We start from the raw sequence: 53251 nt of genomic DNA, 5'->3' as shown, positions 1-53251 counted from the left end.
TATATTCCCACCTGGTTGTGGGGCTGCTGGGTTCCTAAGTTGGATTTGTCTGTCAAGCCCACTTGGGGCCACCCAGGACTGCTAATGTCCATTTCTACCCCTTGAATGGGACTTCCTTCAGCAAGATGTTCAAGCTGTGGGGACACCTGCAGGGTCTCCAGCAGGGGGCAAGGGCATGGGGTTGGCATTGAGCCACAGTGTGGCAAGACTGACAGACAACACTGCTGCTCCTGGCTGGCTCACAGGTGAGCCTCTGACCCACATTCTATACATTTTCCCAAACTACAGAACATCTGATTTTCCACGTTAGATCGCAGACCATCTCTATCAGTAAACAACCTTGATGTAAAGGGGCTTACAGCCTCCTTCCCCCGGCTCCACGGCTCCACGGTTTTTAAATAGCTTTATTGAGATACAATTCACACAACCACATTCACCTTTTTCGGGCATACAATTTAGTGGGTTTAGTGCATTCACAGGTATGTGTGACCCTCAGCACAACACAATTTTAGAACATTTTAACCACTCCAAGGGAGACCCTGAACCTCTCGGGGCTGTCATCCTCAGTCCTCGTCCCATCTCCAGAAATCATTCACCGACTCCGTCTCTCCCAACCCACCTGTTTTGGCTTTTCACATCAAACATGTATGTGTTCTTTCACATCTGACTTCTTCCACTTAGTGCGATGTTTTCAAGGTTCCGCCATGATGTAGCATGGATCAGTACTCCATGCATTCCTTGATGGTGGAATGATATTATACGGTGTGAAGAGACCACAGTTTGTTCATCCTTTTATCAGTTGACAGACGCTTGGGTTGTCTCCACTTTGGACTATTGTGAAGAAGGCTGTGGCTGCATTTACCAGTGACATGTAAAAGAAAAAGGGCATTTTTCTTAGAAATCTTTCCATTTTCTAGTGTATTTTATTTTTTAAAGCAATTTTAGGCTTAAAGAAAACTCTTGTTCTTTTTTTGATTTTTTTTTTTTTAGTTGTCAAGGATTTTATTTGGTTGATTTACATGTGGTGCTGAGAATTGAACCCAGTGCCTCACACAGGCCAGGCAAGTGCTCTACCATTGAGCCACAACCTCAGCCCCAAACTCTTGTTCTTATACCCCTTTACAGCTACCCCACCACCCTGTCATGTTCCCCTGTTGTTAACATCTTGCATGAGGATGCTGTGTGTGTTCCAATGGATTCGCCAATATTGATTCATCATTATGAACTAAAGAAGTCCACAGTGTACATTTGGGTTCACTCTGTGCTATTCATTCTATGAGTTTTGATGAATATCTGGTGGCATGGATTCACATTACAGTGTTCTACAGAGGAGTAAAAGTCCTGTGTGCTCCACCTATCCACCCATCCCACCTTCCCCCACCCCCTGGCAACTCATGATCTTTTTTTTTTTTAATATTTTTAGTTGTAGTTGAACACGATACCTTTATTTTATTTAGGGAGGTCTTGGACCTGGTAAAGCATAACTGAGTGAGAAAAGGTTGACTGAGACCCCAGCCTCAGACTGTACCTGGCCATCATTTGTTCTGAGAGCCAATTACATGACCCTTCTTCCCAATGGGCCCAGCCTTCCTTGTGCCCACAATGACTGAGTCCTGGTGCTTTGTAAATTCCTTCTGGCACAGGAGGCTGCTGGGGATGGAACTGCTCATCCCTACCCCAGCGAGCAAACTTCCCCTGGCTGCTTGGAAGCCTCCTTACCCCATGTATCTCCCCTACCCTGTCCCAATCTCTGCCTCCTGCCATTCCCAGAATTTTGTAGCTTTAGGTCTGTTACAGTTTGAATCTGGAGTGTCCCCCAAAGGCTCATGTGTTGAAGGCTTGGTCCCCAGTTGGTGGTTCTCTTAGGAGGCTATAGGAACTTAGGGTGTAGTCAGGAGAGCAAGGTCCCTGGGGAAGTGCCCAGGATATATTTTGTCCCTGGACTCTTCTGATCTCTGCTTCCTAGCTGCTATGAGGTGAGCAATTTCATACCACCAGTTGCTGCATGCCATGATGTTCTGACTGACCACAGACCAAAAGCAACAAGGCCAAGTGACCATGGACTGAAACCTCTAAACCATGAGCCAAAATAAATCTTTCCTCCTTAAAATTGATTTTCTCAGTTATTTTGACACAGCGACCAAAATCTATCTAACATGGCATTTTCCTTCCCTGTGAGGGTACGGGGAAGGCCCAAGTCTCCTGAGAAAAGAACACCAAGTTCAGGGGAACTGCTCTGCCCTGTCTCAGTGATCAAGTAAGAGGAATGGGTTCTATAGAAAAGGAGAAGAGAGATGGAGGATGGAAGAGGAGGGGAGAGACAGAAGGGAGACTGGTGGTGGATTACAGAAGCTGCAGACTCTCAGCCATAGAGATATGGAGGTTGTTCCTCCTTCATTAAATGTTGGTCCACAGAAGGGGCAGAAGGGGCAGTCTGGGTGTTGACGTGCATGCAGCTTCCACTTGTATCGTGGAATGTCTTGTCTTCTGGTGCAGCTCCTTGCTGAGAAGCCCTGTGAAGGAGGAAGTAGTGCTCTGTGTGACAGCTAAGAACAGGCACCCCCACCACCTGTGAGTGAGCCCTGAGATCAAACTAGTCCGGTTGAGCCCCAGGTGACAACAGTCACAGCCAGGACCAGGTGGACAAAGACCAGCCAGCTCACCTCAGGCAACCTAGAGTCATGATGTGAATGTTTGAAGACACCAGGTTCTGGTGACATGTATTATGCAGTAATAGAAAACCAGAACAGAACGTGCTGGCCCGTTCTGCACAGCAACCCATCCCTTGGAAGGGCCACACTGCACCACTCCAGGTGGTTCCTGACTCTTCTCCTTCTGACCCTTTCTGTCTCCTTTCCCATCATAGGTTGGTCCTTTTCTCAATCTTCCTAGAGTTTGTCTCTGGGACTGAAGGTGTTTGGAGCTGTCAGCTCGGGGGGGGGGGGGGGGTCTCCCTTGGATAATCTTGAGAGTTTGAAATGCCACGATTCTTTTCTCAAGGATGGCTGCTCAGTTCTCTTCGATACCCCCTGCTAACAATTCTTCCCCTCCTCCATCTTTTGCCAATTATCACAAGTTAGTTTCTATCATTTTCATCAAAGAGCCATTATTGACACAGAAATTGGTGTTAGGGAGGAAATCATAGGCCATGTACCCCAAGGGAAATAGTGGGGAAGGGTGGGAACACATTATCATCTGGAAGGGGAGAGGTTGTAGATGTCATGGGGACTGGCTTTCATAATCTAGGGGAACATTAGCCCCTGTTTGAAAGAGATGAGCTGCTGATCAGTCCCCAGTGTGTGGTATCTGAGACATGGTTGTTGGACAGAGAAGAGGCAGAGGCTGAAATCTCAAAGTTCTTACCTGGTTACAGGATGAGGCTCAGGTCTGTCTTTAAAAACCTCATTTTGGCTTCCACGGGATGAATTCCAGAAAAGCAAACCCAGAGGGTGGATGAGCCTACTGATTGCTGTGCAACCCAAGCTAAATTTGCTAGCACCATAATAAATACAGGGCCTTTGTTGGGAAAGAGAGGCATCACACCACTGGAAGGTCATACCCTGGGAGATCTGGAGGACTAGAGAGCCCTGAAACCCACACCTCGAGGAAGCAGTTCCCACTGTGCCACCTTCGATGGCAGTGGGGAGGGGCGGGCAGCAGCTCCTGCACTGCAGCAGTAAGTTGATAACTCACCTGGTTGAACCAGCCAATCTGGGTTTTGAAATTTTGGATGTGTGGGAGAGAAGAATTTGGTGACGAAGAAATAAATGTTTAAATAAAGAGTGCAGAAACTTCTATCACAACAATTCTGGGTAATATGGTGGGAACGGATTTTGAAGATGCTAAGACAAAGATATGCCCTCAGAGAAGATGAACTGACCTTCTGAAAGATCTGTGGGTCAGCACTCTGAAAAGCTTTGACCCCAAAGAATACCAAGCAGATGGTGGGTCATTTGCATGAAACACCATCCATCTTGGTAAGAACGGGGGAGTGAGTGGATTCATGTTTACTTTTTACTGTCCTGCCTGAGCCCCCATAACTGGGGCCTCTGATACCTCCCCATCGTCACACACCCCTCTCTGCACAGCATGGCTTCTGAGTGCAAGATACACAGTCCTGTGACAGGAGCTAAGCAATGGAAGGCCAAGAGAGTGACCGCTTACCCATGTGCTCTGTCACCTGGAAGCAGCTGGCTTCACATAACAGACCCTGGGGCTCAGAGCCACCAGGGGATGAGGGAAGATTTGGGCCAAACTTTGAGAAGAAGCCAACTGACCAGCGGAGAGCCAGCCAAAGACAAGAGGAACACAGAAAAGTCATCGAAGGAGTGAAGTAATAAATGCTAGCAATTACCCTGTAGCTAGGGTGTCAGGGGTTCCAACTGTATTTCCTCTCCTTTTGTGTCCTATGACAATAATCACAATGGCAATAAAATGTCTTCCCTCTTTGTGACATGGGGATATGTTCACAGATTTCCCTGACCTCCAATGAAAAACAATTGGGACCGCAACCTTGACTCACTCCTCTCCTCACCCCCATGTTCAGCTGCCTGCATGCGGTGAGGGTGCATGTCAGAGGCCCCGGAGGACGTTGGTGGGATGTGGATGCAATGACCTTCAGGTGCTGCTCTGCAATACACTAGGCCACAAGAGGGCGCACTCCCTGGGGCTTCTGGCTTGCCAGCGGACCTGGAGACTGGGCTGGATCCTAGCTGCAATTTACCAGCAGAAAGACATTTCAAGCGTGTGCCTTGGCCATACTCGGGATGAATAATGCCTTCTTCCGTGGGTGCTTTTGAAAAACAGTGGAAACCATAGTGAAAAGAGGTTGGCCAAGGCATGCCCCAGAGTTAGGGCTCAGGAAATAGCTGCAACTATATTCTACAAGCAGGCTGCAAAGGGAGGGTGCCATAGGCCCCCTGTGGAGGCATCTACTGATGCCGATATGTGCTGGCTCTGGCTCACATCATTGGACTGTTTCACAGAGCTGTGCTCACCAAGGCACTGGGATGTCTGAGCATCCAGGGGACAGCTCTTTTGCACAGCTATTCCTATAAGAAGCCCACGGTGGTCATCCTACAGAGAGGCATGCTCTTGCTGCCATTCTGATGCTTTTCTTGCTGTGCACTCTTTCTTTGAAAAAAAAAAAGTGTGCATGTGTGTGTGTGTGTGTGTGTGTGTGTGTGTGTGTGTATTAGACATCAGTGGACTTTTATTTTATTCATTATTTATATACAGTGCTGAGAGTCAAACCCAGTGCCTCACACTTGCTAGGCAAGTGCTCTACCACTGAACCACAACCCACAGCCCCTGTGTACTCTTTCTTGATTCCTAGGACATCCTGATGCTCTTCAGGCAGGCCATGTCCAGATTCTGTGTGGATCCTACTGGGAATCCCTGGCTTGCCCCAGACCCAAAAGGTCCTGGGAAACCCAGGTTCTGGATGGGAGCCCAAAGAAAGCCCACGCACCAGAACCCGTGCCTTTCTTGGCAACAGATCAGGCAGGACCTCTGCAGGGTTCCAGGGTTCATACTCAGAGGGATCCTCCTGCACAGTATGCCACTCCAGCTCCGACCACCAGGGGGCAGAGAGACAGCCAATTTCAATTTAGAAGGAAAGTGGAGAAATAGCTTAGGATCTGCATTTGATATGCGTTTGTGTCCAGATGCTAGAGTTTCATAAGTGATTTTGAAAAAAATAAATTGTGCCCTGCCCCATTATTCCAAAAGAGGAGAAAACACACTAAACCAAATTTTGAAGAATTACAGAACTTATTATTAAATTTAGAAATGCCTTGTTCATTTTATACTATGTATACTTCATTTGGTTGTTTTGTGATTGTGTGTGTTTATTTTTATTTTTTTATAAACCACATGTTACTCTGAGTTTAAGTTCCCTAGTCATGAGGCTGAGTGTCTGGGTTCTCAGGTTCTGCCTCCTGGCACCTGCACCTGGTAGCAGCAATCCTGATGCTGAGGTTTCACTGGCCCAGCAGATCTCTTTGCCTCTCCTCAAACCTGGGTGCCCAGGACATCATGGGCAGTGGTCCATCCCCCAGTCCCAGAGGGCACAGTCTGGTCAGTGCTAGAGCTTCTCTTTCTCTTGCAGGTCAATAGTACCAGGTGCTGATTTTCATCTTTGCATTCCCTCTAGGTGACTTGCTTTGCTGAGCATGAAGGAGTGCAGAGTTACATACACTCTCTTAAATTCTGGCTCTTTGTTTTTCCTCCCTTTCTGCTGGGGAAGAGTACTAACCCACAGAGAATTCCTGCTGGGCCCTGAGCAATGGCTGACTCAAAGGGGAAGAGGAATTCTGACCCTAAATGGACAAATTGAATTTTTAAGAAGTGGCATGGGACTGGGGTGTAGATCAGAAGTAGAATATATGCTTTGCACGTGAGAGACCCTGGGTTCATTGCCAGTACCAAAAAAGAAGTGATGGTGGAGGGGAATAACATGTTGTTTCTGATTTGAAAAAAAAAATCATTGAAGAAAACATGGAAAACATAGGGCAGAAAAGTTATGAATTATCTATACTCCTATCACCCGGAGAGAAGTTAGGTTACTATGTATTTTCAGAATTCTATTAAAACAAACATGTATTGAAGTGAGGTCTATCAGTGTATACTGTATTATAATCTGCTTTTTCCCTTTAAAATAGGTCTTTGGAGCCTAGCATGGTGGTGCACATCTGTGATCCAAGCAACTCAGGAGGCTGAGACAGGAATATCACGAGTTGGAGGCCAGCCTCAGCAATTTAGTGAGGCCATAAGCAACTTAGTGAGACCCTGTCTCAAAATAAGAGGGCTGGGGATGTGGTAAAATGGTAAAGCCCCTCTGGGTTCAAATCCCAGTACCAAATAAATAAATAAATAAATAAATAAATAAATAAATAAATAAATAAATAAAATTGGTTATTAGTCTCTTGATATGATTAAATAGCCTTCCACAACATCAATTTTAAAGGTCACCTAGCATCTCATGGTTGTGCCACAAATTATTAACCAGTCACTAGTTATTAATTTATTTTTCCACATTTTTATTTGTGCATTATAGTTGTGCATACATGGGGATTATTGTTACATATTCATACATGTACACAATATAATTTGGCCAATATTAAGTCCCCCACTCTCTCCCCTACTCCCAGCCCTTTGGTCCCTTTCCTCTACTGATCTCCCTTTGACTTTCATGAAATCTACACCCACATTTCTTTTCCTTTTTCCTTTCTAGCTTCTGCATATGAGAAAACACATATGCCCCCTTGACCTTCTGAGTTTGACTTATTTTGCTTAACATGATGATCTCTAGATTTACCTATTTCCCTGCAAATGACAAATTTCATTTTTTGTGGCTAAATTAAATTTCATTGTGTATATATACCAGATTTTCTTTTTTTTCTCTTTTTTTATTGGTTGTTCACAACATTACAAAGCTCTCGACATATCATATTTCATACATTAGAATCAAGTGGGTTATGAACTCCCATTTTTACCCCAAATACAGATTGCAGAATCACCTCGGTTACACATCCACATTTTTACATAATGCCATATTGGTGACTGTTGTATTCTGCTACCTTTCCTATCCCCTACTATCCCCCCTCCCCTACCCTCCCATCTTCTGTCTCTACCCCATCTACTGTAATTCATTTCCCTCCTTGTTTATTATCCCATTCCCCTCACAACCTCTTATATGTAATTTTGTATAACAATGAGGGTCTCCCTCCATTACCATGCAATTTCCCTTTTTTTCTCCCTTTCCCTCCCACCTCATGTCTCTGTTTAATGTTAATCTTTTCTTCCTGCTCTTCCTCCCTGCTCTGTTCTTAGTTGCTCTCATTATATCAAAGAAGACATTTGGTATTTGTTTTTTAGGGATTGGCTAGCTTCACTAAGCATAATCTGCTCTAGTGCCATCCATTTCCCTGCAAATTCCATGATTTTGTCATTTTTTAGTGCTGCATAATACTCCATGGTGTATAAATGCCACGTTTTTTTAATACATTCATCTATTGAAGGAAATCTGGGTTGATTCCACAGTCTAGCAATTGTGAATTGTGCTGCTATGAACATCGATGTGGCAGTATCCCTGTAGTGCACTCTTTTAAGGTCTTCAGGGAATAGTCCGAGAAGGGCAATAGCTGGGTCAAATGGTGGTTCCATTCCCAGCTTTCCCAGGAATCTCCATACTGCTTTCCAAATTGGCCGCACCCGTTTGCAGTCCCACCAGCAATGTACAAGTGTACCCTTTTCTCCACATCCTCGCCAGCACTTGTTGTTGTTTGACTTCATAATGGCTGCCAATCTTACTGGAGTGAGATAGTATCTTAGGGTGGTTTTGATTTGCTTTTCTCTGACTGCTAGAGATGGTGAGCATTTTTTCATGTACTTGTTGATTGATTGTATGTCCTCCTCTGTGAAGTGTTTGTTCATGTCCTTGGCCCATTTGTTGATTGGGTTATTTGTTGTCTTATTGTCTAATTTTTTGAGTTCTTTGTATACTCTGGATATTAGGGCTCTATCTGAAGTGTGAGGAGTTAAAATTTGTTCCCATGATGTAGGCTCCCTATTTACCTCTCTTATTGTTTCTCTTGCTGAGAAAAAACTTTTCATTTTAAGAAAGTCCCATTTGTTGATTCTTGTTATTAACTCTTGTGCTATGGGTGTCCTATTAAGGAATTTGGAGCCCGACCCCACAATATGTAGATCGGAGCCAACTTTTTCTTCTATCAGACACAGAGTCTCTGATTTGATATCTAGCTCCTTGATCCACTTTGAGTTAACTTTTGTGCATGGCGAGAGGAGGGGATTCAGTTTCATTTTGTTGCATATCGATTTCCAGTTTTCCCAACACAATTTGTTGAAGATGCTATTCTTCCTCCATTGCATGCTTTTAGCTCCTTTATCAAATATAAGATAGTTGTAGCTTTGTGGATTAGTCTCTGTGTCCTCTATTCTGTACCATTGGTCCACCTGCCTGTTTTGGTACCAGTACCATGCTGTTTTTGTTACTATTGCTCTGTAGTATAGTTTGAAATCTGGTATCGCTATACCTCCAGATTCACACTTCCTGCTTAGAATGGCTTTTGCTATTCTGGGTCTTTTATTTTTCCATATGAATTTCATGATTGCTTTATCTATTTCTACAAAAAATGTCATTGGGATTTTGATTGGCATTGCATTTAACCTATAGAGAACTTTTAGTAATATTGCCATTTTGATGATGTTAGTTCTGCCTATCCATGAACAGGGTATATTTTTCCATCTTCTAGGATTTTCTTCTATTTCTCTCTTTAGGATTCTGTAGTTTTCATTGTATAAGTCTTTCACCTCTTTTGTTAGGTTGATTCCCAAGTATTTTATTTATTTTTTTTTTTGAGGATATTGTGAATGGAGTGTTTTTCCTCATTTCCGTTTCAGAAGTTTTGTCACTGATATACAGAAATGCCTTTGATTTATGTGTGTTGATTTTATATCCTGCCACTTTGCTGAATTCATTTATTAGTTCTAGTAGTTTTTTTGTAGACCCTTTTGGGTCTTCTAGGTATAGAATCATGTCATCAGCAAATAGTGACAATTTAAGTTCTTCTTTTCCTATTTTTATGCCTTTAATTTCTTTCGTCTATCTAATTGCTCTGGCCAGTGTTTCGAGAACTATATTGAATAGAAGTTGTGATAGGGTGCATCCCTGTCTTGTTCCAGATTTTAGAGGGAATGCCTTCAATTTTTCTCCATTCAGAATGATGCTAGCCTGAGGCTTAGCATAGATAGCTTTTACAATGTCAAGGTAAGTTCCTGTTATCCCTAGTTTTTCTAATGTTTTGAACATAAAGGGATGCTGTACTTTGTCGAATGCTTTTTCTGCGTCTATCGAGATGATCATATTGTTCTTATCTTTAAGTCTATTGATGTGGTGAATAACATTTATTGATTTCCATATATTGAAACATCCTTGCATCCCAGGGATGAATCCTATTTGATCATGGTGCACAATTTTTTTTGATGTGTCTTTGTATCCGATTCGCCATAATTTTATTGAGGATTTTTGCATCTAGGTTCATCAGAGATATTGGTCTGTAGTTTTCTGTCTTTGAGGTGTCTTTGTCTGGTTTCGGAATCAGGGTGATGTTGGCCTCATAGAATGAATTTGGAAGAGCTCCCTCTTTTTCTATTTCTTGAAATAACTTGAAAAGTATTGGTATTAATTCTTCTTTAAAGGTTTTGTAAAACTCCGCTGTGTACCCATCGGTCCTGGGCTTTTCTTGGTTGGTAGTCTTTTGATGGCTTCATCTATTTCATCCGTTGATATTGGTCTGTTTAAATTGTGTGTATCCTCCTGACTCAGTCTGGGCAAATCATATGACCTAAGAAATTTATCAATGTCTTCACTATCTTCTATTTTATTGGAATACAGGTTTTCAAAATAATTTCTAATTGTCTTCTGTATTTCTGTAGCATCTGTTGTGATATTGCCTTTTTCATCCCATATGTTAGTAATTTGAGTTCTCTCTCTTTTTCTCTTCATTAGCATGGCTAAGGGTCTGTCGATCTTATTTATTTTTTCAAAGAACCAACGTTTAGTTTTGTTAATTTTTTCAATAGTTCTTTTGTTTCAATTTTGTCAATTTCTGCTCTGATTTTAATTATTTCTTGCCTTCTGCTACATTTGCTGTTGTTTTCCTCTTCCTTTTCTAGGGCTTTGAGATGAAGTGTGAGCTCATTTATTTGTTGGTTTTTCCTTTTTTTGAGGAATGACCTCCAGGCGATGAATTTCCCTCTTAAAACTGCTTTCATTGTGTCCCATAGATTCCGATATGTTGTGTCTGTATTTTCATTTATCTCTAAGAATTTTTTGATTTCCTCCTTTATGTCCTCTGTAACCCATTGGTCATTCAGTAACATATTGTTCATTTTCCATGTGATGTAGGATTTTTCCTTCCTTCTTTTATCATTGAATTCCAGTTTCATTCCATTATGATCAGATAAAATGCATGGTATTATCTCCACCCCTTTATATTTACTGAGGGTTGCCCTATGGCATAATATATGGTCTATTTTTGAGAAGGATCCATGTCTGCTGAGAAAAAAGTATATCCACTTGATGATGGTTGATATATTCTATACATGTCGGTTAAGTCTAGGTTATTGATTGTGATATTGAGGTCAATAGTTTCTTTATTCAACTTTTGTTTGGAGGATCTGTCCAATGGTGAGATAGGTGTGTTGAAGTCACCCATAATTATTGTGTTGTGGTCTATTTGTTTCTTGAACTTGAGGAGTTTATTTTATGAACATCGCAGCACCATTATTTGGTACATAAATATTGATAATTGTTATGTCTTGTTGGTGAATGGTTCCTTTTAACAGTATATAATGTCCTTCCTTATCCCTTTTGATTAACTTAGTCTTGAAGTCGATTTTATTCGATATGAGGATGGCCACCCCGGCTTGCTTATGAGGACCGTGTGCGTAGTATATTTTTTCCCAACGTTTCACCTTGAGCCTGTGTATGTCTTTTCCAATCAGATGTGTCTCCTGGAGGCAGCATATTGTTGGATTTGTTTTTTTAATCCATGTTACCAGCCTATGTCGCTTTATTGGAGAGTTTAAGCCATTAACATTTAGAGTTACTCTTGATATATGGTTTGTACTTCCAGCCATGTTTGATTATTTATCCTTTTTTTTAAAATTTAGTTTGTTTCTCCATGATTAGCTTTCCCCCCATCCTCTGCCTTTACCGAGGCACTTCCCATTGATGGTTTTGGTTATTGTTTTTCATTTCTTCCTTGTGTAGTGTTTTGCTCAAGATGCTTTGCAATGCTGGTTTTCTGGCTACAAATTCTTTTAGCTTTTGTTTATCATGAAAAATTTTTATTTCGTTGTTGTACCTGAAGCTTAATTTTGCTGGATACAGAATTCTTGGTTGGCATCCATTGTCTTTCAGTGTTTGAAATACATTGTTCCAGGATCTTCTCGCTTTCAGCGTCTGTGATGAAAAATCCGTTGTTAACCTTATTGGTTTACCCCTAAATGTAATCTGCCTCCTTTCTCTTGTAGCTTTTAATGTTTTCTCTTTGTTCTGTATATTGGATATCTTCATAACAATGTGTCTTGGCGTTGGTCTACTGTGATTTTGTGTGCTCGGTGTCCTGTATGCATCTACAATTTGTATATCTGTTTCCTTTTTTATTTCTGGAAAGTTTTCTGTAATTATTTCATTCAGCAGGTTACTCATTCCCTTGGTATGAATCTCTGTACCTTCCTCTATCCCGATGACTCGTAAGTTTGGTTTTTTTATGTCATCCCAAATCTCTTGGATGTTTTTCTCGTGATTTTTTACCAGCCTATCTGAGTTGGCTAGACTCTTTTCAAGATGATATATTTTGTCTTCATTATCTGACGTTCTGGCTTCTACTTGCTCCACTCTGTAAGTGATACTCTCGATTGAGTTTTTAATTTGGTTTATCGTTTCCTTCATTTCTAGAATTATTGTTTGATTTTTTTATAATCTCTATCTCCTGATAAAGATGTTTAACTTCTTCTTTTATCTGTTTATGTAATTCATTTTCAATGTGATCTTTCACTGTTTGGATTTGCTGTCTCATATCCTCTTTAAGGTTCCTTTCCATATGTCTAAGGTATTCCTTGAGTTCTTTATATGGCCATTTTCTGATGAATCTAGGTCCTCCTGAATATTTAGGCTGTTCTTCATTGTTTGTACTCCTTTTCTTCCTTGCTTTCTTATGCTCATGTTACTTCTTGTTCTGTTTGACTGCTGAATTACTGTTTACTCTTATAAATTTATTTGATGCTTGGGAGGAGAGATATTAGAAGGGAAGGAAAGAAGTCACTAAAGAGAATGAGTGTAGGCAGGTAGAATTCAAGGAAGGGGGAATAAGATAATTGAAAAGAAATGAAAAGACAAAAGAAAAAAGTGAAAAGAAAGAAAGAAAAAACGAAAAAACAAAAATTTAAAACAAAAAAAAGAAAAAAAGAAAAAAATTATGATAACAAAAAAATGGAAATTAAAGTTTAAAAAATAATAGTAATAATAATAAAATAAAAAGAATTTTAAAAAATTGAAACCATTGATAGAAAGTTAAAGAACAAAAACAACATCAACAACAAAAAATGAAAATAAAATAAAATAAATAATAATAATAATAATAAATGCAGCCATAGAGTTTGATTAACTTCTCTTCCAGTAGGTGGAGCTGTGCCCACTGGGCCAAGCTTCTCTTCTCAATAGGTGGGATCCAATCACTGTGCAGCAGCTCTTCCTCCCAGACTGGGCGGGTCTCCAATCCTGAGTGTCTAGGGCCTTCTCTTGTGTTTCCTCAAGCCAGGCCCTGCTCACCTGTGACGCTCACCACAATACTGGCTACACACCAGGTCTGCTGCTCCTGGGAGCCCTGTTTTCATGCATGCCTGGGCACACTCTCCCTGTTTGCCTCCCTCAGACCCTAAGTTTGTAGAGCTTGGGGCTGAGAACCCCCAGCAAATTTGCTTGCCCTCCGGTATCCACTCCCCTGGTAGCTGGTGCAAGGGACCTCAGTTGTCAGCACTGGTGGGAGCGGTAGCCGGGAGTTCTGCGCCGCTAGTCCCAAGTCACTCCTGATTCCCTCGGTCTGGCTATCGTGCTCGGTTGGCTTTTACCTCTGTGAGTTCAGGCAGGCCAACTAGTTATTTCAGGGGGATCGTTAGTGCTGAGTCACGAGAAGCTGGCAAACTGGAACTAGAATGCAGCCGATCCGGGCTTGGTGTGTTCTGAGAAGGCCAGACTGTTCGCCCGGATCCACTTCAGCTCAACATTGCCTAGTGGTCCTGAGCAAACAGCATTTTGATAGTTTAGTTCTCCCTATGCCCTCGCAGCTGAAGGGGTTAGAGACTTGATCTCTCTGCATCCGCCACTATGTTGGATCACTTAGATTTTAAATTGTCACTCATCTTATCAGCTGTTCCATTTTACTCGGCGGGTCGGTGGCTCACTCGCATGGTGCTCCGCAGGAAGCCGCTGCGGTGGCCCAGCCGCGGCCATCGGACGCCCCTGGGGAGGGGGTGCAGGCTGGGGGAGGGGAGGCAGCGCCACGGGGTCGTGCGGGCCGGGTGACTGGGCACACGAGAGAGTGGGCAGGGTGGAGGAAAGAAATTGAGATCTAGATTTAGGGAGTGAGCATGGGAGGAGAGACGGTGGGGGAGAAGCAAAGCGGAAAGGTGGAGAGGAGAAGGAAAAGGGGCCGAGAGAGCCGGGCAGCTCGGGGGTTGCAGCCTTACTGCTCGCGCTGGAGTGGTGGCGGACTCACTCCACCTAGGCCCCTTTCTTGACATGTTGCTTAGTCTTTGTCGACAGATCTCCTTTAATGATCTTTACTGCAACACGCTGCGGGCACAGCGGAGAGGAGCATAGAGCAGCTCACTCCCTTCCTGCCGCCATCTTCTCCCCAGTCATCCATAATGCTCCGAGTCCCTCAGTCCCTCCCCACATTTTCTTCATCCATTCAACTACTGATGGACACGTAGGCTGATTATACAACTTGGCTTTTGTGAAATGTGCCACAATAAACATGAGTATGTGTATATCTCTACAGTGTGATGACTTAAATTCTTCAGGATAAATATGCAGGAGTGTTATAGCTGGGTCATATGGTGGTTCCATGTCTAACCTCCATACTGATTGGCATAGTGGTTTGACTAATTTACAATTCCAGTAACAGTGTAAAAGTGTTCTTTTTCCGCCACATCCTTTCTAGCATTTATTATTATCTGTATTCTTGACGACTGCCATTCTAACTATTGTAAAATAAAAACTCAATGTAGTTTTGATTTGCATATCCCTAATGGTTAATGACGTTGAACATCTTTTCATATATTTATTCTTTTGAGGAGTGTCTGTTTAATTCATGTGTCCATTAATTAATTGTGTTATTTGATATTTTGGGTGTAGATATTTTTAATTCATTATTCTAGATAGTAACCTTCTGTCAAAGGAGTAGCTAGCAAAGATTTCCTGCCATTCTGGGGGTCTCCCTTCACATTCCTAATTCTTTCCTTTGATGTGCAGAAGCTTTTTTTAACATTTATTTTTCAGGTTTTTAAAAAATATTTATTTATTTTTTAGGGCCTCACATGTGCTAGGCAAGCACTCTACCACTGAGCCACAACCCCAGCCCAAGCTTTTTAATTCAATACCACTTCATGTATTCACTCTTGACATCATTTCCTGAGCTTCAGGGGTCTTATTGAGAAAGTCATTGCCTGTGCCTGTAGGCTGGAGTATTGATCCTACATTTTCTTCTAGGTCTAATTCATGGTCTAATTCCTAGGTCTTTGATCAATTTCAAGTCGATTTCTGTGCATATCTCACCCTGTATGGATAACCAGTTTTCTCAGCACCATTTGTTTAAAAGGTGTCATTTCCCCAGAATATGTTGTTGACACATTTGTCAAGGATCAGACAGTCATGAGTAAATGTGTGGCTTTGTCTCTGGTCTTTAGTGTTATACTGTTTTTTAAAGTCAGCTCTTTCACTGGTATGACTAAAAGATCTGACCAGAACAATTTTGGAGGAGGAAAAGTTTATTTGGGGGCTGATGGTTTCAGAGGTCTCAATCCATACACACCTGGTTCCATTCCTTGAGACAGGAAGAAGAGTGTGGCAGAGGGAAGCTGTTCACATGATGATAAGAAATTAGAGAGAGACTAAGCTCAGCTCACCAAATATATACCCCAAAGGCATGCCCTCAATGACCCACCTCCTCCACCCACACTCTACCCAGTCAGTTAATCCCAACAGGGGATTAATTCACTGATTGGGATAAGACTTTCATGACCTAATAATTTCACTTCTAAGCCTTCTTGCATCATCTCACATATGAGCCATAACACATACCATTGGTCTATGTGCCTGTTTTTATGCCAGTGCCATCCAGTTTTTGCTCTGTAGTATAATTTGAAGTCAGGTATTGTGATGCCTTTCAGCATTGCTTTTTTAAGCTTGGAATTGCTTTGGATACACTGGGTCTTTTATTCTTCCAAAATAATTTTAAGACTTTTTTTCCTCTAGTCCTGTGAAGAATGCCATTGTTATTTTGATGAGGGATTGCATTGTATTTGTATATTGCTTTTGGTAGTATGGCCATTTTAACAATGTTAATTCTGCTTATCCATGAATATGGGAGATCTTGCCATCTTCTGAGGTCTTCCTCAATTTCTTTCTTCACTATTCCCTAGTTTTCATTGTAGAGACCTTTCACCTCCTTGGTTAGATTTATTTCTAGATTTTTTTTTTAGGCTATTGTGAATGGAATTATTTTTCTGATTTCTTTCTCAGCAGATTTATTGTTGGTATGTAGGAAAGCTATTGAGTTTTGTATATTGATTTTGAATCTCCTATTCACTCTGCTGAATTTGTTCATGAGCTCTAGCAGTTTTTTTTTTAAAGAGAGAGTGAGAGAGGAGAGTGAGAGAGAGAATTTTTTTAATATTTATTTTTTAGTTCTCGGCGGACACAACATCTTTGTTGGTATGTGGTGCTGAGGATCGAACCCGGGCCGCACGCATGCTAGGCGAGCGCACTACCGCTTGAGCCACATCCCCAGCCCTCTAGCAGTTTTTTGATGGAGGGTCTTTGGGTTTTTTTTTTTTTTTTTGGAGGGGGGATCTTCTAGGTATAGGATCATCATCTGCAAACAGTGACAATTTGAATTCTTTCTTCCCTTTTTTTAAACCATTTTATTTCCTTATTGTTTTTTATCAACTTTTCACTACTGCAACCAAAAGACCTGGTTAAAACAATTATAGAGGAGGAAAGGTTTATTTGGCTCTCAGGGTTTTAGAGGTCTTAGTCTGTGTATGTAGCTGGTTCCATTGCTCTGGGCCCTTGGTGAGGCAGAACATCATGACAAAAGAGTGTGGCAGAGGAAAGCGGCTCGGGACATGGCACCAGAAAGGAGAGAGAGAGGGGGAGAGGGGGAGAGAGAGAGAGAGAGAGAGAGAGAGAGAGAGAGAGAGAGAGAGAGAGACTTTTCTTACTACAGACAACACAGACATCAGAAAATCATGCCCCAATGACCCACCTCCTCCAGCCACACCCTACTTGCCTACAGTTATCATTCAACCAGTCCCTATCAGGGGATTAGTTCACTTCATTAGGTTAAGCTGCTCATAATCCATTCATTTTACCTCTAAACATTCTTGCATGGTCTCACACATGAGCTTTTGGGGGTCACCACATAACTAAACCATAACACTTCTTTTGCAGAAATGTCCTGGCTAGAATTTCTAGCACTATATTAAATAGAAGTGGTGAGAGTGGACATCCTTGTCTTGCCCCAGATTGTAAAGGAAATGCTTTCAGGTTTTCCCCATTTACTATGAGGAAATTGGCTTCTGTTTTTCACTGACAGCCTTTCTGATCTTGACACAGACCTCTTCTATCCCCAGTTTCTTTGCTGCTTTCATCATGAACGGGGTGCTGAAAGGCCTTCTCCGCATCTGTGAAGAAGACTGAGGGATCTTTGTCCTTAGTTCTATTTATGTGATGAATTAACATTTATTGATTTGTGAATATTAAACCAAGGTTTCATTCCTTGTATCTCTGGAATGAAATCAACTTTATTGTGGTGTACAATCTGCTTAATATATTGTTGAACATAATTTACTAACATTTTATGAAGTTCTTTTTTTGTTTTGTTTTGTTTGTTTGTTAACCAGGGATTGAACTCAGGGGCACTTTACCACTGAGCCACCTACTAAACAAACCCCCTCCTTTTTGAAAATTTATTTTGAGACATGGTTTCACTAAGTTGCTTATGACTTTGCTAAATTGCTGAGACTGGCCTCGAATCTTCTGCTCAACCTCCTAAGTTGCTAGGGTTACAGGCATGTACAACTCCATCTGATTTTTTTAATAATTTTTTTAGTTGTAGATGAACACAATATCTTTATCTATCTACCTACCTATCTATCTATCTATCTATGGTGCTAAGGATCAAAGCTAGTACCTCATGCATGCAAGCAAGGCAAGCACTCAACCACTGAACTATAACCCCAGCCCCTGCTTTTAATAAGTATTTTTGCATCTATGTTCATCAGGGATATTGGTCTGTAGTTTTCTTTCCTTGATGTGTCCTTATTTGATTTTGGCATGAGTGAGACACTGGCCTTATAGAATGAATTTGAAAGTGCTCCGTCCCTTTATATTCCATGAAATAATGAGGAATACTGGCATGACTCCTTTAAAGGTCTAGTAGAATTCAGCTGATAATCCATCTGGCCCTGGGCTTTTCTTTGTTGAAAGGTTTTTTTTATTACTGCTTCAATCTCATTACTAGTTATTGTTCTGTTTAGGTGTTCTTTGTCCTCTTGATGCAGTTTTAACTGATGGTATTTGTCTAGAAATGTATCTATTTCTTGGAGGTTTTCCAATTTAATGGAGTGTAAGTTTTCAAAATAGTCCCTAATGATCTGCTGGATTTCTAAGATGTCTGTGGCAAATTTCTCCTTTTTCAAATCTAATTTTATTAATTTGGGACTTCTCTTTTTTCTTTTAGTTAGTTTGGCTAAGGACTTATCAATCTTGTTTGTCTTTTCAAAGAACCAACTCTTTGATGAATCACATTTATTGATTTCCATATGTTGAACCAGCCTTGCATGCCTGGGATAAACCCCACTTGATCATGGTGCACTATCTTTTTGATATGTTTTTGTATTCGATTTGCCAGACTTTTATAGAGAATTTTTGCATCTATGGTTTTTCTGTATCACAGAACCCACTGGAAAGAGCTGCTCTTTCTTCTCTGAGTCATCCCTATAAACCTATTTGGGCTCTTCAGGCCATGGTGAGAACACCTTGCCAAATAGGAGCAGGGGGCCGGGTCAGAGGGAAACATTCTATAATCCTATCTTGGTTAGCATCTCTCTTATTGAGCAAAACAAGGCCCTTCCATAAAATGATGCTATATAATTTAACTGCCAATAATAATAATGACTAATAACATTTGCACAATTTTTGCCTAACACTTAGAATGCTTAAATTTACCACATACTGTTTTGTAAGCACCTTGTGATATTAAATTTAATATCTATCTACATAGATAGATATTTACACTAGATATACACATTTACAGGATAATACTGTAATTACATGAGGAAACCAAAGCTCAGAGATGTTAAATAATTTGCCCACACAGTTCATAAGAGGCAAAGCCAGGATTTGAACCAGGCAGTCTAGTCCCAGCTCTGTACTCTTAACCACATACTATACTGAAAAGAAGAAAAAGCTAGGGAAAGAAAGGTGACAGGAAGGTGAGGCCCTGGGTAGGCTTCCATGGATGTACCATGTGTTGAAATACATGCCTGCCTTCTGTCCTCCCCAGAAAAGGACTTGCTACCTCCACAGGGTCTTGAACCTGTTTGGCAGAGGCTGCCCTTGGCCAGCACTGCTCAGTTCCTGTTATGCCCTTAGTCTAAGGCTATTCCCTCTGAAGCTATTTCTGGAAACCAGAATCAGACCATGGGGTAGGCATGACCTTTAAATTTGGACTCTGGTGAGTACTCTCTCAGAGAACAATCTTACATCCTTTGAAACCAAGTGGATGCCCTGAACCCCCTCATAGGCAGGGCCAGACAGGCCCATGTGGCCACATAGGCCTCAGCCCTCCAAGAGTGGGTCCTGAATATACTTTAGTGAAGTAATTGAACAAACTTAGGTACCTAGTCCTAGGAAGGAATGTCTGTTAATGTTTGGTATTTGGGGGTGTTATAATTTATTTAAAGAAAAAAAAATTTATTTTATATAAGTGGTTTTTCTTCACCAGTCTGCAGGCAAACATCTGCGAGATCAGGTACATGTCCTTGGCTACAGAGACAGCCCCCTCCTCCAGCACAATGCCCTTTTCCAGTGGAGCTGGTGCCAAGGGGTGTTTCCTCCCTCTCTGCCATCTATGAACCAGCCACTTCAAGGGACGATTTCCAACCTGACCTGCCATGTCCTGGTCTCTGGGACAGGGCCAGGGGGAAGCTATTTGTCCCGGTCTCTTCCAATCCCCAAACGAGGCCTCATCTTTTACACACTCCTTCAGACCCACCCTATACCTTAGCAAGGCCAGTTTTCATTTATGTCAGGGGATCCTCTGAGTGTAAGTCCTCAGTGGTGTCATAACTGTCAATGGCATGGCCAACTATGCCCTGGTTTCCATGCTGAACCTGTATGTTAGTGTGCTGAAGGGACCTGGCCAGGGGGCAGCTCTCCACCCTGGTCAGGGCAGGTCAGTCACCATCCAAGTCATCCCTATGCCATCTCTAGAAGTAGGGGGTCATGGGGAATTCGGGAGGTCTGCTAGTCCCTCAGGTTCTGAGAATGACCCATGGCACCTCAGTTCAGGGCCCCTCCCCTGCCCTAGCCCACCATGAAGGTTGTCAAGTGGAGAGCGCAGGAGGGCAGCCTCAGGACACTGGAGTCACGGCTGCCTAGGTGAAGAAGGAGTGGCAGAGGGCCCTATGGCTTGGGGAGGCTGATTCCAGGACAGGGTACTGAGAAGCCATGCCTGCATTCCCTCCTACCTTCTGCTGGCTCAGCAGAAAGCCACTTATCCCCTACGACAAGAGCCCCAGCAGGGCAAGAGGCCAAGTCTACATGGCCCCAGTCCTGCTTCCCTACTCCCAGGGGCTCTGTTTACACCAACACCACATCCCGTTTCACATGGGCCATCTTTTTTTCCTCTACACTGTTCTCAAGAATCCACACCAGAAGACATGGGCAGGTAAGTAGGGCCACCCCAGCTCTGGGAGGCCGAGAGGGTCTTCAGGATACTGTTTCTGCTATAGAACAGGGATGTCCAACAGGCAGATGGTCTAGGGAGCCCTGTTGGAGGAGGTGAAGGCCCTGTCTTATGCTGGCCTCATGTCCCTTCGGGATCCCCTCCTTCCCCTTTACTTCTCCAACTTCATTCCTGATCTCTTGAGAATATCCCCTATAGCACCTGATTCTCATTTTATATAAAGGAGATTGAGACACAGAAGTCAGGCAATTTGCCCCAAACACCAGTCCTGGCCTTGCATCCCCAACCAGCCTGTACTTTTCTGCCTCCAGAGAGCCAGCTCTGCCATGAGGAGGGCACCCTCTGCTAGGCATTTCAGGAACACTGGGGCCTCAGAAAGGCAGTGCCCGGGTCCTAAGTGTGGGCAGCCTATTCTACTTTAAGACTTCTGCTGGGTCCTTATTTCCTGCAGTTTTCAGATGAGGGAACAGCCTCAAAGGGCAGGTAGTTAGTTGACCAAGATCCCAAGGTGTTGAGAGAAGGGTGGGAACCAAAACTAGTGCTCTGGGCTTCCAGTTGGGTCACCTCTGGTGCCGGCCAGAAAGTCTGATACCTTACCCTGTGCCTCCTCCTCTGCTCACCCCAACACTAGCCCTAACACAGCCTACACCTCTTGTGCAAGATGTTTCATGGCTGGACCTGTGAATGCAGAAATGGGAAGCATGGGGATATCACAGCAGATATCAGGGCAGGCAAGAAAAACAACTGTCAGCTCTGGTGCCTCTGTTTCTTGGCCGATGCAGCCAGTGCCTGCAGGACTGGTTCCCCTCTGCTCCCTGGCCATTCCCAGCATGCTCATGATATTCATTAAGTGGTGGGCCTCCGAGATTGGAGCTCCCCCATGGGTATGTGAAAGAACACAGGGTGGGCAACAGTTTGGCGGCAGCTCACCAAGCTCAGGAGCCCCCTTCCCAGGATAAGTAGTTTGCCAACCCAGAGCCCAGCAGGGGACTTTAGCTGGAGATGTATCTGTCCTTGCTGGTCCAAGTCCCCAACAGGCTGTAAACACCCAGGATGAAGACCTTGGCCTTCCTGCTGAATCCCAGAATGGGCCTGGCATTGAGTGGGCACTCATGGGAAGTGAGCGACTGAACAAACCCTTAGGGTGTGTGCATGGTACTCAAGGCTTGACAGGTTTGGGGCCTTTGTCTAGTGCCTTCCATGTGTGGAGTCAGCCTGAGGTCAGAAGGCAAAGGCTGGAATGGCCTAGAGACACCATCTATTCCAACCTCTGTCCCCCATTTACAGATGAGCAAACCAAGCCCCAAGAATGAGAGAAGTAGTTCAGAGGTTCACAGAAAATCCATGGCAGAGGGCTGGGATTATGGCTCAATGGTAGAGTGCTCACCTAGTATGCATGAGGCCCTGGGTTCGAACCTCAGCACCACATAAGTGTAAAATAAAGATATTGTGTCTGCCTAAAAAACTAAAAATAAATATAAAAAGAAAAAAGAAAAAAAGAAATCCCATGGCAGGCACAAGACCAGAACTCAGGTTGTCTTGACTCTTGGCTTATTCTCCTTTCCTCCCTGGCCATGCCACATGCACGGAGGAGTTTATCTGAAAAGACAAACCATGCAGGGTATAGCCTGTGGGGAGTTCCAGAACTGGGCAGCGTTTTCCTGTCAGGACAAACAAAAACATCCTTTTGTTGTTATTGTTGCAAATCTGCCCTTCAAAGCCATGTTTGTTCCTAAGCAGAGGAGCACTATCAATCCAGCATCTGGCATCTCCTGGTGTCTGGGGCATTGGTGGGCAGGGTGCTGTCTCATGTTATCTTAGGCCCAGGCTTGTTCTGCCTGAGGGATCTCTCCATCCAGGCCTGCAAGGTGGCCACATGGCCTATGAATCCCCTAATGGCATGCCTGCCCTCATCCTCCACCTGACAGCCTAAATGTGCCACAGGAGGGTGCAAGCTGTCATCCCAAAACCTATCTCTGTCACCCAAGGGACCCAGGCCCACCAGACCCAGCCCCTGCTTGACTGATAGCAAGGGTCACACACAGAGGCCGACAGTCAGTCCACTGAGAGAGATATCCATTCACAGATGTCAGAATTAAAGCATAACTTAAAAACGGAGAGATTTTACATTATAATCTGAATTTCTGTATTGTCTTGAAAGATGGAACATGTCATTCATACCTTAGGTATTGAAAGCAGGGTTGGGACCAAAACTAGTGTTCTGGGCTTCTACTTGGGTCACCTCTGGTGCTCGCCTTGTCAGGTATCAGGCTCCTGTGCATTACAGTTGGTCTGAGCTGAGTGATAGCACCCTAAAGGGCAAAAGACTCTCCACCACAGTTGCAAGAGCTGGATTACCTTCTTCCCTAGGTGTGGCCCATGTCACTCATATAGGCATCTGTCGGCCTTCTGAAAGTCATCTGTGTCTGTAAACCCTTTAAACAAAGTATTCAGAAAAATCTATACTTAGACTATCAATTTATAGGGCTGGGATACATGTAGAGTGCTTGCCTAGTATGCAAAAGGCCTTGAGTTCCATGCCCAGCACTGCAAATAATAATGATAATGAAAATAATTTATAAGGTGATCTTTTTTTAAAAAATTATTTTTTAGTTGTATATAGACACAATGCCTTTATTTTATTATTTTTATGTGGTGCTGAAGATCAAACCCAGGGCTTCACACATGCGAGGCAAGTGCTCCACCACTGAGCCATAACCCCAGCTCAGGTGATTCTTTTATCACAAATGGTTCCACTGAATTTTTTTTTTTTCCTTACCAGGAGCTTTTTTGGTCTACTTAAGGCCAAATTCACTCTTTTTTCTTTTAAATTATTGTTCTTTTTTTATAACTTTATGTGGTGCTGAGGCTCAAACCCAGTGATATACATGCTAGGCAAGCGCTCTATCGCTGAGCCACAATCCCAGGCCCCATAGTCACTTCTTTAAAATCCACTTACTCATTTGATTTTTGTATCACACTGATTTCAGTTACAAGGCTAGCCTGCCTTGATGTCCCAGATGGAATGGGTGGCTTATGTGGGACATTCTCAACCCGGTTTTCTCCCAGTCCCAGATATCATTTGCTCGTTGTCAGCAACCATGCATGCCATCTCCTCACATCCATCTTGACTCCTGCTCTCCTCTGTCTGGGCCCAGGCTGGAAGGCTGCCCTGCACTCCACCTCCGGCCTCTTCCTGGTTCAGGAATCCACCCCTTTCCAGAGGCTGGAGGGTAGCTTCATAACACCTTTTTACAAGGGATCTCAGATTCCCATGGGGCTCAGCATCATGGTCTGTATCCACTCTGGGAGCTACAGATGCTGCACAAGCAAAGCGGCCTAGCTTTCTGGGACATACTCTACACAGAAGTCCTTTCTTGGTGAACCCTGGAATGCTGGCATCTGCTGAGTTAAGGGCCTGGGTCAGGGAATGGCCCAACATGTGGGAGTCAGGGCTATCCCTGGGAGCTGGCAGTTAGACCTTCCAAACCAGCCACACTAGCCATTTGACCCACTCCCTGCACAGCAAACATCTTTCCTGCCCACTTTGTTCCCTTTTCACTAACTCCTCCCTGGCTTCTGGGACTCTCCTGGAGACTGGCTTAGATAAAAAGCATGGCTCATTAATGGTCTTTCCTCCCTGTCACTCAGCTTCCACTGTCCAGGTTCATTCTGTAAGCCTGGGACCTTCCAGCATCTCCACAAGATTGAGGCCTGATTGCCCCAATCCCAGAATGAGCTACTTCATGTCCTCCTACATCAAAGGCTCTGCTTTCGGAGACAGGCACATTCCAACCAGCTCCTCTGTGGGAAGCAGTGGTTCTGGAGCTTTAACCTAAATCCCCTGGTGGACTGGGGTCACAGATAGCTGGGCTTCACCTGGAAGAGTCTACATCAGTAGGTTAAAGGTGAAGTCTGAGACTCTGCATTTCTAACAGGTTACCAGGTGCTGCTAGTCCAGGAATTCTTACCCCTGCAGGAAAACATATCTTATATGGTGCCTGTCCTGCAAATAAGTATCTAACCCAAATGAATGAGTCTCATGCAAGACAACTGGACCCTGTGACCAAAGGTTCCTGGGTGCAGCAGGACCAGGGTGATCCCTTTACTGATGGCTCCTCCATTGATTGGGATCTGTCAACACTGTTGCTTTTGCCTCTTCCAGTTGGCATTTTCCTGGTTAATTTAGTAATTTAAAAAAATCTACTTATTTATTGTAAGTCTATTTGGATTTTGTTTCTCTATTTGAATTAGTTTAATAATGTCTTTCTAGGAACATACTCATTTAAACCAAATTGTCAACTTCTTTGGCATGAAGTTGCTCCTAATATTCCAATGCTTTTCTTTAGGATCAGTAGTGACATCCTCTCTTTCATTCCTGATTTTGGTAATTTGTGTCCTACTTTTTGTTTTCTTAGTCTTATTTTACTAAGGTCAAATCCTCGCTGTTTTTCAATTTTATGGATCTTATCAAAAAACTAACTTTTGGGGGCTGGGGTTATAACTCAGTGGTAGAGTAGTTGCCTAGCATATGTGAGGCACTGGGTTCGATCCTCAGAATCACATAAAAAATAGATAAATAAAAGGTATGTGTCCCTCAATCATCTATTTATATATATATATATATATATATTTTTTTTTTTAAAAAGAACTAACTTTTGGTTTGGTTTCATTGGTTTTCACTGTTGTTTGGGTATAGATTGTTCTATTAGATTCTTAGGTTGGAGAATTAGGTTATTGATTGAGATCTTTCTTCTTTTCTGACATAGGCACTTAAAATTACACATTTCCTGTAGGGTACAGTGGCATACCATTGTAATCCCAGCAACTCAAAAGAGGCTGAGACCAGAGGATCACAAATTTGACATCAGTTCAGCCCTGTCTCAAAATAAAATATAAAAAAGGGCTGGGGAGGTAGCTCAAGTGGTCAACTGCCTCTGGGTTTATTTCTTAGAATGGCAAAAATAAACAGTAACGATAAAAAAATACGACTATACATTTCCCTGTAAACATTGCACCTAATACATTTTTCTTTTCATTGAGTTCAAACTTTCTACATATCTATTGTGATGTATTTTTTGATCCATGGGCTTCAAAGCATATTACTTAATTTCCAAATATTTGGAGATTTCTTCCTGGTAGGTATTTCTATGTGGTAAGAGGGCGTACTTTGTATGAATCCAGCCCTCTCTAATCTATTGAGGTTTATTTTGGGGCCTCTGACCTGGAGAGTTTGTGTGACCTTTTACCCCAGGACTGTTATCATGTTGGTTGCTTAATATTTTTCCTGGACTAATTCTGTGACTCCTGTCTCCTCTACATTGGGCAGTTGCTGAGCTCTCTGCCCAGAATTTTTTTTTTCTCATCTGCTAACTATAGCTTTCAGTCAATTATTAGTAAAAGATTGTGTTCAAACACTTTAGCTAGTAAGGCTTCCATTCTCTGCAGAAGGACCAGTGTGTGGGCTGGAGACACCTTGAAAACTGGACTGTTTTCAGGTCTGCCCCAGCTTTTAATTTCTTCTGGGTCCTCGTTTCTTTTGCCACATGTGTCATCTTCACTATCCAAGGACATGTGGGAGGCTGCAGCCTGCTCTGGCCTCTCCCCCACAGAAGCACAGCCTCCATTCAACATGGGATATGCTGATAACTTAGCCCCAGTCCCAGCTATTTAACTTCATGAAATTCCCTATTAAATCCCTCTCTAGTCCCCTGGCCCATGGCTTCTCTAAAATGGGCCTAAAACCTCAGTTTTGCAGGGCCACCATTACAACTGCCTGCCATTAAAATTGCCACTTTAATTCACAACGCTCACCAGGTTTCTCAGCCTCGTCACTACTGGTGTTTAGACCAGGTAACTTTTTGTTATGGGGGCTTTCCTGTGCATTGCAGGATTTTAGCCGCATCCTTGGTATCTATCCATTAGACACCAGTAGCATCCCCTTGTTGTGACAACCAAAAGTGTCTCTGCCAAATGTCTCCTGGGGGCAAAATCATCTCTGGATAAGAAATACTGGTCCAGAGTATGTCAGTCATAATTTGGGAGAACTTTTTTTTTTTAACCCCCCCCCAAATCATCCTCTATGTCATGATATATGAAACCCAGAAATGTGCACATTATATTTCATTGTTCAAGACGCACACATCTCTCCTCCATGCATTGACTACCTGCGCAAATGTGTAAAAGCAAAACAAGATCCTACCTATCCTTCATTTTAATTAAAGATAACCAAATACTACTGATAAATAGTGCCATTCGACATAAACTATGTCTGTAGTTCTTTGGTTTATTTCATCTGGGATCAAATTGGGAGAAAAAGATTAACCAAATAAAGCAAAGAGTTAGTACTTTTTGCAAAGCAGTTTTTGTTTGTGAGATGAGACATGCTCATGGACTTCAATGGGCAAGGGCTGCCTATTGTATATGGACTAAGATACCACCTATCTTGCCACATGTGGTAGACAGAATAAAGGCCCCCAAAGATATCCACATCCCAATATTCAGAACCTGAGTATCATATAGCAAATGGGACATTGCAGATGTGATAAGAATCTTGAGATACAAAGATTATTCTGGATTATCCAGATGGGTTCAAAATAATCATGAAGGGTTTTTTTTTTTTTTTGGTGGGGGGAGGGTACCAAGGATTGAACTCAGGGGTGCTTAATCACTGAGCCACATCCTCAGACCATTTTATTTTTATTTTGAGACAGGGTCTCACTAAGTTACTTAGACACTCGATGGGTTGCTGAGGGAGGCTGACCTCAAACTCAAGATCCTCCTGCCTCAGCTCCCTTGAGCTGCTGGGATTATAGGTGTGAACCACCTTATCTAAAATCCAAGCACACTCATGGGTACTTACAGGTGTAAACCACCTTATCTAATCATAAAGATCTTTATAAGGAAGTGGGATGGCCAGAGCCCAAGATGTGAGGGTGGAAGAAGTTGGCGTTATGGGGCCACAGGTCAAGGAATGCAGGCAGCTTCTAGAAGTTGGAACAGGCAGAAAAAGATTTAACCTGAGGAATCTAGCAGAAGACAGTCCTTGACATACAATGAGACCCACTTTGAACTTCTAACCTACAGAACTGTAAAATAATGTTTGCAGTCATTGCTAGAACAGCTGCAGGAAGCCAATATACCATGTCTTCCCCATGTGAAGTTAGTCCTGTCTCCCAGACCAGCTGGTGGTTGGCCACTGGTTCCACCTTTACGTTCTAGTGAGTTAAAACACTAGAAGGTTAAGTGTGGGGACTCGGGATCTTTGTCTAAAACACACTATTCTATGTTCATGCATAGATCAGGTCTCCCTATGACAGCCTCCTCAGGCTTTGAATTAAGTGATACAAATAAAGCAATGCCATGTAAACTGTTGGGGCTCTTGTCCCTTGTCACTCTCCCAGCATACCTACAGCACAGTCCCTGGGAAGCAATCCTTTTGGAGCCACTGTGATGGCTGAAGTATACGTTGCATCATCTGCTCCCTCTGGGCACTCTGCTAATCTTTGTGATTGGAATGAGAATTGTGGCATGTGGTGGGAGGAAGTCAGTAGAGGCTTGGGGTGGTAACCTGACATGTACTTTGGCACTTGTCTCCAACAGGCCTCTGGATAGGAATGCTGGCCTGTGACACTTTTTACTTTTTTTTTTTTTTTTAAACCTATCCCTTCCAGTTGGACAGAAAGCTAGCTGCAGAGGAGGTGAGTGAGTCGGTTGCCCCTGACCAGCATGGGTAGTGACTGTTCAGCTGGAAGTGCCTGAATGCATCAGGACTTGGCAGCAGCAGTGGTCTGGGGTGTAAGCTGGGGGGAATGTGAAGGGGCCACTGGAGCCTCAGCCTCTATTCCTGACATTGTGGTTGGCCAGTATAAGCACCCTCCATAGTTACAAAGAGAAATGTAAAACCCAAGCCTTTCTGCAATGGCTGACCTACTGAAAATCAAACAAAGTAAAAAGCTCAACCCGACTAGCCTGAAACCAGATAAGTACCCATGAGTGTGCTTGGATTTTAGATAAGGTAATGAAATGACTTGCCCATCATCCTCTTGGATAAGTGTTTTAAGCAGGCAGCTTTCACTTCTCAACTTGGACCCTGTCTCAAAAAATAAAAGGAGCTGGGGATGCATCTCATTCATAGAACACCTCTGGGTTTACTCCCAGTAAAACACACACACACACACACACACACACACACACACACACAGCACAGCACACAGAATATAAATGGCTTCAAATTAAAGATTCAAATAAAACAAAAATTGCAAAACCCACTAACATTACAAGTTGTGCCTAGACTTGTTCTAGGCACAGCCTGTTGCCTGTCTGTTCATAGAGCCTCTATAAACCCTCTGAGAAGCGGGCAGTGTGTCCTGCCCAGGGGACCCCTCAGCCCCCTGCAGACACGGATGCTGTAAGGCCCTGGCTGGGGCAGGGGTTGTCTGTGAATCTGCAGTCTTTCATCCCACTAACATTTTCAATATCACGGACCTGGAGAAGTACTCGCTCACATTGCAGTTTTTTTTTTTCTTACAGCAGTGATATGATATAAACCAGAGCAGTAAAGATGATTTTGCCACAGAGCCTCAGGATGGGATCCAGTGCTGATCCAAATTCCTGGGTGCTTTTGAGGCCTGGAATTGGTGAACATCTTTGGGTTCAATGGTGAATCAGGCCACAGGTAGCCACCAATCAGTATCTCTCTTCTCCTTCTCCCTCTCCCTCTCTGCACCCGCCCCCCCAACTCCACCCCAAGTAACCAGAAACCAAAGTCTGAGAAAATTTTCTTGGCTAAGAATTTAAAATGAGAAAGCACAATAAAGAAAATTAACAAATACCACCTTTGGTAGACAAGAGCAAAAAAATGAAGTAAACTTACGATCAAAGGATCATCTCCAACAGGGCATGTCCGAGGTTCCACATGAAAAATGATATCAAAATTCGTGTCAATTTTATGAAATATAACCATTTATTTTAGAGAGTATATTAGTAGATAAGCCAATAATTTAGCTTAACTAGAAATTACAAAATACAACGTACTAAATGAGAATTCCATATTGAAATTTTATGTAATATATTCTATGATTGATCATTCTATCAGAACCACAGTTTAAGTAACTGTTTTCCTAAATTAGGCTAGTGATTAATTCTTGACACCTTGTGAGATGATAAAGATATACCATACTACAGACAGCCTTAATGGAACAGATTATTTAACAAAATTGATTATACATTTGATAGTGCAAATTACATTTTTTTCATTGAGTGGGCCAAGTCTCTTTCAAATTCAAGGAAAGGAACTGAGATCCTGCAACCAGGAGCTCCAAGGCACAGCATAGCACTCCCTGGAGAGAACACCCCGTTCCACATAGACCTCCTTTGGCACTTTCCCTCTTGGATGAGGGACTTCAGGCCTTGGTGATACAAGGCTCTAGTGAGAAGATCTGACCATTTGTTCAGGAGATCCTCTTACCCTTTTCCATTCTTTTTAGTATGGCCAACTCACTTAAACAGCATTCTCTAAACTTCTCTATATTATCCACTCTCTCTTCCCTATGAAGCTCTCAAGCCCCAAAGTCCTAATATCCAAGGCCTCTTTTTTTTTGTGACAGGAAATGATTCCCCCATTTTAAGTCCTGCAAGCTGAATAGAATAGAAAGGAACCTCTCTGAGGTTTAAAAGAGTGAAATTTACTTGTTTGGTACTCTAGAAATTAGATGATTAAATCTTGCCCTTAAAGATCACTGACTTGCAACTTTAGGGTCCTGAGAAGACTATTTGCAGGTGGGACCACCATGTTGCCTAGGCTGGCTGAGAACTTCTGCACTTAAGCAATCCTCTGTCTTAGCCTCCTAAGTGGCTGGAATTACAGGCATATGCTACTGCTCATGGCAATATTTTCACATGTACTTTAATCAGAGCATTTTAAAAAGTGCTAGTTAGGTTTCAATAAGATGTAAGTCCAACGTTATGTGAAAGACAGGTGATACTTGCATGAAACTGGCAAGGATTTTCTAGCAAGCCCCTAGAGCTTACAAGACATTTTGAGTGATATTATTCACAAAGAAAATTTATGGATAACCCTGCAGACTGTAGCAACCAATTACCTGCAGATGATAGAGTACGAATGAAAAAGGATGAAGAGCTCTAACTGCTGGAAGTCAAGTTCTCAAGTCCCAATGGATGAGGGGAAACCTCTACCCCAGCCTTGCTCCCCCAACCCAATTTTAGTGTAGCAAACTTCAAAGGGAACTGGGAATAACTAACCTTTCCTCTCTGTACTACAGAGGACTACTGGTAGCCATGGGCAGTACTGAGCTCTTGAAAGCTTCACCCAGTGATGGCGGCAGCAGGGGCAGGGGATTGGATGTCCTATGAATTGGAATGAAAGTCGCTGAGCAAGTTCAAGTCTTCAAGGAGTCTGGATTTAGCCAAACACATTCCTGCCCCTAGCACAATCTAGAATAAATTCTCTAACTATTCTTATTATTGGGGAATGTCAGGACTTGGCTGAAATGGCAAGTTTTATTAAAGGTGAGTGGTAATGACTTTTAGGTTTCATCATGGCATATTTGCATATTTTCTGATTTTGGTAGGAGTGAAAAATTATCAGTTCATTAGCCATTTATAGAGGAATAATTCAGTAGAAGAGGTTGAATAGACTCATTCTTCAGTAGTATCCAGCCTGGAAAGAGGAGAAAGTGGTTTAGGTTACTCAACTGATTTAAAAGTCACCCACAACCAGTCTTGGAACACAGTTAAATACCCCCTATCTTAAGAGACTCTTAAATGTATTGTACAATAAAGATAGCTATGCATCCTTATGAAGTCTAAGTGTGGTTTCAACTGAAGACCCAGGGTCACACCCTTCCTCAACAGTAACAATAGCAAGACGGGCTGTATTCTATTCAGAATCAGCATGTAGGTAAAAGCTGGGGCTGAAAACACTCATCTATTATGCTGGCACTGAAAGCAGGAAGCTGAAATCTGTACGATTTGAAAACTGATATGCAAACTTGTTTCTAAATTCAGAAACAGGAATGAAGTTATTCCATCCACTGAAGCCACTGAAGTGCGATCCTATTAATTGTAAAAGGCCAATGGCATTTATCAACTTGGACCTATGATGTTTTTCCACCCTTCAAACTCAGACCACCTATGATGCTTTCTGTAGTTTATAAGCTTTTTTTGAACTTTACTTTGTGGACTTATGTTCCAAATTCATTCTGACTCTAGTAAATTAATAAAATGAAATCAAACATCAAACAAAATGAGTAAACTATTAAGTGCAGAAAAGCCATTTCGGAAAAATGTTTATGATTACAATAAATGAAGGCTTATCGAATTATAATTCACAACAACTAAATGTATATTTCAAAAAAGCTAATAGGACTTTGAATGTTCCTAACACAAAGCAATGATAAATATGAGATGACAGACACCAGCTGCCCTGATCTTATCATTAAAAATTGTGTACAGGGGCTGGGACTGTGGAACAGCAGAAGAGTGCTCGCCTAGCATGTGAGGGGCATTGGGTTCGATCCTCAGTACCACATAAAAATAAAATAAAGGTATTGTGTCCAACTACAACTAAAACAAATTTTTTTAAAAAAATTGTGTACCAGTAGCTAGATGTGGTAGTACATGCCTATAATCTCAGCAACTAAGGAGGATGAAGCAATAGGGTCTCAAGTTTGAGACCAGCCTCAGTAATTTGGCAAGTAACTTTGCCTCAAAATAAAAAAATAAAAAGGACTGGGGCTATGGCTCGGTGATAAAACATACTGGGGTTCAATCCCCAGTACAGAAAAAAAAATTGTACAAGTGTTGAAATGACACACCGTACATCCCATAAATGTGTACATTATGTCAATTAAAAGTTAAAAAAAAAAGAACTTAAAGTAAATACAAAAAAACTTAAGTAAATACACAATATAGATTCACTCATTCATTTAAAATTAAACATGATTTGATAAAAAAAAAAATTAAAATCTCAGAAACCAGAGCAGAGAAGGAAGCAAAGAGGCAAAGAAAATCAAATTTCACTGGTCCTACCAATAGTGAATCAAAAAAAAAAAAAAAAACAACAACAAATGTGTCAGTTAGTAGTAAGGAGAGAGAGTTCAAAGTAGCTTAGAAAGTCACCAATGCCCACTTCTGCACTGTATAGCTCAGGCCCAAGTGAGGGCTCAGGAAAGACCTTGATCAAAGTCAATTAAGCCAATAACTGAGCCAAGAATCAAACTCACAAATTCTTGTTCCCAGCTAAAGGATTCTATATGTTATTGCTTCTCTAGATCTGCACAGAGGAAGACCTGACTGCCAAACCCTTCTTGTGAATTCAAACCTACTTGGTACAGTACACTGCACCTGGGCAAGCCTTCTGGAGACAGGGCGAGCCTGGGGAGCACAGACCCAGCCTGGTTTTCCATATTGTCCAATAGGCTGAAAAATTACACCCCGATCAAGATGCATATGAGGCTAGGGGATCATTGTCTCAGGAGAAGAGCAAAACAGGCAGATAAGAACCAGAAACCAAAGCCTGGCTCCAACCACATCTCCACTCTAGGGATGATTATAGAAGGAAAAGTAGAAACTTTCTAAATTGCAAGTTATGTTTGATTCAATACATTGTCACTATGAATTCCAAAGTCAAACTTTTTTAAAAACTCAAAGCTAATCTGCACAACCAAATGATTTAAAAATTATTCTTAAATAATGAAATGGAGTTCAATGGTGACTACAGGTCTGAAAGAGCTGGCCCTTCCTCCAGGAAAGCTGAGTGTGTAGGGAACAGAAATGAGGCTCATAGATGGTCATTCTTTTTCTAGAAATGATGTAGGCTCAGCAGTTGCCCCTATACATTTCTCTTAGATTCCTAGTGACCCACCCTGTCCTATTTAAATCTGCGAGTAAGGTGAATTTTAACACTTCAATACTCTCGGCAAAGTCTGAAACTACACAGGTAAGTTTAAACACTCTACTTTCAGTAACCCTCAGCCTCCAGTTGGAGAAAAACAAGTACTAAAAAACAAAACAAAAATATACCCAAAAACTTGGCCTACCATATGCATAGAAAGAAAATAAGGAGTTCCTACCTCACTCTTAAAAGACAGAGTTGGATTTGAAATGTCCTGTCCATCACTGTTTATTGGACCAATGCAGTCTGTGAACTACCAGACAAATCAACAGGGCCTTTCTCCTCAGCACAGCTCGGTATTTCTGAGAAAACCCAAATGATTTCAAATGTATCTGGTATCTCCAGTTCCACCAAAACTGTGCTACTGTAAGACAAGCCAACCCTCCTTTAAATTTCACACAAAACATTGATATAAATATAGTAATTTCCATTAAATACTTGAATCTTGCCTCTCTTTCATGCCCATTCTTCATTGGAAGTTGTCAATGTTTTCAATGAATTTCCTTGGCTGGCCGGGGGATACAATGACACAGGTGCCTTCCCCCATTCCATTCTAACTTTCAACCCCATAGATTTTCTCCTTCACACCAAATACACACAAACTGCCTGGAGAAGGCAGCTTTCTCAAGGGCCTCTTGCTAAGCCCATCTCTAGAACAACCAATCAACAAAGTCAAACATTATCTAGTAGTTAATTATGGGGAAAACACTCAAGCCTCATAAAATATCCTTCACCACTACTCTCCACCACAGAATGCATTCTCCCATCCCCGTGACGCGCTGAGTTCATGCACATTCAAGAGTGAAACTGAAGCTGAAGAGGGAAGTTGGGTACCATAAGGATCAAAGGTTTAGACAGCTCAGGACTCTGTAAGCAAGTTCCAGTATTTTAAACTCTTAGGCCAGAGGTCAGCAAACTTTTTCGTTAAAGTTTTGGTCAATCTCTATCACAACTATTCAACTCTGCCATAGTATCAGGAAAGCAGGCAAAGATGAGAAGTGGGTATGGGTGTGTGCCAAGAACTTTATTCATAAAAACAAGAAGCTGGACACTGAACCTGTCTGAGACACTAAAAGTTTATGTAGAGTCTTGATAGAATTAATTTATAAAACTAGAGAAGGTCTAAGACAGGAGAAAAGAAGTAAAGGTGGCAGCCACTGGGGCAGGACCAGAACCGGCAGCTCCTGAGGAAAAAGGGGACTCACCTTGATAATCACTGCTGCCACCACACCCAGGAAAGTGAGCAACAGAAGCCCGAGTTTTCCTTTGTTGAACTGTTTCAGCACGAAAAATTTTGCCCAATCCACCTTTGACTGGCTGTTGGGAGGATACCTGAGTTTGTTAGCACCTTCTCTCTTTAAACTTTTCAATAAACAGGGACGTTGATGAGAAAAAGTATCAAAACTATGTTTTCCGTGATAAGCCCCCATCCCACTGGAACCTGAAAAGAGAAAAGAGACAAAACAGTTTTCACTGGAGGTGACCTGGGCTACTCCTCTCACCTACATGCAATCCCTGCTGCATGAATGCCCACACTGAATTTCTCTGCCAGCAAATGTCTCTTTTCAAGAAATCCTCCCCAGTTTTGTCTTCAGCACAATCAACCTCCCTTTCAACCAGGATGCTTTCCAAGAGCAAGAAAAGGATCTGTAGTCCTTCTTGGGTAGCAGGGACCATGTGAAAAGTTTAAATAGATTCTCTGTAAGTCTCACCTCATCAGTACTGTATTGAGTTTTATCAGTTCAGTTTCTAGAAAGGGAAAGGGAGCTCACAGGGTTAATTAACCTGCCTAAGGTCATGTGGCTGTTGAGTGGCAAAGCCAGAACATGTCAGACTCTTCTCCTATCATCCCAATATGGCTCTATTTATCCATGACTCCATTTACCCACTTGCTTCCTCCAAGCCCCTGAGTAGTGACAAAGATTAGGGTGACAGGGTTATGCAGCTGGGTGAGAATAAGTAAGTGAAAACTCTGCCCTCTAAGAAGCCAGTTCTGTGAAAGTTTCTACTTTTCTAACTCATTATGGGTACAACAGACTGAGAGATGCAAGGGGAGACACATGTGCTGGGCAGGGAGAATGGCAGGTACATGACACAGTGAAATTGGGCCAGGCAACTGGAAGACAAGGGGCAGTTTATTAGGGCCAGGCTGTAGGTGAAGTGGTAGCTGAAGCTACAAGAAGGGACAGATCGTTCAGGAAGCAAGACTGGACTAAACCCCGAGAAACCCTAAAACTGAGGAAGAGCAGAGGCTGAGGGTCCAGCCAAAGGCATGACCAAGGTAGGAAGGAAATGGGGGAAAATGTATAAAGAACTTAAGGAAGAAAAATGGCGTGAAAAATACTTAAAATTAAAGGTAAAAAGCCACATAAAGAAAACTACGAAGTGTTACTGACGACATAAAACATCTATATAAATGAAGAGATGGAACACTTTCCCCTTAAGACTCCATATTTTAAAGATCTAAATTCTTCCCAATATAATTTGTTAAGATTAAAGCAATTTTAATAAAAATTCCAGGAAATCTCAAAGGTATTTTTTTCTCTTTGAGTAGGAGGAGATGGTGACTGATTTTAAAGTTCATCTTGCCTAGGTGATAGGCAAGAAAACACTAGATAATAATATCCACAAGGGATATACTTTTAGATATTGAGCAGAATTGTTCCTGAGGAGTAAACTACTCGATTGGTTGCATGTATGAGTTTTAGAGACAGGAAATTTGGGCTCAGCTCCTGGTTCTACTATTTACTAGCTACTGGTCTCTAAAATGCATAGACTCAACTCTTGGCAGATAATAAGCACATTTGATATGCTAACTACATAGCTAACTATAAAGCTATTATAATTAAAACTGGCATATTGGTCCAGGGAAAGATAAGCAAAAATTTAAGGAAGCAAATAGGAAATGTAAAAATGACCCAAGTAATTGTTTTTATTGAATATAGATGATAGAAGGATAATTATGACAAAAAATGGTCCCAGCACAAACTTACTCTTTGGAAAAAAATAAAGGTGCATTCTTTCTTATAAAACATTCCAAAATTAAACCCATAGTTAAAACATAAAAAGAAAATTAGGGAATTTAAGGAAACTACACAAGAATATCTATAATGCTAAAGTAGGAAAGACTTTCTAAGCCAAATTAGAAGTTGGAGGCCTCACAAATTTGACTATACAAAGGTTTCAAATCACAGACAAAACTGACAGACAAATTACAATCTGGAAAGAAGTAATTTGTTACAGATATAGTTAACTTTTCTTACTTATAAAAAAGGCCACTTATGAATCAATAAGAAAGAGGTGATCACAACAAATATCTCAGGACATAAAGAGGAAATTCACAAGAATCTTTAGCTCATCCTCACTAATTATGACAGGAGTTCAAATTAAAATGAGACACTTTTTGGTCTAGCAATTTTGTAATGGAATAATCCAGTTTAGGGATATAAGGAAGTGGACATTCCTACGCTTTTCACAGAAATAGTGATAATACAACTCGCAAGGATATATGGCAAGATGTGTTGAAAGCAACTCTAAAGAAAAAGCTGAGCTACATACCAAAACTTTTGGTGTTATACACATAATTAAGTGTCTATGTCTGAGAGGTTATTGCATGTTTCCTTATATCATTCTGTGTTTTGTTTAACTGCTTAGGCTTTTTGCCATTAAGCCTATGTTGCGTCTAGAATTAGAAAAAAAAAGCATTTCCTTCAAGAAAGAAATATATAAGCACTTTTAAAACAGTGATTATACTAGACATATTTTCTAAAGAAATAATCAGATTGCACAAATATATTACAAAAAAATTATAATACCCAAAACTTTGAGGTCACAAAAATATAACTGAAGGAATTGGTAACACAAATTTACCAGATTCATATGATGGAACAGTTACTAAAATCATGACATAAAGCATTCACACTATCTTGTCACATACAATAAGATACTACTTTGCACAGAACATTAAATCTGTGTATGCATGTACACATATATGTGCAAGACATATATCAGTTATTTTCACATGTGGGGTTATGAATAATTTAAATTTAATTTTTAGGCTCTTCTATTTTGTCCAAGTTCTTTTAAAAAGCCCATATTGCTTTTGCATTGGTGAAGGAAGGTTTGTTTTGTTTTTAAAAAGAGGGTATTATTGATGATGCGACATGTTACCTAGCAGAGATAGGAAATAAACCCAATTAATTAAATGTGCAAATGGGGCACTGGTAACATCATGTGAAACAATGGCAGATTTGCTGCAGTAGCACGGTGGGGGACAGAATCTTGTGGGATGAGATGAGGATCTGGAGACAACAGTCTGATCTTTTAAGAATTTGGGCTATAAAACTATAAGTGTTCCAGCCAAAATCTCAGGAGCCAACTTGCTTTCATTCACCTGTTCCTTCAAATACACTCCATCTGGAAATTCTGCTTGACCCCCCAAATATTCCTTCCTGTTCCCCTATCTCTTCTGCCACCACCCTCTCCAGTCTGGATCTGGCAGTGTCTACCTAGTCTCTCCCCAAGTCTTCCTCACGTATGCCATTATCAGTATTGTGCTGGGTGCTGGTGCTGTTTACATCCCCAGAAGGGACCAGTAGCACTCATGGGAGCAAGTCAGTGCTCCTTGGCTAAGGAACAAGGTTTCCTTAACCAGGAACAGATGTTCCTGCCAGACTGGCTATTCATCCCATGGAGTAATTTATATTATTACATACAGAGAAAATAAACCAGGGGCTTTCAAGATAGTTGCTTCTATAGTTTGCTCATTATTGTGAGAATTTTTCCACATTGGTTATTCTGTACTATTGCTACTGTACAGCAGAGATATCTACCACTTAGATCCCAAAGAAATAAAAAGGTCAGGCAATCATCTCATGTGGGGGAGAGAGAGGTAGATCACATCCCAAAGGGAATGGCCAGGACCAGGCTGTGTCCACAGCTCATTTTCTCTAGAACATGGGAATCTTACTCTCTTCAAATGAAGGACAGGCAAGCATAGGCCACTCGTCCCCAACAGAGGGCTGAGGACCCAATACAGGTACTCGCTGATTATACTTGACACTACCTTGAGTGGAAAACAAAGGGATATCAGAAAACCCTCTGAATGCTGTCTCTTCTCTGACATTCTAAATGTTTCTTTCATTAGCTCACTGAGAGAGAAAGAAAGAGAAAGAGAAAGAGAGAGGGAGAGAGAAAGAGAATCTCATTAAATGAGACTGGAGTCTTAGTCCTCAAATTTCCTAAATATAGGAATAAAATAAACAAGTAAAGCAATGAAATGAACAAAGTACCCACAAGTGTGGCCAGTGCTAGTGAGGACAGGAAGTGGTGACAGGACAGATTCACCCTGGGGTACAAGGAATCAGGAAAACTACCGTCAACTGGATGGCTGGGGAAGGTCTCTCTCAGAAGAGAACAATCATGCAGTGACCTATAGCAATCAGCTCTTTAACAGGCTGCACAAAAAACTGTTGAAATGCAGAGCTTCTGAATTTACTATGAACAAAGAAAGTGATATTTACCCACTCCTCCAAAAGGCAGAGAATTGAGAGTGAAGTGCATGATGACATCATTGCCTGTCACACCACCGCTGGATGTCTCATCAATCATGCGTTTGATGAGCTAAGGAATAGACCAAAGGCATCCAGATCAGTGACACTTGCATCTCAGGGAGTGCTCAGAGCTCCTCATAGGTAGGACCATGTGGAAGGAAAACACATTCTTTAACTGCCAGCAAGAGTTCCTGAGTCTAGGGACACCATGCCAATTGGATAAAAACAAACTACACTGTGGTTAACTTAGCAAACATGTTGATATCTAACTTCTCAGACACTTATCAAGTACAGGTTGGGCATCCTAATCTGAAAAGCAGAAGTGAAATGCTCCAAAATCCCAAACTTTTTAAGTGACAATATGACACTGCAAGTAGACAATTCCACGCTATGAAACTCTTTCAAACACAGAATTACTAAAAACACTGCATAAATTATCTGTAGGCTATGTGTATATGAAACATAAATGAATTCTGTGTTTAGACTTGGGTCCTATCCCTAAGATATCTCATTATGCATGTGCAAATATTCTAAAATCTAAAAAAAATTAATAACATAAAACATTTCTGGTTCCCAGTGTTTCAACTATACGTTGCAGGAGGCACCCCTGAGCTTTCACTTGACTGCCACATAGACTTAATTCTCTACAAAACAGGAGCAAAAGGCTTTTATAACAGACAGTTCAGATTATATCCCACTTTTAAAAATTATTTCTAAAATCTTTGGATTTCTAGAAATTAAAATCCAAAGATCTAAAAATATCTGCTCTAAATTGTAGCATACAATTAAAATGTATTAATCTTTATGAAATGCAAGATATTTAAGATTTTAAGTTTAGCATCCTATTTTTGAAGAAGTAAATAGTTGGCTGGCCTAAGATTCAAAAAAGGACATGACATTATACTAGTGTCATTTCACCTGAGTGCCGACAAACCCTTGAGAGTTCTTCATGGCAGATGTCAAATATGGGCTGTAGTGACCTCAGGTGACCCAGGACTCCCCACTCAGCTGCACCCTGGCCAAGAGACTTTAGGTTTCAGAGTTCCTACTCACCACATTATCTATCCATGGTCACTCAAAATGACAGATCATTGTTCTGTGAATAACTCAGTCTGGGCTCTGCATATTTGTCTCACTTCAAATATCTATAGCTATTGGTGTCTTGTTAGCATCACAAGTTCCAGAAGCTGTCACAGAAAAACTGCTATTTTTTACCAGCAGAACTATCCAGAACACACCTGGCTTATGAACTCTTCAGACTGACTAGTCCCATCTTCCCCCTTTTTCTTCTCCCACTTCTTCAGAGAGTGCCTGAGCCTATTTGCCCACAAAGAGGCCACTGGTTTTTAGCAGTAGCCCATTACCCAGAGACACAAAAGAGAGAGCCATGCAGAAAGTGGCACAGATGCTGGACTACAAGATATGGGTTCCCCATTCTAACAAAAAAGAAATTTAATTTGAGAAACTGAAATCCAAAGTATTACAATTATTTATATGATGGTGCCAAAGGTCTGTGTCCTACCTAGCCTCATCTGAGTGGCTATGAATGCCATTTCGGTTACAAGGACAGGTTCTCATACAGCAATGCCTGGAAGATTAGTGTCACAAAAGCACTGAATGTTAGTACTTATAAGTTTTCCAATTATACAGGTGTTTGTGAGTCAAAATAACTCATGACACTCATCCCTGTGGACTCAGATCTAAGCCCAGGGAGCAGGGGAAGGGTGCAGGGATAACCCCAGGGCCTCATCACCCAAAACAACAAGCTATGAATATAAACTCATTTGGTGGGGGCTGGGATTGTGGCTCAGCAGTAGATCGTTCGTCTAGCACGTGCGAGGCCCTGGGTTCGATTCTCAGCACCACATAAAAATAAAATAAATACAATAAAGATATTGTGTCCAGTTACAACTGAAAAATAAATGTAAAAAATAAAATAAATAAAATAGACCTACCTTTAAAAAAATAAAAAATAAAAAAATAAACTCATTTGGTGGACTTTGATATACAATAAACATAACAGTCATTCAAAACAGTGAGCTGTTTTTTTCATAAAGTTTACCTTGTTGTTATGAGAAAATATATAGAGCGCCAGGGGCTTTTCACGTTTATTTATGAAATTTATGGCTTCATCTGCATTTTTCACAGGCACTATTGGAAGAACTGGTCCAAAAATTTCTTCTTGCATCACTCTGGTTTCAGGATCAACATCAGTAAGTACTGTTGGGGCTAAAGAGAAAATAAACAAAATGAAAATGTTAAAGTAGAAGACAAAAATGCAAAACTCTAATCTTACTTTTGTTTCACTGAGTCACCTACCCATACCTTTCTCTCTCTCCCACCCAAGTCATATCTACTGGGGAAAAAAAGTCCTCTTATCATGTGCCAGCCCTTGTTTTGTGACAGATCTATGCAATTAAGAATCTTCAGAGCAAGTGGACCTCTTATGCAAATCAAGAGAAAGATACATATCCAAATACATCTTATTCACATTATGTTCCTGGTCATATGCATATTTAACCATAGGTTATAGTTACATCTTTCCCTGAACTGGTCTTTGTGGGAATATTGACAGCTCTTCATCATACTGCTTCTTCTTTGTTGGTATGTGGTGCTGAGGATGGAACCCGGGTCGCACGCATACCAGGCGAGCGCGCTACCACTTGAGCCACATCCCCAGCCCAATACTGCTTCTTCTTAACTCAAGTTGTTTCATGCATATTATTACAACTCTGTTAGATTTAGAAAACCATACTTACGTGGTCAAGATTCCCTATTTTGGCGCTGGGGTTGTGGAAAGTTTTCCTATTATACAGGTGTTTGTGAGTCAAAAGGACTTATGACACTCACCCCTGTGGACTCAGATCTAACCCCAGGGAGCAGGGGAGGGATGCAGTGATAACCCCAGGGCCTCATCACCCAAAACAACAAGCTATGAATATGAATTCATTTGGTGGACTTTTTTTTTTTGAGAGAGAGAAAGAGTGAGAGAAATTCTTTTTTTTTTTAGTAGATGGACACAACACAATGCCTTTATTCTTATGTGGTGCCGAGAATTGAACCTGGGTCCCGCCTGTGCTAAGCAAGCACTCTACCACTGAGCCACAATCCCAGCCCATGGTGGACTTTGATATACAAATAAACCATAATTTGTTTTACAACAAATTAGAAACAACCTCAGTGGTAGAGTGCTTGCCCAGCACATGTGAGGCACTGGGTTCAATTCTCAGTACTGCATTAAATAAGTAAATAAATAAATGAATAAATAAAGATATCGTGTCCATCTACAACTAAAAATATTAAAAAAAAAGAAGATTCCCTATTTTGTCTACAATGGGGAAAGAGCACAAGAAAGAAGAGCAAGATGAATGCTGAAGAAGCTGTGCAGAGTATCCCAGCATCCATGCAAGGTAAAGTCATCAATTAGCAGTATTCAAGAAGACCCTGTTAATAAACTGGATCAAAACTAAAAGAGAAGACATCTGGGCTGGGGTTGTGGCTCAGAGGAAGAACACTCACCCAGCATGCATGAGGCACTGGGTTCAATCCTCAGACCACATAAAAATAAAATAAAGATATTGGGTCCATCTATAACTAAAAAATAAATATTTAAAAAACAAAAAGAGAGAAGACATTTGAAAATAACAAGTTGGCTCTTTTTCTTTATCCCTACTTTCTACTTAATTCTTTTGGCAGCGTGGCTGAGGACAGCACTTTGCAGCAGTACTCCTACATAAGCTGCTTCCCCAAATTCACTGCCCAGGTCTTCCTTGGGTCACAGAACCAATCTTGTTTGAGCCTCCCACAACTCCTCAGCATAGCTGTATGCTCAGGCGCAGTAACCTAGCTCCAGCTCAGTCAGACAAAGCTACAGATGATAGCCCCTTGTCTTTGCCATTTATTAGCTAGAAGAGGGCAAAGCTGATACGGAGAGGACAGGAGAAGAGAAAGACTGATAAAGGGGATTTTAAGGTACCCTTGAGCCACTGAATTATACAATCTAGGACAGACTAGGACAGATTATTATAAGAGAATAACTTTTTCCTTATTACTTAAGTCTTTCAAGTTTTGTTTTTTTTTAAAGTTGTTTTTTTTTTGGTTTCTTGCAGCATCTTAACTCTTGAGAGGTAAAGTAAAGCAATTTGGAGCAGATTCTTTGCCAACAAATGTGTTATATAATTGTTTTATATGTTATTTTAGAAAAATGTGTTTAAATTCAAAGTAATACATAATTATAGCAAAAAAAAAAACACAAGAAGGTAAACAAATAATAAAGTCAAGCATGACAAACCAAAACATTACTTTTGCTGTTGTCAATGGCATTGGCTAACTGCGGAATTTTGATGCAGCTATTTCTTTGTGCTACTTTCCCATCCACGAATGCAAGAAAATTACAAAGTTCTATTCTGCTTCTCACGGTGCAGCACAAGTGGTATTAAACATGTATATGCACATTCATTTAAAAACAGTTTTTAAGAAAAGTGGTATATTAGAAAGCAGAATTCAGTAGTTTAATAATGAAATGCTATGTATAAATAATAGTTTATTTAGGGTCAATAAAGTAATAGTCAGTAAAATCTGTCAAACTGACATTTTCCCATAGAAAAAGGTAAATTTCCATTACCTATGTAGCGTGTGGCCTCATCAGTCTCCCCACCAAAAGCTATCTTTTGTCCTTCAAGCAAACTTTGTATCCTCTTAAAATGACGAAGATTGATGATTCTTTCATAATCAGGAGATTCTTTTATGTTTTCTCCATAAAATTCCTATTGAAATAAAAAAAGCATTTAATTTTCACAAATTCATTTTTCAATTACTCTGAGTTCAAAATCCACTCATGCCTGAAAATCAATCTGGTTTTATATCCTCATAGAATCCAACACTCTACCCCCCAAATATTTAGTAGTAGTATAATAGCAATAAGTTTAAGCTTTTTGGCAGGTTTAGGGTAAGAAATAAAACATACCCCCTAACTGATCTATTATTTTCCATAGTTCCAGTAGGTTCTCTTGCAATCTACCTATGGGCTTCCCTTAGAATGATTGTGGAAGCAGGTTTTGGAGAAGTAGTCTTACTCTATTTCATTGACCTGTATCTTCTCTGGATGACAGTGAAACCACTTGAAGGATCAAAATACAGCTTTGGTAAATACCAAGGTCAAAGAATCACAATATTTATTGGGTAAAACAAACCCAAAACTACTGAATTGCTGCATCACTTCAAAGCCTTGTGAGAGCGCTCCAGATTTAATCTCAAATAAAATGAACATTATTCACCCCCTCCACCAAGAGCAACTCTCAAGTCTGAGTGGCAGGAACTGTAAGGGTCCCGCGAACGTTGGAGGAAGAGACCACCAAGAGACCAGCTCATGCAACAGCAAAAGGGGATTTATTGAGAATCCAATCCAGCGCGCTGGGGCTCCAGGCTCACTCAACAAGGAAGAGCGGCCAAGAGCCCCGAGCAGGGGTTGAGCAGTGCTTAAGTACACTTTTTTAGGGAGGGCAGGGGCTTTACATACACCACAGTCTCCTTTAACAAATCACCAAACAACAATTCCCAAACATGATTAGTACATTCATTGGCGGGAACAGGTCGGGCGGGAGTGATAGGTCAGTCCTAAGAAGTGGGGTACATTCAAACTGATTGGTTTGGGCCCTGAGATGCCTATGTACCAAGCTGCACAGGGTCCTAGGTTATTAAACAACTAAATGGTCTGGGGGAACATCTACTGGGCAGTCCCGGGAATTGTTTTAACAGCTACAGGAATTTCAGGTTTTGAGTGCAGTTTAGAAACTTTACAATACCTGGTCCTTTACATTTTAACTCAGGCTTTGCAGCTTAGAAGCAGCTTTACAATGCCTAGTCCTTTACATTTTAACTCAGGCTTTGCAGCTTAGAAGCAGCTTTACAATGCCTGGTCCTTTACATTTTAACTCAGGCTTTGCAGCTTAGAAACTTTACCCTTTCAGAACCACCTGGCAGCTTGCTGAAATGCACGTTCTTGGGCCCAAAGACCAGGCCACGAACAGTGGTTTTCAGGGCTGATTGCATCACACAACCACCTGGAGGATCCAGACAATCTGATTCAATCTTTGGAGGATAAGAACTGAAAATCTATTTTTAAACAGCTCTGTAGTGATTCTAACATGAAGCTCAGTTGAGAAACATTGTGTAAATGTCTCAAAGGAAGACAAAGGGACTCTATTCCTTTGAAACTGAATTCATCACCATACTCAACAAGCAATTTGCCAATTCCCAATGTTTTCAATCTCACAAGTACCTTCAATTACTCTTCTTCCAACCCACATTCCCTGGTAACTGGCCAGCTTTCATGTTCTCCTGGTCTGGATTCATATTTGAGTCCCATTACTAATGTCCAGCTTAGCACCTTATCTTACCTCCCTCAACTCCCTGGTATGCAATTTTCCTTCTCTGATCATACATGTTTCTTTGGAATTCTTGTTGCTTCTTTCTAGTGTTCAAGTAACACTGGTTGACTTAACAATTATTCCAACAATTTCTTTCAGTAAGGGTGCATAGCAACCCCCTCCCACTGCTGAACTCAGTAATATGGGTGAACCCATTGCATTCCACCAACTTAAATCCTACATTTTTCTTTCAAATCTCAGCTCAGGATAACACCATGAAGCCTTCCTTAGTTTCCTCATGCAGAACTTTACTTTAAACATCCTATAAAACTGATAACCATCTAAAGGGTACTCTACAAAGTAGGTATTTGTTTAACTCACTCCCTTTACCCCCAGGCCCTCTACATATACAAAAACTGATAGCCTTAACCAGCAAAGGCCAATATGTCAAAAAGTCTCTGGTTATACTTCAAGGGATTGGCAACATTCTCTCAAAAGTACAGATAAAGAGCTTGGGCAGGATGGTCCATACCTGTAATCCCAGTGACTCAGGAGGTTGAGGCAGGAGGATTACAAATTCAAGGCCAGTCTCAACAGTTTGGCAAGACCCTATCTCAAAAATTTAAAAAGGGCTCAGTGGTAGAGTGCTTGCTTAGCAAGTGTAAGGCCCTGAGTTCAACTCCCAATTTAAAAAAAAAAAAAAGGAAAGAAAAAATTAGCTATTTACCTTTTTTCTTTTTAAGAATACACCACAATTAATCAACAAATCAAAAGACAAGTTAAGTGGATTTACATCAACCTAACTCTGCTCCTATTGCCCATTCTTATAAAAGGTATGCAGAGCATTTTTAACTGGCTAACAAGTTAATTCAGGCACATATGCTTCTGGAAATTTCCTGGGAGAGGGGGATAGGGATGTCATCTGCAAATAGTTCAATGATTCCTTATATGCTGAAATCAGTAGAATCAAATATATTAAACACAGACCTTCACAGTTTCCTTTATCTTCTGCACTATTTGACTCTGGAGGGAGGCTTCACAGAGAATGTAGTCAGGAGCAATGCAGGTTTGGCCACAATTCATGTATTTTCCCCAGGTTATGCGTCTTGAGGGAAAAAACCTAGGTTAGCTATAAAATTCAAATTTTCATTTGTTACATACTTTGTATCATTTGAATGTTTTCCAACCAAAATGTATTCATATATTTAGTTGGTACTCTTTTTTAAAAAATTAATAAACTCATCTCTAAATTGGTTGTCTGGAACTTATAAAAATACTTTTTCCTTCTGTGGTAGAATATTCTAAGCGGCAGGAAGGTTCTCAAGTCACCTCGTATGAAAGAGTACTTGAAAAGCAGTGAAGTCATTGCCTGCCTCAAGAAGGAGAAAGAGACTTCCAACACCTCTTTACCTCTAATCTCCAGTCAGAAGGCTGTCCTGGATGACAAGAGCTAGCTTCAGACTCTGCTGCTTTTGGCTGTGGCTATAGCTGCTGCTGGCAAGATGTGCAGGCAGTAAAGCAGGACACAGTCAGGATCTAAGACCACTCGCCTCTATGTGGAGCCCTCTCTGACGAAAAACTCTATGTATGGACAGAGGCCATGACCACAACATTCGTTGACAGAGGTTCTCTTATTCTGGTGATTATGATTATATTTATGAAGCCATCCTGGAACACTGACCCACCACCACACCTCCTTCTTGGCTCCCCATCTCTGAAAGGGAAGCCACACCACCCAAAGCACAGAGGTAGTTCTATGTTCGTGCAATTCCTGGTAGCAAACCCTCGAGAACCTGAATCCTTGTATTTTCTAGTTCCTGACTGCAAGATGCTATTCAAAGTTAAAAGAGGAGAAGTACTGGTTTCTATCAAAAAAAAAAAAAAAAATCTTAGTTAAGAGATCAACAAAATACCTCTTCAACTGAGAATTTAAAAATTTCACTAGGTACACACAATACTTTGGATTATCTACTTACTGGATCACTGGCTAAAAGAACAATAAAATTTCTCACCAGATTTAACTATAATCTTGAGAAAACAAAGAACTTTTCCAATATTCCTAAGGACATCTACACAACATCAGAACCTATGGCTCATCACTTCTGATAGTGGCATCAAAAGACAGTTTGTGAAAGGCTTCTATTACCACAAAAGTTTAATGACCTATCTTAGAACCATAGGCATGGGGTTCAAGTGCAAAGGCTCACATTAATGTACTAGGAAAAGTCTCCATTGTGCTGGGGAAATTAGGAAACCAGAGCCAGACTCACCTGCAGACAACGTCCAGGTCACAATCTTTATCAATGTAACATGGACTCTTCCCTCCCAGTTCAAGTGTCACTGGGGTCAGATACTTGGCAGCAGCTTCCATGACAATTTTTCCAACTGCAGTGTTTCCCGTATAGAGAATGTGATCAAATCGCTGCTTCAGAAGCTCTGTAGTTTCCTCAACTCCACCATTAACAACAGCATATAGGTCCTCAAAGAAAGAGAAACATAAACTCTTACATTGCCAATTTAATCCTATTGTCTAACATCAGCAACTTCTTCAATATAAACATGTAACATTCAGTAAAACCAGGAGACTGAGACAAGTGCCTGTGAAGATGGAAGAGGGACATGATCAAGGACAAGTGGAAGAAAAGACATAGTGTCTGCTAGTACATGGGAACCTTTAAAACCTATATGAAACAGACATGAAAAGAACCCTTTATTTTCCTATGTAAGCTTGCAATGAAGACACAAACAAGAGCAAATGGCTGAATCTGACCAGGGAAATGCATGAGAGAAAAGGGTGTTGTATAGAAGCTGAAGACTTAGGTGAGAAAGTGGCTACTATCAATGACCACATGACAGGTCCAAGGTCCATGGCTTAATCTATTTGTAGAATAGGACTTAGTCCAAGAAAGAAGCCAAGTTCATGTCTGCTGAATGAATAGTATATATAACATGGGACTGAGAATGCTTACTTTTGAAGTATATTCAGACAGATTCTGGGTTCTGCTACTCGCTGACATGTGTGACCTTAGGCAAGCTACTGAACATCTCTGAGCCTCAGTCTTCTTATTTGTTAGTGGGAGAATTCACAAAGTTTCTATGGACAGTGTGGACTGAACCTTTAGATGCACTGTGCTATTATTAGTAGCTACTCTAAAAGAGAGACCACTTTGGACAATAACAGCATGAAAAATAATGACTGAGAATAAATGGCAAAGAAGGAAGACAGAGGGAGATGTTGAAAAGATTCTGAGTTCTGAGTATGAAGCAAAAGCTGACTTGTGGACCTCAAGTTTCCATTTGATTTCCTTCTCCTTAAAAGGCTAATTAGTTCTCATTCATTTCATGGTTTAACTGCACAACATGTTTCAAGTTTTAACTTTTCTGTGGCTTCATGTCCACAGCATATGTAATGGACTGCCTAATAAGCTAACTGAAGCAACTAAAGCCTTATTTCCCTCCCTGCCTGGATAGTCAACTACTAATGAGTTTACCCCTGGTAAGGGACAAAGCAGGACCTTAATCTTCTGTCTTTTGGCTCCATGTCCTACTCAATCCTTGACATCTCATTATCTTCCATTTCATCCTTCTGGATTGGATAACCACAGCTATTAGAACAAAATTGTTCTGTGGGCATGACAGTGATAAGATAACAAAGAGAACAATGTTATTCCAAGAGCCAGAGTTGGCCTCAAGGCCATTATAAATTAATATGTACAATTCAGGCAGTATATTTTAAAGTCGTCTTGTTGAAAGCTAAATGAATTCCACAACAATTTCATTTGGAACTCAGCAGTCCTAAATTTGTGACTATCTTTCTCCCTAGGAGAGCACAAGAACCTCTGATTCAGACAAAGGAATAAATCACCCCATAGCCAAGTTTAAAGCTCTTAAGAGAATAAAGAATCTTCTTTATTCAGACTTTGAATACTCTGACATGCCAGCACTTTAACTCAGAGTGAGAATCCACTTTCTGTAGTTTTCATGCAGCAAGTGTGCCCTTTTAAAAAGCAAAAGTACTCTTATATAATAATATAGTATTATATTCTGTTAAGACAAAAGAGATTATCAGTGACAAAAATAAACTAGCAGCCAGCACAGTGCTAGACCCTCATTAAGTAATTCATTAAATGAAAACATCTAAAAATCATGATAGTGCAAAGGATTAATCACAAACACCATACTGTAGAAGAATATCTGGCATACTTACGAAGCCACAAGCCTAAATATATTATGTAACTACAAGAGACAGGTTTCTCCACAGTGTAATTTGGAACTTATCTTCTTTTAGTAAGCCAATTGTTGAAGGCTTAAGGAAACTGCAAACAATTCCCCAGCTAGCAATGACATACAGGAAAATCAAATGTATACCTTCCACTATGAACAGATGTGTTGAAATGGGTCAAGACTTTCTTACCTGATCTAAATACTGAGGGAGGAGCTTAGCCAAGATCTTGGCTGTATTTTCACTTAGTTCCGAAGGCTTGATAATCACAGCATTTCCTAAACAAAATAAAAAATCAGAACAGTAATATCAAATACTTTAGTCATTTTAATGGCTACCAAAATGATATTCATGTACAGGTGAGGTATTCCAATTATTTTTGCAGTGTTTTAAGTCTGGTCTTCATCAAGGAACATCAGAGCTTGTCTTACTTTCTCTTCCTTTTTATTTTCTTCTTCTTTATTGCTAACCCCTTAATTCATACATCTCCAGCCTTTCCCACTCCTCCAGCTATCATGTTTTCCTCCTAATTCTGCTCTTGGATTCTACTCTGTACCCTAGAATTAATGAGCAAATAGACTATGTCAACATAAAGCTGACAATCTGGATTTTCCACAGTAAGAAATCAATCTCTTGGCATGTGGTATACACCCAAGCTGGTATTACTCCCAGATCCTTTATCAGTTTGAAGAAAACTGGTCAGACAGAATCAGATGGTACAACCAAGGCCAGAGCCAGCAATTGAAACTACATTAAATATGGATGCCTGACCCCAAATTCCTGCACCTATTGACTCAGATGCCTTTCAGTCTCACAGGTTCATTCCCCAGTTACTTCAAAACAACATTCATTCAAATCTTGTCAGCAGCTCATTTAAAAGTATATATTTATGAATTCTCGATACACTTCTGGTATAAACCAAGGCAAACCACCAAAGAAAATGTACTTAATTAGCCACAATCCTTACTTTATAACCAATGTGAGAGAATAATCCCCTCTAAAAAGGTATAAAGACATAAGCTGACACCAGACCTGCAGCAATGGCTCCCACCAGTGGTTGCATAGTGAGTACGAAGGGGTAGTTCCAAGCTCCAATAATCAGTATGACTCCGAGAGGCTCTGGTTGAATATAGGCCTCATCCATCATAGTGAGCAGGTTCTTCTTAACTGGTTTAGCGGTAACCCATTCATGAAGATTCCCCAACATAAGATCAATTTCCCCAAGGACAGTAATGACTTCCTGACTGTATGCATTGAATTCACTCTGTTAGAAGAGAATTGCAGTTAACTTTCAGTTAACAAAATGAGTAGGATAGACTTGTACATAAATGTCAAAAGCTGCAGGCCAGGTACATCTATAGTAACAACAAATGGGTTACCAAACTAGCTGGTTTGCAATCCAACTCCTCTATTAGAACTTATTAACTCCCTATGCAATATATGCAATGCTTTTAAAACCTCCTTTTACTAATCTAAGTCCTTTAAAACTCAATTTAAACATTTATCTCTCTCAAGGAGACCTCCCTGATTAATAATGCTCTGCCTTGATCACATTTTAACTACCACAGCAGTTATGCTTTTGACCTGTATCTTAATATTTCACCTTTAACACACTGGTTTATAACTATACTCATATTTTACCTGTATGCTCTGTTTCCCAACTAAGTTTAAAGCTCTTAAGAGATGGGAACTTACTATATTTCTTCAGTAATCATGTATTTACACACACACAGAAAAAAAAATATTTGGAGCTTATAGAATGAATAAATGATTTACAGCAGTTCTGAATCTTAATTACTCCACTTTGTTTATTTAATATCACAGTCCCTCTCCACCATTAGTACTCCAAAGGAAATTCTATAGCTACTACTGTTACTACTCCTTGAAATAGTTTTTGACTGAGGAAGGAAGAATCAAACCCAGGGATAGCCTTGCTATCCCTGGGATGTACATAAAAAGCAAAAACAAGAGGAAAGCAATATTAGAAAATACAGAAATATTAGAAAATTAGAAAAAATTATAGCAATAGAAAATTAGAAAAAAATATACCCTAAATACTACTTAAAACTTTCCTACTCAAAATGTGCTTCCAAAAAAAGGCAGTATAGTCTCACAGGAGATCTCCTTGGAAACTTTCAATCTCAAGTCTTCATCACAGACCTATTGAACCATAATTTGTGTTTAACAAGATCCCCAGGTCAGACAGTCAGTGCAGAATTTGAGGAGCAAAGACCTAAGAATACACAGAGCAATGAAGAAAAATCTGAGTGCAAAAATAATAACCCCCAAACCACTGTCTACAGAAGAAACTAAAAACGAAGTTATAAGAATAGACCTGGAGCAAAATATCTGCTATAAGTCAGGTTGATAAACTTTTGACGTCCAGAATATACAAAAAGTTCCTACAAATCATAAGGAAAAGGACCATAAGTGCAACAGAAATATGAGCAAGAATATAAAAAGAAATTCTCAGAAGAGGAACTACAAACTTCAGGAAACGCATGCACTTCCAGGGTCTCTGTTGATACAGTTAGGGCTGGATCTAAGCAAGATTGGAGGATAAGGAGAATCGGAAAGTCGACAGGAATCTTGCTTTGTCTGTATTGCTGGGAAGAATATTCCAACAGTGCTTGCATAATCAGAAATAAAGAGAAAAGCAAAAGTTCGGGCGGAAATTGGCCCCCGGAGTAAGGCTTCACGAGATTAGCATCCCCGCCCCTCCTTCCGCGTGCTTTTACCTTGCACAGGTCGGCGGCGATGGCAGACAGGATGTCCTTCTCGCGCTCCTGCACCATCCTTCGCAGGGCCTCGAGCTGCTGCAGCCGGAACCGCAGGGGTCGCGACCGGCCGGACCGGAAAGTTTGTCGAAGCTGCTGGACTTGGTTCTCCATGGCCTGGTCCTCAAGAAAAAAAGGCAAGCTCCCAGGGCGCTGGGGCGTGGCGAACGGGATGGAGGCTGTGCTTGCGGGCGATGTCCCCCTTCTCAGATATTCTCTCCTCCTTTCGGTTGGACTCCCACCGCTGAACCCAGGCCGCCCCTCACTTGTCCCACTAAATGCTACTTCCCTGGCGGCCTCAGCGCCGGCCACGTCCAACTGCCCAACAGAAGCGCCGCCAGCCTCAGCTCAACCCCGAGCCGCGCGCCTATTGGTCCTGGCGGCCCACGTGACCGCGCGGCCCCGCCCGCTCCCCCCCTCCCTGACCGCGAGCGGAGGCGGCGGGGCTTTGGATGCCGCGGTGAGTAAAGATTTTGCGGGGGCTGGGGAAGGGAACCCCTGGATGGTTCCCCCCAAAAGGGAAAAGTAGTCCTTGAGAAGTGAGCTGAGTCGCAGAGGGGCAAGCAGCTGCGGAGAGCCAGACATCGTGCAGGAAGTACCCAGACGCTCAGACAATGCGGCTCACACACCGAG

At 41.3% G+C, this 53251-nt stretch overlaps 1 protein-coding gene across 5 annotated transcripts; it reads right to left on the bottom strand.

Moving 5' to 3' along the window:
• Positions 1 to 386: 386 nt before the first annotated feature.
• Positions 387 to 52972, bottom strand: Aldh3a2 (aldehyde dehydrogenase 3 family member A2). 5 transcript variants are annotated; one of them, XM_078042995.1, is made up of 14 exons: positions 52580 to 52972; positions 50874 to 51105; positions 50034 to 50119; positions 47890 to 48098; positions 46607 to 46724; positions 43876 to 44017; positions 41314 to 41480; positions 39222 to 39321; positions 34905 to 35140; positions 33878 to 34001; positions 29659 to 31464; positions 23142 to 23218; positions 22965 to 23057; positions 387 to 852 (listed from the first exon to the last, which is right to left on the bottom strand). In XM_078042995.1, exons 1-10 carry the CDS (start codon positions 52730 to 52732, stop codon positions 33921 to 33923), a joined length of 1524 nt encoding a protein of 507 aa, XP_077899121.1. In that variant the 5' UTR covers positions 52733 to 52972; the 3' UTR covers positions 387 to 852; positions 22965 to 23057; positions 23142 to 23218; positions 29659 to 31464; positions 33878 to 33920. The 5 variants fall into 5 exon arrangements, with proteins under 5 accessions (XP_077899121.1, XP_077899120.1, XP_077899122.1 ...); XM_078042994.1 differs by having other exon boundaries at positions 22965 to 23218; XM_078042996.1 differs by lacking the exon at positions 22965 to 23057.
• Positions 52973 to 53251: the final 279 nt, after the last annotated feature.

The sequence above is a fragment of the Ictidomys tridecemlineatus genome, chromosome 3, assembly GCF_052094955.1.
Source record: "Ictidomys tridecemlineatus isolate mIctTri1 chromosome 3, mIctTri1.hap1, whole genome shotgun sequence".
Classification (NCBI taxonomy): domain Eukaryota; kingdom Metazoa; phylum Chordata; class Mammalia; order Rodentia; family Sciuridae; genus Ictidomys; species Ictidomys tridecemlineatus.
The sequence above is the reverse complement of the archived record's forward strand: the minus strand, read 5'-3'. Positions and strand labels throughout refer to the sequence as shown.

Excerpts from the sequence above, each read along its gene's own strand:
- Aldh3a2 (XM_078042994.1), bottom strand. The coding sequence starts at position 52,732 with ATGGAGAACCAAGTCCAGCAGCTTCGACAAACTTTCCGGTCCGGCCGG. Across the intron at positions 50,120-50,873 it reads GGTGGGAGCCATTGCTGCAG|GAAATGCTGTGATTATCAAG; the intron begins GTCTGGTGTCAG and ends TATTTTGTTTAG. Across the intron at positions 44,018-46,606 it reads AGATAAAGGAAACTGTGAAG|GAATTTTATGGAGAAAACAT; the intron begins GTCTGTGTTTAA and ends TTATTTCAATAG.